We start from the raw sequence: 72,089 nt of genomic DNA on the forward strand, positions 1-72,089 counted from the left end.
ATGCAGGTAGGCCCATGTAATGGTGCACTGCAGAGTAGTTCAGTCCATGCTAGGGTGCTCTATAGAGCACTTAGGCTTCCTTTCACCTATGCTGGGCAAGTTTGAGCGAAATTCACATAGGGTTTGGGGAATATTCTTATCTTTTGGAGTCATCTAGAAGGTTCCATCACTTATCAACTCCTAGGAGCTCGAAAATGGATGAGGAATGAGTTAAGATGCATCCTATCCTCCAATCCCTTCCTCCATGGATCTAATTATAAGTATGGAAGGCCATTCAATACCACCATTTATGAAAAAAATTCCTTCATCTTCCTATAAATTGACCGCTCATATAAGTGATCAAGTGCTGGATTATGTTGAATTGTAAAGAGATAATGTTGCTATGAGATTTGGCTTTGAAGCAAGTATTGTAATGCTACAAGTTTTTCATGCTTTTGATGTGATGTGGATGGGATTCAAGCTGGAGGAATGGCTTTGAACCAGACACAAATGGTTGTAACTCCTTCTATTCAATAAAGTGTTCGAACCTTTCTCCCATATGTTTGTATTGTTTTATAATGATTATATGTGTGAAATGTATCTGAATCCATTCACTTATATTCAACAGATCTTTTGCTTTGTTTGATTCTTTATTTCTGTTGTGTTTACAGGTACTTCTCAAGCATATTAAGTACGGGAAGGAGCGAAAAGATCAATACAAGGGAGACAAGAGGAAACTGGAACTACAAGTAGGTATTCTCCTCTTCTCATATTATCTATTTCTTATAGGGAAAGACTAAAATAATTTAAACTATTGTTCTAGATATGGCTACTTATCTAGGGAATTAGTATTTATCCTTAGATACTAAATTCTCCAAAACAAATTGGGGACTTCGCTAGCGAAGATATTCTTTCCTAGTATCTTATCCACCTCCTGGGACACCCTGGCATACCTTACTTGTGTTGATATATTGTAATTCAGCTCTTTTGCATTGAAAATTTGGTCAAACTTGTGTCAAATTTCCTTTTGAAATGGCTTATTGTTAGCAATGTAGGCTTGTGAGGGACACAGTCTACTGTAGAGCACCCTAGCTTAGGGAAAGTGCTCTGAAGCACACTGTCTCCCATTTAGGGCTGTGCTGATCTTCCTAGGGTCAGTTTCCACCTTTGGAATGTGTTTTTGCAAACTTTTGTCTATTTGTTTGTTTTCTAATTGATCAATGAATGTTATGTCACAGAGAACATGTTTCTATCTCCTTGTCTAGTGCTACTTTGACTTGATTGATTAATGTTTCTTAGATGTTTTCTTTGTCATTATCAGTCTATAGTAAAAGTTAGAATATAGTTGATTAATATTTTATTCGAAAGAAAGTGTAGTAAAGTCTTCTTTTCTTTCGAAGCAAGACTGTCATAAAAGTCTTCGTTCTTATGAAAGATTGATTGATTGTATGTGTATGTTTCCTTTTGTTCATATTCACATTAAGGAAATCGAAAAGAAATACATGCATGTTGCATTGAAAAAGTTTTTGTGTGCTCATAGGAATAGTGTAGGGAAATTGCGTTAGGTTGTGCTCTTTTCTCTTTGATTGAAAGAAATATGATTGCTCTATCCCTAAGTAGCTAGGATTTTCATTGTTAAATTGAATGGAAAAAATGCTTATCATGATAGTTGCATTCCTAGGAATTTCAGAATACATCACGTGGTGAACTTGAAAGGAAAATTCCTAAGAAAGATCAACTTAAAACTAACATCAATTTACCTAATGGAGCATTGTCATTAACGAAAACATTTAGTGGTTCTAGGCTAGAGACGTGTGCCAACATCGTAAAACGAAGCAGTTGTCGCTAACTTGTCTATAATACATCTCGAGTGTGATACCTCATTCCATGTACATAAGTATATCATAGCTCGTCCATGTACCTTCGGGTATATAGGGCGGTGATACAGTACATAAAGTTTATGGGAATGCTCTCATTGTGCGGATTTTCATTAGAAATCGCTTATACGGATTGGGCCTTAATGTACTTTCGACTGTATATGGGAGGACAACACTAGGTTGTTATCCATCCTTAGGTAACCGAGTCGGCCACCTTGTACATTGCGATACATCAAACACTTCATTCTGTGAGATTTCCTGCCCGTACTTCTTGGTTCACTAAGAGGTATTATGTAGTTCACAGTTGCTTGGTAAACCTCTTGCCTAGATTATACCTCTTTTGTTTTGTTATGTTACTTTGATTAAAATAATTTTAATTGACCATGGATAACATCCTCCACTCTTGCTCCTTAGTTGATCTTAGGTTGAGACATATGGCGACAAATCTGGAGTCCACCGATCAAGGAATTCCTTTTGATGGGAATCCTAGTTCTTTTCCTCCATTCAGAAATATTGGTGCTCCTTATATGGCTACATTATCCCTTCCGATATTTACCATTGGCTTTCTAGTATGGTTGTTTTCAACCTCCTTGGCTCAAAATGTCATGATTTGTCTGCAATCAAGTACTCCTCCAACTAGACAAAATCAACCTCCAGTTGATCTAAAGTTGACCCTTTGCCTTCTTCCTCGTTGTTTCTTCCTCCCCTTCTTCCTCTTCGCCTGGTGAAAGTATTGGTACTAGTATCCAAGTGGCTAAGAAGAAGAAGAAAGGAAAGAAGAAGAAGAAGAAAAAATTTAGCAGAGGAGCAACTAAGAAACTATTGCTTTAAATGCAACATCTAATGAGAAATCATCCATCAAACCTCAAAAATTTCGATATCCATGCAAACTTTGTACGAGAGACCATCTTCTTCGAAATTGTCTTGATATTACGCAGATCTTAGAAGAATGGTCTTCTCGTTGACATCATCCTGTGTCATTAACTTCTGGAGATCATGCTGGTGACACACCATCAACTAGTGGTAGTAAAGTTCATGGAAATAAGGGTAAAGTTAAGTTTCCCTGTAGGTTATGTGAAGAGAATCACCCCATTCACCTTTGTCCCTATCTTGGTGAAGCCAAAAAAGTGTTGGACAATCGTCTTGCTTCTCCGTAGCGACTTCCATCTGGTTACAGGAGACTCTCCCTTAATCCTTCACTAGTTGATGAATTGACTGACTCAAATCAACCATCGGTCAAACCCACTCTCTCTGAAAGTGAATCCTATGAGTCTATACCTGACCCAAATCAATAGGTCAAGGAAACCATTGAACTGATTTCACCTTTAGTTAATCATACCTTTCCCGTAGAGAGTGAGTATGATACCACTCAGGTTCTTTTCATTTCTTCAGATTCAAATGAGCTTGGGAGCAATCATCTTGTTTCGTCAAGATAGGAGCAAAATCCTCTCATTCTCATAACTCAAGGGATTAATTCTCCCGTTTCTATGATACCCCCTCCAAATAGTCTAGTCACTTCCTTTGATTGGAATCGACTGAAAGGATTCTGTCTTCCTCCTTATGTTCCTTTCTAGATCATAGTACATGTTTGTAATATGATTTTATCTGGCACTATTATAGATGAAGGCGCATCAGTGAGTATCCTTTCCTCTACTTCTTGGCAAGCACTCGGTTCGCTGCCACTTCTGCCTATCACCCAGAATCTATTGGCTTTTAAAAGAGGAACTAGTCAACCATTAGGGATCCTTCGTCAGTTGCCTATTACTTTGGGAGGAAAAATTGCTTATGTCAATGTGATGGTAGTCCCAGACCCTTTAGATTACAATTTACTTCTTGCAAATGACTATGTTTACGACATGGGAGTTATTTTTCAACACTCGTTTGAGTGATTTGTTTCCCACATGAAGGAAGAATTGTCACCATTGAGCAGCTTTCATTTCCCGGTCTAAATATGGCTTCCATTCAACCATCTTTCCTAAATGGTCCTTTTTTCCCAATGGTATCATCCCCTCCACAAGTTAATTATGTGGCGACCCGTTCCATGCCTACATCAATGGACGATCAATTCTGTGATGGTGTACATTATGTACTGGGGGCATTGGAACCAGATCTATGCTTCCAGAGCATTGTTCTCCCATTTGATGAGAACCTCTTGGAAGTCATGACCTCTTATGGGTCATGATAAAGAATTTGAGGATAGTTCCCGGCCTTGTGTCAACCTCATTAAAAAATGAAACAGCTCCCATGAGAAGAGTTCCTTGTCTTGTCAAACAAGGAATATGAGGATAGTTCTTTACTGTGTCAACCTCATTAAAAAATGAAACAACTCCCATGAGAATAGTTCCCTATCTTGTCAAACAAGGAATATGAGGATAGTTCCTTGTCTTGTGTCAACCTCGTTAGAAGATGAAACAAAGGAATCTGAGCACATTTCCTTGTCTTGTGTCAATCTCGTTACAAAATGAAACAAGGAATACAAGGATAGTTCCTTATCTTGTGCCAACCTCAAGGAAGCTGAGCAGAATTCCTTGTCTTGTATCAAGCTCATTAAAATATAAAAGAAGGTCCCTTGGAGCAAAATTCCAAGTCGAGTCTTTAATTAAATCTCGTAAAATCCCAGTCGAGTCTTTCACTTGATCTCGAAAATTAACCTTCATTCCATCCACCTAATAGCCATGAGTAGTCTACTTAAGTGAATGTAATGAAGCTTGGGGTGCATGCACGTAGTGGTAAAGTTAAGTTTGCTTGTTGGTTATGTGAAGGGAATCACCCCATTCACCTTTGTCCCTATCTGGACGAAGCCAAAAAGCTGTTGGATAACCGTCCTGCTTCATTGCAGTGACTTCCATATGGTTACAGGAGACTCTCCTTTTCATCATGCTGGGGGCATGTAAACCAATTTCAAGCATAGTTCCTTGTTTCAATCTTGTGTAAAAATGAAATTGAATTCAAGCATAGTTCTTCATTTTAAGCTTGTGTAAAAATGAAATTGAATCCAAGCATATTTCTTCGTTTCAAGCTTGTGTAAAAAGGAAACTGAATCCAAGCATAGTTTTTCGTTTCAAGCTTGTGTAAACATGAAACTGAATCCAAGCATAGTTCCCTATGGCTCAAGCTTGTCTAAAAATGAACCCTTTTCCATTTTAACCCTCGTGTTTGCCATTCTATTAGCCTAGTCCACGAGATGAGCCTTGGTTTTTCTCCTTCCATCGTCACTACCTTCTTAGCCGATCATACGCTTTCACTTGGTTGTTTTACCCTTTTTGAGGAACAATTGCAATGAGTGGTCTTACTAGTCAACATCTTAACATAAGTCAACATGTTTTGAGAAGTTACAACATCACCGAAACTAGTTGCTATCCTAGACACCACTCGTTCCTCAAAGTGGAGTCCTCTTTAAGCTCTTTTTAGACTCTCTAAACATGAAAATATTGTCGAGCACTTGTCCTTTTCATCTCGTGAACGGATTGGAAATGACATCTCTCTCATATTGTTTTACACTTTTTCGGGCTTGAGAGATAAATTTATGAAAAATAACTTGCGGATTTTTCTTTTGTCCCTTTTCAAACTCTCTAAACATGAAAAGGATCGAGTTATATTTGTCGTTAAACTCATTAAAACATCAAATAGAGACAAACTTGTCCATCTAGACAAGACCGAGTTTCACCTTTGCTAGACTTGCTAAAACATCAAATAGTGATGGATTCACCCGAAGCGTTGAATTATACAAAAAGCATATGTTATCCTCCTCAAGTTTGATAAAAATAAAGAGGTACTGGTCAACAATGACAGGGGAAAATGGGAAAAAGGGGAAAACCACTTTATTGTAGTAGGTCACTCTTAAACATGACACTTTCACTCCATCACCATGACTATTTGAGTTGGGTTATCAGCTTGATGGTTATTATACCATTGGTCTATCATACCATCCAACACTTTGTTTTGGGTCAATGCTACCAATTCATTTTAGTGTCACCGACATGTTCAAAAGAAGTCATTCAGTCAAAATTTATCCTTTGCAATACCATAAACCTTCATTTTCATGACTGCCATTCCTGAACCTTGTGTCATCAGTAAAATTCTTTCTCCAAAATAATTACACTCGTTTCATGTCGTTGATGTGGAATACATCAAGGCCCTCCTGCGACGAGTCGCTTCTTGTCGACATCAACACATTATCCAAGAAGTTGACTTAGGAACACCCTTCCAGTACCTTGAAGCTTGCATGCATCAATGGCAGGTTTCTTGCCTTCGGCGATGGGTTGACATCAATGGCCTTCGACTGAAAGACTTTGTATGGTGTTCGACATAACATCATCCATTCACACTGTGAAAAATGTACTGCAGTACCTTGAGGATCATTATCATTGTCAGTGATTTCTCTCGCATCTGTTAACAGCTTACATCATTGGCTGGTAATCAGATGGTGTATTCCCACGTTCGCCTTCAAATCACATATTCACATGGTTCGACTCGTACTTGAGTGAACAATTGAACAAGATAGAAGACCTTGGATCTAGTTTCATCCATTCGGGTTACGATTTCATGAGTACTAAGTCATATGTACAATGGCTTTACATTGATGGTCATTTTGATCATGGGTCTATATCTGTAGTCGACTGTTTATGTACATGTAATGAAATTTTATAAGCTGAGCATGGATATGCCTTCCCTCAACGATTCATGTAAAATAAAAAAACATGATATAGGTATTGTAATTGATGTAGGTCACCTTCCACTTCGATACCTCCTCATCACATCGTAAAGCATTTCATTCGACATTGGCATTTTTCCGACTTCATGCTTTACAGAGCAGTTGTTACAAATCCATATGGGCACATCAATCCCATCATCCAAATCAGTGTTTTAGGGCTCATCAAACCCTAATTTCAGTTGCTACATGCCCTAAACAAGTCACCCCTTTGAATCCCTCCTTCCCAGACAGTTTCATGACTTGAAGACATCTAGAAATGGCCTCTAGAGGGACCATCATAGGTAGGCCCATGTATGGGTGTGCCACAGAGTAGTTAAGTCCAGGCCAGGGTTCTCTATAGAGCACTTATGCTTCCTTTCACCTGCGTTCGGTGAGTTTGAGCAAAATTCACATAGGGTTTGGGGAATATTCTTATCTTTTGGAGTCATCTAGAAGGTTCCCTCACTTATCAACTCCTATGGGCTCGAAAATGGATGAGGAATGAGTTAAGATGCATCCTATCCTCTCATCCCTTCCTCCATGGAACTAATTCTAAGTATGGAAGGCCATTCAATGCCACCATTTATGACAAAACCTCTTTAATCTTCCTATAAATTGACCACTCATCTAAGTGATCAGGGGCTGGATTATGTTGAATTGTAAGGAAATAATGTTACTATGAGATTTGGCTTTGAAGCAAGTATTGTAATGCTAAAATTTTGTCATGCTTTTGATGTGATGTGGATGGGATCCAAGCTAGAGGAATGGCTTGGAATTAGACACAAATGGTTTTATTTCCTTCTTCTATTCAATAAAGTGTTTGAGCCTTTCTCCCATATGTTTGTATTGTTTTATAATGCTTATATGTGTGAAATGTATGTGATTCCATTCACTTATATTCAATAGATATTTTGCTTTGATCGATTCTTTGTTTTCTGTTGTGCTTACAGGTACTTCTCAAGCATATTAAGTATGGGAAAGAGCGACATGATTGATAGAAGGGAGATGAGAGGAAAGCATAACTACAACTAGGTGTTCTCATCTTCTCATCTTATCTATTTCTTATAGGGAAAGACTAAAATACTTTAAATCGTTGTTCTAGATATGGCTACTTATCTAGGGAATTAGTATTTATCTGTAGATATGAAATTCTCCAAAACACACTCCTTCAGCCCGAAGGAGTGTTCTCAACTCAAGTGAATTTCTTTGTCAACTTAAAGTGAAGTTTTTATTTTTGTAAGATATTCTCCTTCTTTTGTTTGCTTTTTGATGCTTTTGAGTGTGTGCATTGAAATAGGAAAAGTTCCAGATTATAGAAACATCATGAGTTTAGCTAACCATGATCTAATTAACGTAAGTTCTTATAATCATTAAGTGACAACACTTAAGAAGCGTTGACATAGGGGGATGTGACATTAGGATAAGACACGTAGATAACAAATCAAACAACATGATGAGTCAAGGGGGCTTAAAATGATAGTTATCATAGACTTAAAAATTGACATAGGAAAAAATTTTGGAGGGTCATTGTCGCTGTGACAACAGAGTCTAAAAGTACAATTTGGGTCCTCTCCTTGAAGAGTAAGATACTCTGAATTAAGGTGGAAGAAAATTAAACTATTATTAATTTTATTTCAAGAATTAAAGATTTGAAGCATAAGTTAGGAGATATAGGAGAATCAATATTATTACTGGTCTTGTAATAATAATGTTAAATGTAATGTTAAATGAATACCAGATGTTCATTACAGGTCTTGCAGCAAGGGAGAAAGCTCCTACTTTTGAGGAATTGGCAAGTGTATTAATGCAGGAGGAAGAAAGAAGAAAAAATCGAAGGCCTCAAAATTAAAATCTCGCATTGATGGTAAAGGGAAAATAACCTTACAAAAGGAAACCCATGGGAAATAAGCAAGGGAGGAGAGCCACCACAAACAAATTCATCATTTGGAAAACCACTTGATAAAACTCATTAGAAAGGTATTAGACCTTCAAAGGGTGATGTTAGAATGATAGGTTATTATTTTGGCACGCTTGGGAATCATTCTAGAGATTGTTTTAAAAGAAAGTATGATGAATCAAAACATAGAGGTAGAAGGAATACATGTCATTTTGTTGAAGTAGGAGAATCTATGAATAATGGTTTTATGAACCTTAAATTATTTGATTCAAATGTTGCACTGTCTTTTCAGACTAGTGATTCAAATGCATGGTTTGTTGGCTCTAGATCATGGTTTGAAAATCTCCATGAATCCAACAATGGTGTGAACATATATCTCAAAGGTGATCATCCACACCACATTAAATGGTATGGTGATGTGATTGTAGCATTACCAAATGGTATTATAAAACATATTCATAATGTGTTATGCTTACCTGGCATTAAGAAGAATTTATTCTTTGTTTCTACCATAACACATCAGAATTTGAAGGTAGAGTTGGTGGTGTCACCCTGTTTGGTGAAATACGTAGGATCACTTCATATTTGTTACTACAAGTGTGAGAGATGGGGGCTTATATAAGTTTGATGTGACAAGCAAAAGTCATCAAGCATCAGTTTCTACAACCATGACAATAGATGCTCTATGGCAACAAAGGTATGGCCATATTAATTATCATGACTTACCGCAACTTCAAAAACAAAGAATGATAGAGGACCTCCCATTATTAAAGAATTAATATTATGAATGTGAAGGATGTGCATTAGGGAAAATGCATACAGAATAATTCCATACTAATAAAAATAAAATAAAAAGGGATGTTTTGGAACTTACACATACAAATTTGTGTGGGCCTATGTAGACTGGATCATTAGGAGGATGATATTATTTTTTGATCTTCATTGATGGCTGCACAAAATATACATGGGTTTACTTTATGAGAAATAAGAGTGATGTATTTGAATATTTTAAAGGTTTTAAAAACTTGGTGGAAACGAAAACATCAAAATCCTCTGATATGATAAAGGGGGAGAATATAGATTGGGTGCATTTTTCAAATACTGTAAAGCCCATGAAATCTTACAGTAGTACACAATGCCACATACTCCACAACAAGAAGGCGTAGCTGAAAGGAGGAATAAGACCTTGGTGGAATGTGCGAGGATCATAATGAAAGGTAGAAGTATTTATAATGTTTTTTGGGTTGAAGCTATTGATGTTTTTGTCTATCTATTCAAAAAAAAAATCCAATTTTTTTTTTGAATCATTAGACTCCATATGAATCTCTTCATGGTTATAAACCTATAGTAAACCATTTGAGAATATTTTGAATAAAATATTGTCTGATGTTTTGAAAGAAAATACGAGGAAACTTGATGCCAGTGCTATCAAGTGTATATTTATTGGTTATTATTCTCACCATAAGGGATATAAAATGTTTGATCCCTCTTCACATAAATTATTTCCAAGTAGAGATGTTTTGTTTCATGAACGTGCAGATGAAGGCGATAAGCACAACATCTATTATATGTGGCATGTTTCTCATGACCTTGATTATGCCAAATAAGAAGTTGAAGGAGAAAAGGGTAGAAAAAGAGGATAATATAGTGATATTAATGCCTCAAGCAATGAAAGGAAACCTCTTGGAGAGATAGGTTACAAAAAAATAGAAGATGGAATGACAACAGTGAACTCCCAAGAATATCTTTGTGGTAGATTCAACCACCTTTAAGGTATAAATAGTATACCATGATGACTAATGTGTTGATTATCATAGAACCTTTGAAGTTTAAGGAGGTTAATGAACATGTGGAATCGAAAAATAAAGTGAAGAAAGAATATGATTCAATAATAAGAAATGATACTTGGGAATTAACTAAATTGCCTTAAAATAAAGTACCCATAGGATGAAAATGGTCGTTCAAACCAAAATTGAAAGAAAATGGGAGTGTGGATAAATACAAATCTATATTGGTTGCTAAAGATTATTCACAAAAGGAGGGAACTGATTACTATGAAACCTTTGCACTAGTAGCTAAGTTGAATACAATTAAATTGATTATTTCTTTATCTACAAAAAATAAATCGAGCCTTCATAACCTAGAGGTTAAGTATACCTTCTTGAGTGGGGAACTAAAAGAAGAAGTATATCTTACTCAGCCACAAGGGTCTATTAAAATGGGACAAGAACAACTTGTTTGTAAAATAAAGAAGCTTAATATGGGTTAAAACATATACCAAGATGATGGTATGAAAAGATTGATTATTTCTTTCTTCATAAGGGTTCGATGTAGAGTCAAAGTAATCCTAATCTCTATATCACAACAGATAATAAAGGGCATGATTTTTTGATTTCCCTATATTGTTGATGATCTTATAATAATAGGAGAGAAGCTAGGCCAACTATGATATATCATAGAGCTACTCAAAAGGTTCAAAATGGATTAGTGTAAATAAATCGCAGACCTTTAGAACAAAATGTAAAAATTTATAGTGATGATGGCTCAAGAAAGGTGTATGGTGCATTATATCCTCCTTTTGTGGGATGTTTGAACTATATCACTATAACCAACTCTGATATTGCATATTCAGTTGACATGTTGAGACAATCCATGGCCGACCCTCTTGAAATCCATTGGAAAGCAGCTAAGGGGGTCCTCTGGTACCTTAAGGGGACTACTAATTATGGTATTGAATATACGAATGCTTTTAATGTTGAGTTGGAAGTTTACTCTGGTTCAAATTGGGCTGAGAACCCTAATGACAATAGATCAACTTCAAATATACGCTTTCAGCAATTAATTTGAGATCCTAGCATTGAGTAGCAAAACAACCAACTATTTCTTTATCATTAGCTAAAGATGAATACAAAGTTTTGTGTACTGCTACATTTGAAGCAGTTCGGTTGCAATGAATTCTAAAAGATGTTGGACAAGAATAGAAAATGATAAAAATTATCAAGTGTGATAATCAAAGATCTATCAAATTGTCCAATAATCCCATGTACCATGCAAGATCAAAACATATTGACATTTGAAGGAAAAGATGTAGCCTAAAGGCATTACTTTAATTTATTGTAATAGTTAGGATAGTGTGGCTGACATCTTCACAAATCCTCTTGGAAATGAAAAGTATAATTCATTTAGAACTTTTTAAGTGTGGTAGAAAATACATTTTTCGATTTAGGGGGAGACTTAAAATAATGGAGAAATGTAGATTATTCTAGAGTATATTATTATTAGTTGTTTGTTGTGTCTTGCTAAGATTATGGGTTTTATTTAGTTCTTAGATCCTATTTATGAGGAAGTTGTTCAAAATCCTCAACATATTCCTAGTCCTATAAATGTATGTGTTTTATGGTTGAATAGATCAAGTTGTGAGTGTAGGAAGTCTCCATGTTGAGCTAGCCTCACCCGAGAACTACACATTTCTTCCTTCATACTTGATGTGTAACTTATTTATTTGTGAAAAATTCTTCATATATTACTAGAAATTGATGATCAATAGTAGCTAGAGAAAAATAAATAGTTCTGTGAGAGAGAGTGCAAAAACAACAATTACATTGACTATGCTATCATAAAGAGTCAAGTTAAACTATTTGCATAAAACTATGTTAGATGATATAAAGGAAAGTTTCCTCATTCGATTAGATTGATGGAATGGAATTAATAAATGATAAAGATTCCATGGGCCTAGGTAAGAGATATTTTAGAAAATTAGTTCACCCTTGTATTATATTTCATGTAAATATGTTGTAAAGTGAGATAATGTAACCTTTCCTTTAATGTCAATAACCTATCCTTCCGACAACTCAGATCGAGAACCTTAGGTTCCATATAATACTTCATAAATTGTAACAAACTTCATGGAAAGTATAGAGGAAAGATGAGGATTGGGTGAATGAGTTATAGGATAACCCAAGATTCCATATAATACTTTAGAAATAGTAACATACTTCATGGAAAGTATAGAGGAAAACTGAAAGTTCTGTGAATTAGCTAGAAGCAATTGTGTGGAGGGAAATAAATGGCGAGGGGAAGGTAGAAGATATTTTCTTTAGGAAAATAAATATTTTGATGAGTTAATAAATCTCACGTTTAAACCCTTAGATTGTGATAGCCAAAGCTTACCACATGCACACTATGAGAATAAAACATTAAATTTATTATCTAATTATATTTAAGAAAATAAATATATTCAAATAAAAGTAGTTAGTTATTTTTTTTTTTTTTTTTAGGAATTTGATTTTCTTTTATTAGGAAAGCAAAGAACATTATATTAGCAACTTTTTTATGTGTAGTACATTCATAGAATCATTTTGGGTCTATATGACTAGATCTTGCCATTTGGCCCTGCAGGGAAAACCAGATAGGATGTTAAGAAAAATAATAGTCTGATTCTGATTCATAATGGGTGCCAAGAAAAAAAACTCAGGCATTTTGAAATTTTATATATGCCAAAAAGCTTAAAATTGACACTAGAAAATATGAGAGCAAGAACAAAGAGAGGTAAAAGTGATAGAATTTGGATGTCCTAATCATGCTGGTTGTTTTCCTTTGATCTCAGAGGTTTCCTGTTGAGCGTCAATTCAATCAACCATGTCACATTCCTTGTTTTTTGGGTGGTCCATGTCTGATGTTTCCTCGACAAAAATGAATTAGTAGGTGTAGTTTATATGGGGAGAGGGATTCTTATCAACAGTAGGAACATTAGTGATTTAAGCCCTCTTGGAGATGCATTCCCCTGCCACAAAATACACTTGGATTAGTTTTCCTCTGTCAATTGTGATGCCTACAAAGATCATGGAAGGACAGGGAGAGTGGATTTGATGAGTCATGTGACCTTCATTTGGACATAATCATAAAGAATGTTATTATTCTCTCTTTTTAGGATTGTTTTGAATATTTTTGAAGTGGGTTCACATAATTTCGTCCGTATAGGTCGAAAATTGCAAGTCTAAAGCTCACGTGTGTGGATTAGGGCTTTGGTCTGTAGTTTCACGGTTGTCACAAGAATTTTTCAGTGGTAGCCATAGGAATACAGGCCTATCTATGTGACCAAAATCTTTCAGTCACATGCATGATCTCTCTCTCTCTATGCAACTAGGACTCAGGGTTTCATTTTTACAGGTGACTACAGTTAACCGGAACTGAGTGGAAGGTGGGAAAGTTAACCTTGATCAGTATAAGTTGCTAGGATCATATTTATGTATATTTCTTTATCACTTTGCTAGATAATTTTGGCTCATTGTACTCTATGTTGAACATTTTATGACAATCTAATAGAAGAAGAATTTCAAAGGGTTTTCCCCCATTTTGGGTTTTTCCTTGGTCGTTGACCAAATCAGTGTCTCTTGTTGAGGTGTTGATTATTTCCTATTCTGTAATTCTATAGATGGGTTATTTTTATATGGACATTGATTTTCTATCATATGTAAAAAGACAACAACAAGGGTGAACAAAAAAAAAATTATTATAATGGAGTGAAATTTTTAGTTTGCATGTAAATGGGCATACTGTTGTAAGACCTGGTAAGGCATGCGTACCCCTGGGTAATTACCAGTAAATTATGGGCTAGACCTAGGTAATAGGGGGATGTTGGATTAACAAATCCCCAGTAAAAAAATTGAAGATGGTAGGGGCTAGAGTGAGCGGGATTGTCTCACTTAGAAGGTTTTGGCTTGATTTAGTCAAGGAACCCCAAGTCAAGTTTAGGGGGGGTGGGGGGGGATCACCTCCAGGTCCTCATTTGGGAAACCTTCATTACCACTGTAAGTAATAACAATATATTCCCATGATTTGATGATCTCATTGGAAAACTCACTCAAGAATAATCAAGGATGATCTCAAGAGGCAGGTTACAAAAGTAAGAAGAAGGAGAGACTATTTCTTTCATCACTCATAATAAGAGGAATAAAGGAAAAGGATGTCCATCAAGCTCAAGAAAGCCTCCTCCTCAGAATTCAAATAGAAGGAATGGAAGACAAAAGGAATCACCACACATTAAATGCTAAAATTGTCACAATAAAGGTGAATATGTTCAAGATTTCCCTGAGACAAAAAATGGTTCACACTACAACACAAGAAGCAACAATAATAGGTTTGATAACTCAAGAAAAAGAGATGATCAAAGGAATGATTCTAATGGAATAGATGTAAGAAGAATAAGACATGCTCTAAGTGATCATGAATAATACTAACATCCTCAAAAGAAGTCAAGAAATACCAAGTATGAAAGTAATGTTACAAATCAATCTGAATATATTCTTATTTATGCACCTTCTAGTTCCTCTCCTCTAGATACTTGGGATAGTGGGTTGGATAATAGTGGGACCTACCTTGATTTCCCTGGGTATAAGGAATTTGTTGGGGTCCAACCCTAACCCCCTTATTTATGTAATAGGGTCAAGTCATAGTTATAGATAGTTAAATAGTCAATAAAGCCCATATTAATAATTGTAAGTGGTTGACCCACATTTAAAGAAGGGGCCACAATTAGTTGCAAATGGGCCATGGTATTAGATAGATGGTATTAATAAGAACCATGGTACTAACCCATGGTATTCCATGTATGAATCCTATATAAAGGATAGAGACTCCCCTTGAGGACCATCGTGTCTTATTTTTTAATTGAGCCCCACTCTATTGGAGGTTGCCCCCTCGAAGAGGCAAGTGAACATTGCTTTCCTTTATGAATAATAAAATACATGTTGTTATTTCTTATTTTTCTATGTTCTGGGTATATTTCTTCGCATATTTGGTATTCTGGTATCTTCTCGCAGGTCAAGAGCATGACAAGTGGTTTTAGAGAAGTTTCCAGGGCCGGTGGGATCTCCATTTTTAGCAGATTTTTTTTTTGGCTAGAGACATGTTCCAGCATCTTTAAACCATGGGATCTATCATTGAGCACATAAACCTATAGATTTGGGGATGCATGCACACAGGAAATACAAGAGGTGGTCATTCTTGTTGGACTCCCTTGTAACCGTTGTGGGTACCCCTTTGAGTAGTAGCGCATTAGACAAAACCGAGCATAGACTGTCTTCCAAGTACCCTCTGGGTATATCGGAAGCCCCATAGTCTTTCTTGAAACCTCGCCATAGATAAACCGTCAGCCATCTTGCTGCTACAATACACCGAGAATAGAACTTGCAGAGATTACTTGTTATGAAACCAGCTCACAAAAACATAGAAAAGATAGATCAACACCTTAGAGTTCAGCCTCTTTGAGAGGGAAACCTCCTTTACATTACACAAATGAATGATTCTTTGATGATTAAAATGAAAAGACCTCCTTTCTATATATAGGAGTCTAAGGAGTCACAATATAACCCAACCGACCTAACAATAATAATATGAAGGCACCAAGATAACAATAGAGGGATTCTATGGGGCATAGTAATAACAATATGGGGACAATAGGGGCACAACAATATTAATAAGGGATACAACTACAATAGTAATGGGGTAATCACTAGTATTATAGGGACCAAACATGCCCCTCTCCTTCAAAAAAGTGTTGTCCTCAACGATTGAGTAGTTCTGGATGCTTCTGTATAAAATTCTCATCCTCCCATTTGAAATCTTTAGACGATAAGTTCTTCCACTTGATGAGATACTCCGAAATTGATCGATTTCGTAGCTGTCGAGTTCTTTTTTCTGTGACTGCTTCCGGTTCCAATATAATTTTTCCTTTCTCGTCAAGTTCTAGCAATATTGTTTGAACTGGAAGCTTGTCTCCTATAACCTTCTTTAAACATGAAACATGGAAAACTGAGTGCACTCGAGAAGCTACAGGAAGCTCCAATTTGTATGCCATAGTACCAATCTTTTGCCACACCTTGTACAGACCATAATACTTTGGTGATAATTTATTATTCTTCTTAGCTTGCATGAGGGACATTTGTTGATATGGTTGTAGCCATAGGAATACCCAATCACCTACATCAAAACTTCTTTTGCTGTGATGTTGATTTGCCTGTTGTTTCATTCTATTATGTGCCAACACGAGTTTATCCTTTAAGAGTTGGAGGACTTGTTGTTGATGCTCAATGTGATGTTCCACTGCTTGAACCTTAGAATTTTCTCTTAAATATGATGTGATGGATGGTGGCTGATATCCATAAAGTGCCATAAATGGGGTCATTTTTGTTGTTGTATGGAAGGAAGTGTTATACCACCATTCAACCAGAGGCAACCATTTGACCCATTGTGTCCGTTTATCAGATACAAAGCAACAAAGATATCCTTCCAAACATTTGTTTACAATCTTAGTTTTCCCATCAGATTGAGGAAATAAGATGAGCTATGAGCTAACTGAGTACTAAGACAAGAAAATAATTATGTTTAGAAATTTCCAGTGAAAATGGGATCTCTGTCACTTACAATAATCTTTGGGTTTCCATGTATCTTTTGAATTGTTTCCCTAAATGCAGTAGAAACTATACTGGCTTTAAATGGATGTGATAATGCACAAAAGTGTGCATACTTGGTAAGTTTGTCAACTACCACCATGATGACACTCTTTCCCTCAGACTTGGGTAAACTTGTGATAAAATCCATTGAAACCTCCTCCCAACGTTGGCTTGGAATGGATAAAGGTTGTAATAGACCCAGGGTCTTAATTGTTTCAACATTGTTTTATTGGCAAACCAAACATTTTGCCACAAACTTTTGAATATCCGATTTAAGGACATCCCAAAAAAATTCCTTCTTAACCCTGTGGTAAGTTTTTAAAAATCCTGAGTGCCCTCCTAAGGGAGAAGTGTGCAATTCCATAAGAATCTTTTGTTTGAGTTGGGAATTCTTATAGAGGTATAAGCGATCTTTGTATCATAATGAGTCATTTTGCCAGCTAAATGTATCAGATGTACTGGAATCTTGATGTAAATTTTGAATAAGTTCCCACACTCCTTCATGAGATACAATATGACCCAGATATTCCACCTCTTGTACTCCAAAGAAACATTTGGATCTTTTTGCATATAATTGGTTCTCCTCCAATACTTGTAGCACCCTGTCAACATGTTCGACATGATCCTTCAGAGACTTGCTGTAGATTAGTATATCATCAAAAAATAATAACACAAATTTTCTAAGGAAGGGTTTGAAAATGGAATTCATCAAACCTTGAAATGTAGAAGGTGCATTGGTAAGGCCAAAAAGCATGAACAGAAATTTATAATGACCCTCATGAGTTATAAATGTTGTTTTTAGAATGTCTTCAATATTCATTCTGATTTGATGATATCCTAAATGAAGATCCAACTTAGTGAAGTAAATTGATCCATGCAATTCATCCAGTAATTCATCAATGACAGGAATGGGAAACTTATCATTAATAGTGAGCTTGTTGAGCTCCCTATAATCTGAACACATGCACCATGATCCATCCTTCTTGTGCACCAATACTACTAGAGTAGAGAAAGAACTTTTACTAGGTTCAATTATACCAGCCTCTAGCATTTCTGCAACCATACGTTCAATTTCACTCTTTTGGGCATAGGGATATCTATATGGCCTGATGTTTGGAGGAACACTTCCTGGAATGAGATGAATAGCATGATCATGATCATGAATAGGTGGGAGACCTTTGGGAGTCTCAAATACCTTGGAATTATTGTCCGAGACTTTTTGGAGATCTGGGGAAATATATGATTTCAATGTGGAAACATCTAGTGAACATAATTGTGTAATTACACCTATTTGTTCCTTTTTTAGAAGCTTTGTCATACTATTAGAGTTGACTTTTTTTCCCGGTTTCCCAGCAATACCCCTTAATCAACTTCCTTTCGTTCCACAAAAAAATTCATGAAAAGTTCTTGAAAATTAAAAGCTATTGTACCCAAAGATTGTAGCCATTGGACTCCTAGTACAACATCAGCACCTCCCATTGGAATGGAAAGCATTGGGCTAGTCAATACATATTCTCCCATGGATAGCTTGATATTATGGCACTTTCGAGAGAAATTTATTATTCCTCGATTTGAAAATATCACTTGACACTCTGGTGTTGGATATAGGAAGAAATTCAATTCTTTTGCTACCTTACAATGAATAAAATTGTGGGTACTTCCTTAATCAATCAACACTATTACCTTTTTCTTCTTGATTTGTCCTTCTATATTGGTGGTTTGAGGAGTAGTAATTCCCACCAATGCATTACAAGATATGGTTGGATTCATTTCTTCTTTATCTAGTCTTTTCTCCTATAGTATATCCTCTTCTTTTGACCTTTCTTGCTCATTTTGTTCTTCCTCTTCACAATCTATGTAGAATAATTTCTTTTCGACACAGTTATGACCTTTAGTGTATTTTCTATCACAACTGTAACAAAGCCCTTTCGCTCCTTTTTCTTCCAATTGTTGTGGTGTCAACCTTATAGGTTGTGGAAGACTAGGGGAAACAACACTTCCATGTTTATAGTTGTGAGTGGTATGCTTCCTAGTTGCCATAATTTTGCTTTCCATTTTTCTTGCTAACCTGAATTCCTTCTCTAATGAATCAGGTTCCCAAAGGCGAACATCATGTTGGATATTATCATTTAAAGTATCTATGAACATATCAATCCTATGCTCCTCTAGAATATTTTTTACCCTTTTGTTCAATTTTTGGAACTCCTCAATTTGCTCCATTATTGAACCCTTTTGTTTGAGACTTATGAATTGGCTAAAAAGTGTGTTGTTTTTTGTATCCTCATAATGTGCTATCAATTCTTCCGTAAAAATTACCCAAGTGATAAATTATTTACGAGAGCAAAGCCATTGATACCATAAAAAATAATTTGGTTCCAAATATAAATTTGCAATACGTACCTTTGTGTGTTTTGCACATTATTGAGATCGCAAAATTGCTCCATCTGTAATATCCATGTTGCAGGATCCTTGCCATCAAACATCCTCATATTGATTTTTGGAATATGGTGAGTCTTTGACCCCACATTAGAGTCTATGAAATCATGATTAACATTTCTTTTGTTCACATCATGATTTTCCTTTACTACCCTTTCAGCATTAGTAAGTATTTCTTGCAGAAAATTTGTCAAATATGTCTTCAAGTCTACATGTCTATCTTCAAATCTGTCTTCAAATCTGCCATGTCTCTCTTCAAATATGTCTTCAAATATATCTTCAAATCATCCATCTTCACTTCCACACCATTCATCTTAGCTTCCACACCCTTTATCTTATATTCCACGCCATTTATCTTAGGTTCTATTATCTTTTGTGAGAGTGACATTTGTTGCACTTGGTCTTGTAATTTTGATATATAATGTAGCATTTCTTCCTTGTCCTCATTATTCATGCTAGAGCTTTCAGGTTGCTTACTAGGTGTTTGCATTTTATTTCCTTGGGGCATTAGTTAGTAATAATAATGCTCTCCTATGCCCTTTGAATTCCTTCAAAATAATTTTTTAAACCAAGCTTAAGCAAAAATTTAAAAAAATCTACACACCTTTTTTCACTTTGTAGGAGCTTGATATTGCCTCTGATGTATCTCTGTAATTACGGATCATCCAATTCTAACATTATAATATATAGTAGCGCTCTATGTCCTCTTTCCAATGCCACTAGTCTGATCCAAATTGGACTCTCCAAGGAATACTTATGCCAAATCTCCCACAGTGACCTGATTATAGACTAGTTCAATAGAGCGAACTTGTGCGACATGCCACATGTCCCTATTTCGACCTTTAGCTCTGAAAAATATATACAGGAAACTAAAGTCTGTCCTATTTCCTTACCTTCTCATGAAACTTCAATCCGATGCTCAGAGAGAAAGTTATGACAATTTTCCCTAGGTCACATGTTTGGAATGTAATTCAGGAGTCTGCAAAAAGACTAATTTCCTTAGATCATATCTCTGCAAAAATAGCGCAAAAAGCTCTAAAATTTGGACCCATGGTTCAGTGAAATTTTGTCTCAAATGGGATTTTTTTCTTCGTTTCTGAAACATTGCAGAAAAAAGGTTATAGTGAAAATACCATGATGACCTATTTGGAGCAGCGAAACCCTAGAATCCAAAGCTCTGATACCAAATGTTATGAAACCATCTAACAAAAACATAGAAAGATATATCAACGACTTAGAATTCATCCTCTTCGAGGGGGAAACCTCCTTTACATTACACAAATGAATGATTCTTTAATGATTCAAATGAAAAAACCTCCTTTCTATATATAGGAGTCTAAGGAGTCACAATATAACTCAGCCGACCTAACAATAATAATATAAAGGCACAAAAATAACAATAGAGGGATTCTATGGGGCACAGTGATAACAATATGGGGATAATAGGGGCACAAAAATATGTATAAGGGATACAATTACAATAGTAATGGGGTAGTCACTAGTATTATAGGGACCTAACATTACTCACGTATACGATAAGGTAGTCGAGTTGTATGGCTAAGGGTACGGTTGATCCTCCTTGGTTAGTGCCCTAAAATATTGGGTCGAGTACTATTGTCGGACCCTTATGTATATTGCGATCTGTAGCACCTGACATTCCTTGAGACCATAGTTCCCTTCTCTCTCTCTAGATCATGCATCATCTTTTCCAGATTAGATATCGCAGGTTGGGTTCTGTCGTAGTCACAACAATCAGTTCCACCATTCAGATCTCTTAGATCTTCCATTCAGATCTATCAGATATGCCAATCAGATATATCATATTTTCCATTCAGATCTAGCAATTTGGATTCCATAGTAGTCACAAGAATCAGATCTACCATCCAGATCTAGCAGTAGGGGTTCGATCACTGCCACATTCCTACTCATACTCTGCAGTTGAGGGTTTCACCGATAGATCTGAATATTTGTGTGTCTCCTATACCTGGGCATGATTCTCGTAGGACATTGGGTAGAATTGAATTTTCTAGGAATCATCTACTATAATATTCCTAAGCAAGGAGTAAAACTGTTTTCAGAGTAAAAAAAAAAATAAAAAAAAAACAGGTTGACGGGCTGAGCAAGGTGGTACCATTCACTTGTCAGTGTCAACATTTCGGGTTGCCCCAATTTTTTTTCACAGTAACAACTAGTGAGCACCAGTATTGCGGCAATAATCCTAAAACTCCTAGAGCTTCCTAATTTACTTTTATCAAACTTGTAGTTCATAACAAACATGAAAGCGATGGTGTTGTATGCACAAGTACTAGCTCTTACTGTAGGCTGTCACTTGGTCAGCTGGCGCAAGTCCACTAGGAGCTTAAGCCAACTTCTATGAATTCTTAGAAGAAGCTTTTAACTGTGATGAAAGACATCTAACTCTATAGAGGCTATTCTATTTGTAGAAAGCGAAGGAAAACTGAAAGGTAACGCAAACCCTAGCAAACCCTAATTTACCTATTAACATTACTTTTGCAAGAAAAGAGATGGAAACTGATGAAATGAGTGCCATTAACTACTGAAAAGGTAAATTTCATTTATTGAAGATACTTCTGAAAAGAAATGAGAACAAAACATCTATTTTTTCTTTTGGGTGTCTTTATGTTAAATTATTATGCTTGTGATTTATCTGGTTGTGATTGTGTAGAGGTTTGGTGGCAAAGGAAGATGGAGTTGGTTTTTTTTTAGAGGTGGAGGAAGGTGTGGAGAGGTCCTAAGAAGCCCCTAGTACCCTTCTCAAGACTTCCATAGTGAGTGGACTTCGAAAAATCACTCACGGGAAATTCTACAAGAGGCTGCAAGGGATATGCAGATGATTTACAGGAGGATCTACAAGAGGAGGCCAAGAGCTATTTTTGGAGTTTTGAAGATGGAAAAATAATGGGAAATGGTAACTGAAGGCTAGATGAGGGTGTTGAGGTGTCTGTAGCTTGTCAAGAAATATCAAGAGGGAACATGATGGTTGGATTTGTTCAAATGGCAAGAGGGAAGCTTATGGAGAAAAATGCAGAAATTAGGGCAGATTGGCGAAATGTTCTAAATGACTTGGGAGATCTATGAGAAGTGAGCTAGTGCTATTGTTTTATGGTTGTATGGTTAGTTGAGGTGTCGTGCAAGAGATCTGCACATCTACTTACAAAAACTGATCAAAGAAAGGACTAACTATGCCATGAAAATAGATATTTCTCTAGCTTGACCTAGTTTCTGACCTACAAACAGAAAATGTTGAATAGTAACCTTTGAAAAAAAAAGAATGCAGAGAGCTATATTGTAAAAGAACAAGAAATGATCTAGGAAATTGAATCTGAACCAATATCAATCTATCCAAATCAAGGTAGCAGTTGCATGAAAGAGAAAAGACTATGTGTTTGGTGGTAGTAGTAGTGCCTTGACCTCAAATCATAGTCCCAGAAAGGGAGAAAGGATATCAAGGCTTGTTGTTGGCCTTTTTGAATCTTATTCTATCACTGCAGTAACCTACATGAGAAACTGAAACAAAAACAGTTGTGCAAACCATCAAAAGCAACCTAATCTAACAAAGTAAAATGAATCTACGTAATAGAAATTAACTCATGAACTGAAGCAAAAACATAGAAGTACAAAGTAGGAGGTGTTGGGAATCTTGTGTTGGCCCCTAACCCAAGAGCGTTAACCCTCTAAAATAGATTAGTGCTGGCTCAAAAATTGTTTCATCTTCATTATCAAAAATAGTTGTCACATTACATAAATTGTTCTCAAAAAGGAACTCGAAAATGAGCTGAACACAATGTTGCACAAAAGTGAGAAAATCTACTAATAACTAGCTAACCTACTAAGGCTCTAAGCCCCCTTATTTATACAAATGGAGTCCTCCAACAGTCCTCCTAAAATCAAAGAACTTGGCTTCCTAGAACTGGAGATAACAACAATCCTTCTTTACTTGCTCGGCTTCCCCTTGGAATGTGGACCTTTTTTCTCTGAGTTACTGATGAAGGATTCAAGGGAAGGGGTCATAAATGAAGGAGACACCCTCTACAAATCCTCTTCCCTGTTTTCCATGAGTATTGGCTGCCATTTGCTCATAAATCCCTTGACTTTGTCCAAAATTGACCAAAAAATCTACATAAAGCATACATTAGACTACATGGCAAAATGACTAACCCAATTCACTCTATTAGCATAAATATATTCAAAAACATGCAATAAACTAATGAGAATGGTGGATTATGTCAAAAGAAAAGGAAAAATGAGCCTATATAATTACCCATTTCTGGGGCTCATCATCACCCCCTACTGAATGGGTTGCTCATCCTCTGAGCAACTAGTCTAACTCTTAATCCTTGATGGCTCTGACAGATTCCATGACATCCTATGCCTCTGATGTGATATCTTCCTCTTTATCGTGGAAACTTGCCTTCCTATCCAATTCTTCACACTATTTCTATTCTTTCTCCTCTTTTACTCCTTCCAGTAATCCTAACAGCAGTGGAGGACTGAATTTAAGGCCAATCCAATTGGCCTTGAAACTTCTCATTGAGTGGTTATATAGGGGCACTGTCCTCATGGCTTCCCTCATCCTATTTGGGGAGTGATACTCCCTGATTTGTAGGCTATGTGGCAATGTTTTCCACCTTCTCATGCAGGCATGAATGCAGTAATCTCCAAACAATCTCTCCATGTCCTCAAAATGAGCAATAGCCTAGGCTTGCTTGTCAACATAGTCAGGGACAACTCAAGGATTAGCTGCAAGGTGTTGGTGGGCATAGATGAGAGCCATGGGCTCTGTTGGTTTTACTCTAATCATTAGGGGTTCATTCAGCTCTTTTGCCATCATTTTTTGGATTTCCACTGCCCTTATCTCTTCATGACTCATCCAAGATTCCATGGCCATCAACTGCGGGTCTCCCAATGTAGCATTTGGATCCCATAAGTTCATGTTAGTAACTACTATTTTGCACAAGTAAAAATATGCTAGCTTCGCTTTGTCCTCAGCTGAATTGTGATCACATAGATGCAAGACTTGGCCATAATCCTAAAAAGGTATTGTGCCCCTCTGGGCCAGTGTCTTGATTTGAAATTGGAGCCACTAATCCTCAAGGTACACTAAATATGATTTGGCTGGATGCCTGCACTGTAATGCCTCCATATCCCAATTGGTCATGCAGGCTAACTGGGCTTCCTTTTTCTGTAGTTGCCTTCTCAAAATCAACATCTCATTTTCTGCCTACGATTCCCTTTCCTGATGTTGTTTCATTAATGTTTCAATGTCTGCCTAGGGCTCCTCTTCCTATTACTGTCTTTTAAAGATTGACAACTCATTTCCTCCTTGAGTTTCCCTTTCTTGCAACTGCTTTTTCAAAATTTCATTTTCTACCTCTAATTAGGCTCTTCTGATGCTTCCTGTATGCCTGACCATGCTCAATTCTTTACCCATTTCTCTCAACTTGTTTTCCACGTGCCCAATGTCTTCCACCCCTTTCGATTTTGCAATCCACATCCATGTATGGGTCCTGACTCTTTCCTTTTCCAGCTCAAAGAACAGAGGGACTGCAAACTTTTGTGGGATGATCTTCCCACCTTCCAGAAGGTTGTAGTAAGAACCTAAGTTAGGCTGAGGTCCAGGCGCTCGTGTCTCTTTTGCCTTGTCTTCCTCCCTAGTCTGTTCTTCTGCCTTCTTTTCAAGTTTTTCAGTCTCTTGGAGCTTTTCCAATGTCTCCTGTAGAGAGGTTTGTGCCTCTTATAGGACTGTTTTAGAGTCCATTAGTTTGATCCTTTCTTTCCAAGTAGAGGTCTTAGGACTTCCTCTTTCGTAAGTGATGGGGATTTTGGAGGGAGATTCCTCCCTTGTTGTAGCAGGGACATCTTCAATGATGATGGGCTACTTTGAAGGTGGCTGAGGCTTCCCCATCTTCGTTCTGGTGCTCTTTCGAGCCTTGAAGTACATAGATGGTTGTCTCTTCCTTTTCCCTTTGGGCTTGGCTAGAGTACTAAGTGTAGCAAGAACAGTTGCTGCTTCTCTTGCTAGTGTCTCAGGAGACACTTCTTCTTGCTGTGTTTCTTCTTCTTCATTTGTTGTTTTTCCTGTGTCTAGTGGTTTTGTGTCTACTATCTCTAACTTTTTTTTCTCCTCTGCTTGTTGAGTTTTTGCCTTTCCTATGGAAACCTTTTTCTGAGCTGTCTTAGGCTTCTTCTTTTAAATTCTTGGCCTCTTCTTTTTCTCTGCTATGATTTTACCTTTTTCTGCTTTTGATGTTGTCTTCTTCTCTACTTTAGGCTCATCTGTGGTGGTGTCATGTTTCTCCTCTCTTCTCTATTTTTCTTCTTCTGTGTGGGGTTCCTCTTCTTCATGGATTTCCTTCTCATCTTCTCCTTTCTTTTCAACTCAATACTTTGCTTCAAATCCCACCACCTTTTGTAGGTATATGGAAATGCAGAGTGGGTTTTATTGAGCCTACCTTTCGAGCTTGAATTTGGCATAAAATCCCAAATTTCCCTCTGCGAGACTGCTCACTGGCCCTCCTGTAGAAGGGCTCCTGTAGGACTGTGTTTCTGCTCCTATAGAGTGCGATAATGCTCCTGTAGAGCCCGATAAGTGGAAGGGTTCTAAAACTGACAGAGAGCGATTGTTTCAAGGTTCTGAAGGTGGTAGGTAGGTTGCTACAGCCGAGAACTCGTCGATGCAAATGAAAAAAAGGTGGTGAAGGCGGTCGACTGTAGCGTACTTAAGCTTACAGGCATGTTCTGTGGTGATGAGGTGAGGTGGCAGGAAGGGTACGTTATCCCCATCCAAACTGTTGGTCCCTACTTTAGTGCCATTATGAATCTTCATGCCGCCTGCCCGCAATCGCTGCCATCATTCCCATTATACGCCGCCACTACCTATTTTGAGTTCTTTTCCGAGTTGACTGAACACATGTTTCGATTGCACCCACTGAACATTGTTTGAACTGGACGAGGGTGGCTAGCTAGCTAGCCACCGATCTCGGTAAATTACAACCATCTCAATTTGTTCATGCAGTTTCTAAATTATACTCATGCAACAGAGGAACATGTTTAGTCACTTACCTGTTAGTCTCTATCATGCTGTTGCATGCTCAGACTTTAGCATTCTGTTCATGGATTGATGCTGTTGGAACTTGTGGATTCTGAATTGGTGGCTTGGCTACCTCATGCTGGTGATCTTTAATCAGGACTGGTTCCTTGCATGTTTTATCAACTGTGGCTACACTGACCCTTTCCCTGGAGCTCGATTTTTAAGGGGATCAGCTATTACAGGAATCCTGCAGGATTTCCTATATCTGCTTCTCCCTCTAAAACTTTTGGTTGAGGCTTGAGCAGGGATTGGAGAGGTGGATGAGGAAGGTTCTGAAGGAAAAGGAAAAGTAGCTGGTATGCACTAGGTAAGAGTTAAGTTCAAGATGTTGTTGTTTTATTCTTTATTTTCTTTTTTAAACAAAAGAAACAGGATTTCTATGTTTTCTGTGCAGGGAAGAAAGAAGTGAGTGGAAATGCAGTGGTGTAGGTGTATAATGGAGATTTAGGAGGATGAATGGTGGTAGGGGGTCCACAGGTCTTATGGACAAGTTTCTAGCCCTCTGATTCCTTTTTGGACTTGATTTCGAGCTCGCTATGATTTCTACAGGAGCCTCTTGTAAAATGCATAGAGCTTCTTGCAGGATGCATAATTTCCAGAACAAGCGAGACCAAGGACTGGGAAAAGACAATGGCAATGGAGAAATGATCTATCAGACGTCTATTGAGCTTAGCCATGTCCCTTTTTCTTCTATGGCCCTCCTGCAATCTGCAATGCATTCGAAAAGAAGTTAATTTTATGCTCCTGCCTTTTCCTTTTTTTCTCTATTTTTTCTTTTTTATCTCTCTCTCTCTCTCTCTTTTTTTTATGATACAGTTAGAACACCTCCAAGAGGTTTTCACCCTCACTACCTACCCTGGGTGCCTCCAAGGGGAGGTTTTCACCCAGGGATCTTTTATTCTCCTCATTTTATTTATTTATTTTATTTTAGGGTGTGGGTGGAGTGGAGGCAGAGGCTTGCTCCACTACCAGTATTGTTTTACTCAGATTCTTAATGAATTATTTCTTGGATAGGGTCTTCCTGTAGATTTTCAACCTATGCCCATTGAGAAGCATGTGGATGGCTTCTTCATCATTGGTCCAGATCAGAACTGAACCATTGTCATTGCACCTTTCTACTATGTACAGTCCCAACCATCTTTTCCTCAGTTTTCCCTTGAAATCTTTATACCTTGAATCATACAGTAGCAGCCAATCTCCTTCTTGGAATTGTTTCTCTTTGAGGTGTTTGTCATTCCATATTTTCCTTTGAAGCTGGACTACCTCTGAGTGGAGAAGGGCTTGCAATATTTGTTCATCCAATCCATTTAGCTAAAGTAAGCCTTCCTTTTGTGCATGGCTGAGATCTAGGTCCAGCTAAGCTGCAATCCTTAGTGTGTTATATTTAAATTCTATTGACAATAAAGCCTTCTTCCCATAGACCATCTCATAGGGTGTGAACCCTGTGGTGGTTTTCTAGGTGGTGTTATAGGCCCAGGTGGCCAACCATTCGATCTGCCCAATCTTTTCTACTGCTGCTCACTACCTTGGTCAAAATTCCTTCCAAAGCTCTGTTAGTGACTTCCACCTGTCCATTTGCTTGCAGATGATAAGGGGTGGAAGTTTTGTGCTTAATTTTGTGATGTGTGAGCAGGCCTTCAATAAGATTGGAGGTAAACTAAATCCCTTGATCTATGACTAATTATCTGGGATATCCAAACTTGTAGAATATATTCTCTCTCAAAAACTTAGCTACTTTTTCTTCTGTGGCTACCTTGATCGCTTTTTTTTGCCCATTTTGTCAGATAATCAATTTAAACAATGATGTAAGATCTCTGCTTTGATAGAGGGTTGATAGGACCCACAAAGTACATGCCCCACTTCTCAAATGGTGCAAAAGTCACTTGAGGTTGCAGGGGAATCCCATCCCTTAGAGTAGGTTTCCCCATCCTTTGACATTGGTCACATTGGGTGATATATCTCCTTGCATTTTGATGAAGAGTGGGCCGATAGTAACCTGCTTGCAGGATTTCGAAGGCAATCCTCTTTGCTGCAAAATGGTCCCCATAGTGCCCATAATGATAGGTTAGGAGGATGTCAAAAACTTCCTCCTCCTTGACACATCTCCTCAAAATCTGATATAGGAAAAGTTTGAAGAGATTTCCCCCAATCCAGGTGAATGGGGCACTTTTCCTCATGATCTTGCTCTTCTCTTTTGAGGACAGCTGTGGCGGGAACTGTGCTAAAACCAAGTAATTTGCTATATAAAAAAACCATGGAGAGAGTACTGAGATAACAAATAGGTGTTCATCTGGCATTTGATCGTCCACCATTCCTTCTTCACCTGTAGGTAGATCTATTCTAGATAGAAAATCAGCAACAACATTTTCCTTACCCAACTTATCAACAATCGTTAAATCATATTGTTGCAATAAAAGAAACCATCTAATAATGAGAGCATTTACATCTGGTTTGTTCATTAAATACCTAATTGCATCATGATCAGTGTGTACAAATGTTTGATAACCAGTGATGTAGTGTTTGAACTTATTTAGGGAATGGACTATAGCTAGGAGCTCCTTTTCAGTTACAGTGTAGCTTAATTCTGCCTTCGACAAGTTTTTACTTACAAAATATATGGCATAAGGAATCTTTTCATCAATTTTCCCTAAGGCTACTCCTATCGCTTTGTTCGCAGAATCTGTATGAATGTGGAAAGGTAGGGCCCAGTTTGGAGCTCTTAAAATTGAGGCAGTCACCAGTTTACTTTTCAAGGTATCTAGAGCCTCTTGACAGTTGTCAGTCCATATGAACTCAGCATATTTTCCCAAAAGACCAAATAGTGGAGAGGCTAGCTTACTGAAATCCTTAATTAATATTCTATAATACCCTACTAAACCTAGGAAACTTCGAACATCTCTTACCTTTTGAGGAGGTGGGACCCTTTGGATGATGGCAATTTTATTGGGGTCCACCTGTAATCCTTGCTGAGAGATTGAATGACCTAGCATGTTCCCTTTAGTCATCAGGAATTCAAATTTTTAAGGACTGAGGGATAGGTTCATTTCAATGCACTTGTCCAAAACTTTTCCCAGGTTATACAAAGCTTCCTGGAAGTTAGAACCATAAGGAGTAAAATCATCCATATAGATTTCTACTGCATCAAGAACAAGTTCAGCAAATATACTCAATACTGCTCTCTGGAAAGTGGCGAGAGCATTACACAGTCCAAAAGGAAGGACCCGGTATGCAAAGGTACCCAAAGGACAAGTGAAAATGGTCTTATCTTGGTCTTCCGGGCTGATTTGGAACTGTTGTACTCGCTAAAGCTATCTAGGAAGGAGAAAAACTTCTTCCCTCCTAGGCCATCTAACACTTGATCTATGAAAGGAAAAGGAAAATGGTAATTCTTGGTGGCCTTGTTTTGTTCTCGATAATCGACACAGATTCTCCACTTCCCATTTTTCTTTGGCACTAGCACCAAAGGAGAGACTCGTTCGCTGTGAGAGATAGGGTAGATGAATCTTGCATCCAGTAACTTTTGTAGTTCTTCTTTGAAAATATCCTTAAGGGTTAGATTCATCCTCCTTTGAGGCTACCTAATTGGTTTGCAATCTTCCTTAATGTAAATGTGATGAGTACAGACTGAAGGGTGCACTCCCTTCATCTCCTTATAGCTCCAAGCAAAAGCATCCAAGTGGTTTCTTAATAAGTTACACAATTCTTTGTCCTGAGAGGCGGATAGGGATGAGTTGATCTTCAAGGTTCTTTCTAGGCTAAATTCCACATTCTTAACTTGGAGAGAGGTTAGATCAGCCACATAGAGATCAAATAAAGGATTGGCTTGGGTTTCTCCCACCAGCTTTTTTAATGGCAACACACTGGGGAGTGGATTTTGAATCAAGTTTTCAATAAGATCATTCTCGGTTTGTGCCCCCCCCCCCATGGTAGCTTCTACTGCACACACTGGTGTGGAATAGACTTCATCCTCATCTTCCTCCCCCAACCAAAGAAGTAAATCATGTTCTAACAAAGGTTGGGCAAGAGGATATAGGACTAGCTACTTGGACATATGTCCGTTCTTGATTGTCATGTTCGCGGCTTGACAAATGATGTAGGCATTTGCAGTAGCCAACTAGGGTCTTCCTAGGATGAGAGGATACCCAGTGAGCTTTGCCTTTAGCTAGAGAACCAGGAAATCAACAAAGCACTCCCATGAATCGATGGAGACCATTACATCTTGCATAATCCCTTCATGGGTCACGGTGGAGCAGTCTGCTAACTGTAGTACTTTTGTGGTCTTTCTCAGGGAGGCCTAAAGGTTGAGCTTGAGAATCATCTCCTTGGTCATCACATTAATGGTAGCCCCTGGATCAATCAGGGTATGGGGGATTATGGTGCCATTGATGTGGAAATTGACTACAGGACTTCCAGGGTCTAGATATTTCGAACAGATTACCTGCCCCAACATTAGGTCGAACAGTTTTCCTATGACATTGATATTTGGAGCATCTCTCTTGCGCCTGCCCGGGTGCCTGAAACACTTCTCCTTGATCATCTTGTTGTATATAGGCACATCCTTTATGGCTTGGAGAAGTGGTATCTTTACACATAATTGTTTCAATTCTCCTAGAATTTCAGTTTCTTCTAGGGTACGCTGTGTTGTTCCAATTAATCTCTCAGGAAAGGGTGGAGTGGCTTTTGGTTCACTTTCCTCTTTTTCTTCCTCATCCTCCTTAGGGGGAGGTTGGTTATCTGGGAGAACCTTCTCAGATCATAGGTTAATCTCCTAAATCGCCATATCATAGGTCGGGCATGATGTTTCCCCACTATATACCTAATGGGCCTATCTATTATTTGGGTTCGGGTTCGGTTGAGTAGGTATTTTGGGTTGCCTTGGTGGAGCAGGAGGCAATGGTTGTCATTGAGTAAGTGTGGATGCAAAAGAGTGGGAGGAGAGTTGTACTGGGGCCTCCACCCCTGATGAGGTGCATTCCACTGAGGTTATGGCTGAGCATAAGAGTGAAGCAAATGAGCAGTTGGTTGAGCATGGTATTCAGATGGATATTACTAAGGAGGGCATGTGGACTAGGAAAGATGAGTAGGGGGACCCCAAGAACGCATGGAAGTGGCTTGATTGGGGTTGTAATATGTCCGGGGTGTCTCTTGCATCCCCTACTAGTATGGTCTGGGCCCATATGGCCTCCTTTGGTTCATGAAATATAGTGGTTTAGCGGCTCCTTCAGCCCCCTAGTATGCAGCTTGAAGTCCGGGCAAGGAAGGGCACCGATTCATAGAATGGTTTTCTTCAGAGACTGAACACACTTCTATAGAGTTCAATGGACATTCATTCCTAGGATGCCTTCTAGTACACCTAGGACAAAAAATGGCCAAAGCCCTCTCTGCTTCCTCTTGTTTTCTTTTGATATGCAAGGTATCCATTTGCATGGAAAGAGTCTGCCTCATCTCACTCTTGAAATCTTCTAGCAGATTTTCAAATTCACCTCTAAGGGATGAAATGGATGAGAATGTACTGGCTAAGGGTTGACTTCCCCTACCTCTCTTTCTGGATGCCCTAGAATGGTTTTTAAACACAGTCTTTAGGTCATCATAAGGTAGTTGGTAGATATCCCCCCTAGCCAGCAAATGGAGGGTATCTAGAAGGTCTTCTGGGACCCCTCTGAGTAGGACCAACTTCAGAGATTCGAGGTCAAGTGTTCACTTGGCCCTTTTATAACTGAGTTGAAACCTCTCTTCATAATCTTCCAAGGATTCATCGCTTCCCATGGTCATTCAGAAGATTTCTTCCTTGGTATCCTTTGGCCTACAGTAGTCTCGGTATTTGTTATTAAAGGTTTGCTGCATCTGAGTTCAAGTTTTGATGCTGTTGCCATGTAACCCCATGAATTAGTGTAATGTTGCATCCTTGAGGGTGGAAGGAAATGGTTTCAACTTCTACTCATCTTCTGCATAGTCATAGGTTCAACACATAACAACAAATTCAAACAAGAAGGTATCACGATCTTCGGTAGTCAACCCATGGAAGTGAGGTAATGCTGAAGGACTTATGTTCTTCATTTTAGAGTCCCCATTAGTCTCTCAGATGGGAAAGGTACCCTATATTCTTTCCCCATTCCCTCTAACGTTTCTGTTTTCAACCATGGTCTCAAGAGGGATGGTTTCTCGCTCTTCTTTTGCTATAGGATCTTCGTATATCTCTAGTGGTTCACCTATAGGTTCTTCTAGATCACTGCCACCGAAGAAGAGAGAAGGGTGACTCTGTGATGTGTTGGGAGTGTTGGGTAGGAATTTTCCTGAATTATCTCTGTTCCTATGAGGCATGAAAGGAAATTTCTTTTTGGGTGATTTTTTTGGTTTTTTTTTTCTGCTTGTACATGCAAAACTGAAATGGATTGAAGAAAAAATTGCAACTAACTAAAATAAACTTGTTGAATTGAAATTGTAGAATAAATGAAAGCAAGGAAATGACTAATTTACTCTTGCTGAAATGGAAATTGAAGAATTGAAATGAAAGCAGGAAATGACTAATCTACTTTTGTTCAAATGGAAATTGCAAAATTGAAGTGAAAGCAGGAAATGCCTAATCTACGTTTGCAGAAATGGAAATTGCAGAATTGAAATAAAGCAGAAAATGCCTAATCTACATTTCCAGAAATGGAAATAGCAAAATTGAAATGAAAGCAAGAAATGCCTAATCTACTTTTACATAATTGAAATTGCAAAATTGAAATGAAACAACTACTCTACTTTTTCTGAAATAAACTACTTAAGAATGTTGCAGTAGAAAATAGAAGAAAGCAGTAATCCCAAAATACTCTGACGCTTCCCAGGAAATGACGCAAAAAGATCGTGAGCACCAGTATTGCAGCAATAATGCTGCAACTCCTGGGGCTTCCTACTTTACTTTTATCAAACCGATAGTTCGTAACAAACTTGGAAGTGATGGTGCTGTATGCACAAGTACTAGTTCTTATTGTAGGCTATCACTTGGTCGGTTGGTGCAAGTCCGCTAAGAGCTTAAGCCAACCTTTATGAATTCTCAGAATAAACTTTTAACTGTGATGAAATAAATATAACTCTACAAAGGCTATTCTATTTTCAAAAAGTAAAGGAAAACTGAAAGGTAACACAAACCCTAGCAAACCCTAACAAACCCTAATTTACCTATTAATCCTACTTTTGAAATAAAAGAGATGGAAACTAATGAGATGAGTGCCATGGACTATTGAAAATGTAAATTTCATTTATTCAAGCTACTTCTGAGAAGAAATGAGAAGAAAACATCTTTTTGTGCTTTTGGGTGTCTTTATGTGAAATTATTATGTTTATGACTTATTTGGTTGTGATTGTGCAGAGGTTTGGTGGCAAAGGAAGGTGGAGTTGGCTTTTTTTCAAGGGTGGAGGAAGGTGTGGAGAGGTCCTAAGAATCCCCTAGTACCCTTCTAGAGACTTCCATAGTGACCGAACTTCGAAAAATCACTCACAGGAAATTCTACAGGAGGCTGTAAGGGATCTATAAGAGGATATAGAGGAGGAGGTCGAGAGCTATTTTTGGAGTTTTGAAGGTGGAAATATGATGGGAAAGGGTAACTAAAGGCTAGATGAGGGTGTTGAGGTCTTTGGAGCTTGTTAAGGAAGATCAAGAGGGAACATTATGGTTTTATTTGTTCAAATGGCAAGAGGGAAGCTTATGGAGAAAAACTCAGAAATTAGGGCAGATTGGAGAAATGTTGTGAATGAATTAGGAGATTTATGAGAAGTGAGATGGTGTTGTTGTTTTATGGTTATATGGTGAGCTGAGGTGTCCTACTAGAGATCTGCACATATACTTACAAAAACTGATCAAAGAAAGGACTAACTATGCCATGAAAACAGAAATTTCTCTAGCTTGACCTAGTTTCTAAGCTACAAACAGAAAATGTTGAATAGTAACCTTTGAAAAAAAAAGAATGCAGAGAGCTATATTGTAAAAGAACAAGAAATGATCTAGGAAATTGAATCTGAACCAATATCAATCTTTCCAAATCAAGGTATCGCACTAGCAGTGTCATGAAAGAGAAAAAACTGTGTTTTTGGTGGCAGCAGTAGTGCCTTGACCTCAAATCATAGTTCCAGGAAGGGAGAAAGGAGATCAAGGCCTGTTGTTGGCCTTTTTGAATCTTATTCTATCACTACAGTAACCTACTTGAGCAACTGAAACAAAAACAGTTGTGCAAACCATCAAAAGCAACCTAATCTAACAAAGTAAAATGAATCTATGTAACAGAAATTAACTCATGAACTAAAGCAAAAATATATAAGTACAAAGTAGGAGGTTTTGGGAAACTTGGCTTGGGACCTAACCCAAGAGATACAACCCTCTGAAAGAGATCAGTGCTAGCTCAAAAACTGTTTCATCTTCATTATCAAAAATAACAGTCACGTTACATAAACTGTTCTCAAAAGGGAACTCGAAAATGAGCTAAACACAATGCTGCACAAAAGTACAAAAATATACTAATAACTGGCTAACCTACTAAGGCTCTAAGCCCCCTTATTTATACAAATGGATTCCTCCAATAGTCCTCCTAAAATCAAGGAACCGGCTTCCTAGAACTAGAGATAACAGTGGTCCTTCTTTACTTGCTCGGCTGCCCCTGGGAATATGGACCTATGTGCTCTGAGTTGCTGATGGAGGATTTGAGGGAGGGGGTCATAAATGAAGGAGAAACCCCCCTAAAAATCCTCTTCCCTTTTTTCCATGAGTTTTGGCTACCATTTGCTCATAAATCCCTTGGCATTGTCCAAAATTGACTGAAAAAGCTACATAAAGCACACATTAGATTACATGGCAAAATGACTAACCCAATTCACTCTATTAGCATAAATATATTCAGAAACATGCAATAAACTAATGAGAATGGTGGAATAAGTCGAAATAAGAGGAAAAATGAGCCCATATAATTACCTATTTCTGGGGCTCATCAACAACAAGTGCACCGGCACAGTGCATGGTACAAACTAGAGCTCAAGCTATGGCCATTGAGAAGATCGACACCCTTCAACAAAAGTTGGATGCATTAACTAAGTAGATATAGACCTTAGCTAACACAATCACAAAGGGCAAGTTAGGGGAATAATCAGAGGCGTATGATTTTAATGAAAACCTAGAGGGCAAGCCTAGCCATTCCCTTCACTTCTATGGAAACCCCCAACAGTCCTAGCTTCGACCACTCAAGATGGACATGTATAAATTTTATGACTCCCATCCAGCTATATGGCTATCACAAATGGAGAAATATTTCACATTGAATCACATCAGAGATGATGTGATGAAGCTAGGTGTGGGAAGCCTGTACTTGGACCAAGAAAGATAGCAATGGTGGTAGTGGCATCAACGCTGCTATGCAATGCCATTGACTTGGCAGATATTCTCAAAAGCCCTTTCTGATCGCTTTAACCATGAATCTAACTTTTTGGGTCATCTTACTAAGATCTGACAGACAGACACAGTGCAAGAATATATTAAAGCCTTTGAAGCATTAGCCTTTGGCACAGGAGGTCTAGCAGATGAATTCTACTTGGAATGTTTTATCAGTGGTCTCAAAGATGCCATACAAGCCCACATCCGACTACAACACCTAGTCTCATGGCTGGAAGCTCGCAAGATAGCTCATGAAGTAGAACATGTGGTAGCAGCCTAGTCGACTCGTCCAAATGTCATAGCCAAGGGATGCCCCACCCATGCTCCGAGCACTACCCAAACACTTAAGGTTCAAAAGGTGTCAGCAGCGGAAATGGTGGAAAGAAGAAATCAAGGATTGTGTTACTACTGTGATGAGAAATACTACCCGGGGCATAAATGCAAGCAACCCAAATTCTTTCAAATTGATGCTACTGATCATAGTTCATTTGAGGAAGCCCCACCATTTGAGGGACTAGAGGAGGAAGATGAGGACAATCAGCTGGACAATGAGCTTCCAGCTACATCGGAAGAACTAGTTATCTTGCTTCATGCTTTGGCAGGAATTTCTTCTCCCCAAACTCTCAAAATCAGAGGTTTTATTAAGTATCACCATGTAGTAGTCTTGGTTGATACTGGTAGTACGCATAACTTTATCCATCAAAGAGTCACAGAAGCAATGCATTGTTTTGTCAGAGTAGTCTCTAATTTCCAGGTCTAGATTGCTGATGAGGGGACAATGAAATGTGAAGGACACTGTGAAAATGTCAAACTTCAAATGGGGGAGTATCACCTAAAGACCCACATGTTTTCCATCAACATGGGTGGGTGTGACATTGTCTTAGGTGCTAAATGGCTCTGCACACTCAGGCCAATCACAATGGATTTCCAGGAGTTATATATGAGCTTCAAGCAGAATAATCACACACATACCCTCCACGAACTCGAGGTAGGTGATCCTTCTATAATCAGCACTCATAGGATGGAAAAATTGTTAAAAAAGGGCCACCTTAGAGTTATAACCCAATTTAATGTCATCCAGGCCTTCAAACCCACTTCTCTTCATAGTAATCTTGAGATGCAACAGGTCTTAAACAACCATCTACAGGTCTTTGACAAGCCTCATGAGCTTCCACCCTTTAGAGGGGAACACGATCATAGCATTACTTTGGTCCCAGGGGCACAACCACCAAATGTGGGCCCATATAGATATCCTTTCGTCCAAAGGAATGAAATTGAAAAAAATCACCAAGGAACTCTTGGAAACTGGTGTCATTTGCCCTAGCGTTAGTCCTTATTCATTGCCTGTGGTCATGGTGCTCAAGAAAGATGGGGAATGGCGTATGTGTCCAGACTTCAGGGCCCTCAACAAGTTAACAGTAAAAGATAAATTTCCCATCCTGGTTGTTGATGATTTGCTGGATGAACTAAATGGAGCTCAATTCTTTACGAAGCTCGACCTTAGCTCAGGTTATCACCAAATCCACATGAAAGAAGTAGACATTCCAAAGACTGCTTTCCGAACTCATGAAGGCCATTATGAATTCCTAGTCATGCCATTTGATCTCTATAATGCCCCATCCACTTTTCAGAGCCTCATGAATCACCTACTCAAACCATATCTCAGAAAATTTGTCCTTGTTTTCTTTGATGACATCCTCATCTATGGCCTCACCTCGGAAAAACATCTTTAGCTTGTAGATCTGATCTTGCAATGACTCCAGAAGCATAAATTATTTGTCAAATTTTCCAAGTGCTCTTTTGGCATGGAAGAAGTTGAGTATTTGAGCCACATTATGGGGCGTGAAGGTGTCAGGGTGGATCCCAAAAATTTCCAGGCAATGTAGGATTGGCCTCAACCAAAGACCTTGAAGAGCTTGAGAGGATTTTTGGGTCTCACCAGCTACTATCGCAAATTTGTCCACAATTATGGTCGCATTACTAGACCCCTCACTCAACTTATCAAGAAAAATTAATTCCTCTGGAATGATGAAGTCCAGCAGGAATTTATAGCTCTCAAACATGCCATGTGTTCCACTCCCGTGTTGGCACTACCTGACTTCACCAAATCTTTTGTGTTTGAATGTGATGTTTCAGGTATGGGTATTGGGGTTGTCTTAATGCAGGGAGGTCGATCCTTGGCCTTCACTAGCCAACAACTGAGTGGGACAAATCTAGGACAATCTACCTATGAGAAGGAGACGATGGCCATCTTACATGTAGTGGATACCTAGTGACCATACTTATTGGGGCAACATTTCCAAATCCGCACAAACCATCAAAGCCTTAAATATTTTTTGGAGCAACACCTATCCTCGCCACAACAAAATAAATGGCTAGCAAAAATGTTCAAAGATATATTTTCTGATATGAAAATATATCAAAATACAAATATACCGAAGAATAACAAGATCTGAATATGGATAGAAATGCTTCTTTATTAACCAAACCCTTAAGGTAGGGCAACACCATACATTCACTCCTTAAGGAAGGATGCTTTATCACACCAATTTGAGGAGGAAAGCACTTTCTTGGGAACTTCATATCTTTTTATTCTCTGATACCAATTGGAGGATGAAAGAACTTTCTTGGGCACTTCGTATCTTGTATGTTTGAGGCCTATAAAGAGGCTAAAGGCTCCCCATTGATAGATGTCAAGGATTATTGTATGAACAAGCATATGGCTTATGGAGTGTTCTCCTTCCTTAAGGAGTGAATGTATGGTGTTGCCCTAACTTAAGGATTTGATTAATAAAGAAGCATTTCTATCTATATTTAGATATTGTTATTCTTGGGTATATTTGTATTTTGATATATTTTCAGATCAGAGTTATTACAAGTGGTATCAAAGCACTTTCTTGGAAAAAACAGAGAAATTTTTTTATTTTGTAGGAAATTTTTGGGGTGGTGATTTTTCAAATCAGATATATATTTTATAGTGAAAACTTTATAGAATATAATTGTAGATCTGAGTTTCTTGCAAAAAAATACCCAATTAAAAAAAAAAATTGGTCAAATCGGAGTTTGGATGAGGGAGATATCGTTGATTGAAAAATCAACTATGTTGCAGACATTTTTAGGGGCGGCGCATTTGCGGATCAGATATATACATTCTGGTGAAAAAATTGTAGAATATAATTGTATATCTGAGTTTTTTGTGAAAAAATACCCAATTTGAAAAAAAAAATCGGCCAAATCAGAGTCTGGATGAGGGAGATATCACTGATTTAAAAATGAGTTGTGTTGCAGAGATTTTTCGGGGCGGAAAGTTTTTAGATCAGATCTATATGTTTTGGCGAAACATTTGTAGAATATAATTGCATATCTGAGTTCTTTGCAAAATAATACCCAATTTCAAAAAAAAAATCAGTCGAATCGGAGTCCAGATGAGGGAGATATCGCAGATTTAAAAACAGCTCTTTTTAAGAAATTTTTGTGACGGCAGGACAACTGAAGCGCGAATTTGAAATTCCAGTGCCTAGATGAGAACTTGATGAAGATGCACAAATTTGATGGCTTTGAAAAAGAAATATGGCTCGCACAAATTGAAGAATATTTCACTTTGAATCACATCGTAGATGATGAAACTAAACTACGTGTGGCAGCCATTTACTTGGACCAAGAAAGATGGCAATGGTGGCAGTGTCATAAAAAATGCTATCCAAGGACAATTACTTGGCAGATGTTCGTAAAATCCATTGGTGACCACTTTGACCCTAAATCTAACTTTTTGGGTCTTACTAAGCTCAGGCAGATAGACACACAACCTAGCAAAGATTTTATTTTTACAAGAAAGAAGGAAACCAAGAAACCTAAAGGGTTATTTTCTGCTAGTATCTCCTTATTGCAGGTTCATGGATGTATTCAGAAGGAGAAAATCATTGTGTCTATAAATCCTAGTTGCAATAAAAATCTTATAAATGTCAATTTGGCAAAAAACTTGCAAGTTCCAGCAAAACAAATCGAGCAGACACAGGTTAATAATGAGCAGGTGTAAGTTTATAAAGATTTGAAGATTTCTATGGATAAGTATGTATTGCATTCCGGTTTTTATACTTCAGATATTGGTAACATGGATGTTATTTTGGAATACCCTTGGATGGAATTTGTGGGTACTATCAATATTAATGTGCATAAGAAATTCCTGAAGCTCTTGTATAAAAGGAAGAAATAACATTGCAAGATATTTCTATTAAGACCCAAGAAGAGACTATGGAGGCAAATGCACAAAGCTCTAATGAAACTGACACATCAGATGATGAGCTCTTGATGGTCGACAACCAAACACAAACATCAAACTGGTTACCAGAAAAACAGGGAGAATCCAAGGAGGCTGAAGCAGAAAATATTACAGGTTCTGATACATTAGATGAGGACTCAGTGGTTGAAGTAATATTGGAAGATAACAAAAAACAACAAGCACCACAACATGTACCAGATCCCAATCAGGCTCCATTAGGTGGTGAATTAAATAAGGATACTCTGTTGGTTAACACTTCAACCTATCACCACCCACATCACCCCACAAAAAAACAACCAAAAAGATGGCAATGAATTAGCCACAAGGACAACCACCCCCACATGACATATAGAGAGGAGCGGCGATCAACCTACTACACATCAAAACAGAAGAGCCGCTAGTGTCAACTTCCATCTCAAGTGAGTGAGGCACCAGCTAGATCGAGGGTTCACCTTTCCCTTGGATGGCTAGATGCACGTGCATGGTACTAGTGGACTACTCTTTTGAGTAGATCTTATAATATGTGTTCTTCGTATGTTTCGGGGACGAAACATGTTAAGGTGGGTGGAATGTAGTATACCTAGGGGAGATAATATGGGGTACAAAGGGAGGTACCCAAGAGAATAATGTAATAATGGGATGGGACATAATAATAAATAAGGTGGTTAAGCCATACCATGTAAGGGACCACAAGTAGTTAGCAATAATGTAATAAGCCCATGGTATTAGATAGATGGTATTGAGGGAACCATGGTAATAACCCATGGTATTGTATTTATGAGGCCTATATAGAGGCTAGATACTCCCCATTGAGAGATGTCAAGGATTGTTGTATGAACAAGCATATGGCTTGTGGAGTGTTCTCATTCCTTAAGGAGTGAATGTATGGTGTTTCCCTACCTTAAGGGTTTGATTAATAAAGAAGCATTTCTATCTATATTCAGATCTTGTTACTCTTGGGTATATTTGTATTTTGATATATTTTCAGATCAGAGTTATTTTCAGGGGAACAATTGGAGGCATATGAATTTAATGAAAACCTTGAGGGTGAGTCTAGCCATTCTCTTCACTTCTACGGAAACCCCCAACAGACCCAGCGTCGACCACCCAAGCTGAACATATATAAATTTGATGGCTCTCATCTAGCCATATGGCTAGCAAAAATGGAGCAATACTTCACATTGAATCACATCAAAGATGATGCGATGAAGCTAAGTGTGGGAGCCGTGTTCTTGGACCAAGAAAGATGGCAATGGTGGCAGTGGCATCAACATTGCTATGCAATGCCACTGACTTGTTTGATATTCTTAAAGGCCCTTTCTGATCACTTTTACCACGAATCTAATTTTTTGGGTAATCTTACTAAGCTCTGACAGACAAGCACAATGCAAGAATATATTAAAGCCTTTGAAGCATTAACCTTCCGCACAGGAGGTCTATCAGATGAATTCTACTTGGAATGTTTTATCAGTGGTCTCAAAGACGGCATACAAGCCCATGTCTGACTTCAACACCCAGTCTCATGGGTGGCAGCTTGCAAGGTAGCTCGTGAAGTAGAATAGGCGTTAGCAGCCCAGTCAACTCATCCAAATTTCATAGCCAAGGGACACCCCACCCAGGCTCCGAGTACTACCCAAACACTTAAGGTTCAAAAGGTGTCAGTAGCGGAAATGGCAGAAGGAAGAAAGCAAGGACTGTGTTACTACTGTGATGAGAAATACTCCCCGGGGCATAAATGCAAGCAACCCAAATTCCTTGAAATTGACGCTATTGATCAGAGTTCATCAGAGGAAGCCCCACCATTTGAGGGACCAAAGTAGGAAGATGAGGACAACTAGCCATAAAATGAACTCCCAGCTACACCGGAAGAACCAATTATCTCGCTTCATGCTTTGGCAAGAATTTCTTCTCCCCAAACTCTCAAAATCATAGGTTTTATTAAGCATCGTCTCGATTGATAGTGGTAGTACACATAAATTTATCCATCAAAGAGTCGCAGAAGTAGTGCATTGTTTTGTCAGAGCAATCTGTAATTTCCAAGTCTAGATTGCTGATGGGGGGACAATGAAATGTGAAGGCCGCTGTGAAAATGTCAAACTTCAAATGGGGGAGTACCACCTAAAGACCCACATGTTTCCCATCAACATGGGTGGGTGTGAAATTGTCTTGGGTGTTGAATAGCTCCGCACACTCGGCCCAATCACAATGGATTTCCAGGAGTTATATATGAGCTTCAAGTAGAATAACCACACACATACCCTCCGCAGACTCCAACCAGGTGCTCCTGCTATCATTAGCTCATATAGGATGGAAATTTTTTAAAAAAGGGCCACCATGGAGTTATAGCCCAACTTAATGCCATCCAAGCCTTCAAACCCACTTCTCTTCATATTCATCCTGAGATGCAACAAGTCTTAAACAACCATCTGCAGGTCTTTAACAAGCCTCATGAGCTTCCACCCTGGAGAGGAGAACATGACCATAGCATTACTTTGGTCACAGGGACACAACCACCAAATGTGCACCCATATAGATATCCTTTCACCCAAAAGAATGAAATTGAAAAAATCATCAAGGAACTCTTGGAAGCTGGTGTCATTCGTCCTAGCATTAGTCCTTATTCATTGCATGTGGTCATGGTGCTCAAGAAAGATGGGGAATGGTGTATGTGTCAAAACTTCAGGGCTCTAAACAAGCTGACGGTCAAAGATAAATTTCCCATCCCAGTTGTTGATGATTTGCTAGATGAACTAAATGGGGCTCAATTCTTTACTAAGCTCGACCTTCACTCGGGCTATCACCAAATTCGCATGAAAGAAGTAGACATTCCAAAGATTGCTTTCCCAACTCATGAAGGCCATTATGAATTGCTAGTCATGCCATTTGGTCTCTGTAATGCCCAATCCACTCTTCACAGCCTCATGAATCACCTACTCAAACAATATCTTAGAAAATTTGTCCTTGTTTTTTGTGATGACATCCTCATCTAGAGCCTCACCTGGAAAAACATCTTTAGCATGTAGATATGCTCTTGCAATGGCTTCGGAAGCATAATTTATTTGTCAAATTCTCCAAGTGCTCTTTTGGCATGGAAGAAGTTGAGTATTTGGGCCACATTGTGGGGCGTGAAGGTGTCAAGGTGGATCCCAAAAATTTCCAGGGAATGCAGGATTGGCCTCAACCAAAGACCTTGAAGAGCTTGAGAGAATTTTTGGGTCTCACTAGCTACTATCGCAAATTTTTCCACAATTATGGTCGCATTGCTAGACCCCTCACTCACCTTCTCAAGAAAAATTCATTCCTCTGGAATGATTAAGCGCAATAGGCATTTATAGCTCTCAAAAATGACATGTGTTCCACTCCTGTATTGGCACTACCCGACTTCACCAAATATTTTGTGATTGAATGTGATGCTTCAGGTATAGGTATTAGGGCTGTCTTAATGCAGGAAGGTCGACCCTTAGTCTTCACTAGCCAACAACTAAGTGGGACAAATATGGGACAATCTACCTATGAGAAGGAGATGATGGCCATCTTATATGCAGTGGATACCTAGCGACAATACTTATAGGGGCGACATTTCCAATTCTGCACAGACCATCAAAGCCCTAAATATTTTTTGGAGCAACACCTATCCTTGCCACAACAAAATAAATGGCTAGCCAAAATGTTGGGATATGATTATGAGATAATTTACAAGAAAGGGCAAGAACATGTCATAGCGGATGCTTTATCACACCAATTTGAGGAGGAAAGCACCCTGCTAGCAATCTCTCTTCCCATTCTAGAGTGGGTTGAAGAGGCTCACAAGGAATGGTTTTCACATCCTTTGCTCTCCCAACTCATTAATAAATTTCACGCGGATCCAAATTCCACAGTGGGCTACTCTTGGCAAGATGAGATTCTTCGCTACAAGGACAAAGTAGTGATATCAGCAACATCCACCCTTAAAAGTCCCATTTTGGCAGAGTTGCACTCATCTCCCACTGCAAGACATTCAGGCTTTCAGAATACTTATGCTCGCACTCGACGTTCATTCTTTTGGATAGGCATGAAAAGTACATTCTTACTTTTGTAGCTGAGTGCGATTTGTGTCAACGCCATAAAGGAGAAACAGTCAAATCCCCAGGCACATTACAGCCATTTCCCATCCCTGCCTCAATCTAGATGGAGCTTTCTATGGATCTCATTCTGGGTCTTCCAAAGTCAGGAAACAAGTCAGTCATCATGGTGGTTGTGGACAGACTTTCTAAGTATGCTCATTTTTGTGCCTTACCCTGCCCATTTACACCATCTTTGATGGCTCAATCTTTCATGGACTGGATCTTTAAATTGCATGGCATGCCCACTTCCATTGTGTCTGATCGTGACCCGATCTTCACCAGTAACTTTTGGCAGGAACTCTTTAGGCTGCAAGGTACCCAACTACAACTCAATACTTCCTATCATCCCCAAGCTGATGGTCAAACTGAAGTAGTCAATAAATGTTTGGATACCTACCTCAAGTGTTTCACTTCAGAAAAGCAACATCTATGGGTATAGTGGTTACCTCTAGCCGAATGGTGGTATAATACTAACTATCATGCCACCACCAAAATGACTCCATATGAAGCAGTTTATGGTCAACTCCCTCCTTCACCTACTTCTTATATCCAGAGATGCTCGAAGGTACAAGCGGTGGATTAACTCTTATAGAACTATGCAACCATGCAGGCCCACCTCAAAGAGAATCCCCATCAAGCTAAAAAATGCATGAAGCAATAGGTAGACCAACATTGCTCAGAGCACAAATTTCAAGAACAGGATCAAGTATTCTTGAGGCTACAACCATATAAAAAAAACATCACTCAAAGACAAGGGTTGTCAAAAATTATCTCCAAAATTCTATGGACCGTATCAAATACTTCAACGCATAAGAGAAGTAGCCTACAACCTAGCCTTGCCACCCACTGCAAAAATCCATCCCTTCTTCCATGTCTCATGCCTCAAGAAAGTGGTTGGGAACCATTGCATAATTCAAACCCGTCTACCAAAATTGGATGAAGAAGGTTCAATCTTGCTCCAACCTGAACATGTTCTTGACACGTGAGAACAACACCTACGCGGCTGCATGTTCAAGGAAGTCCTCGTCAAGTGGAAAGACACCTCTCCAGAAGATGTGACCTAGGAACTAGCCACTGTTCTTCAGTAGTTTCCACAGCTTTAACCTTGAGGACAAAGTTATTTTTATGGGGGAGGGCATGTTAGGGTCCAACCTTAACCCCCTTATTTGTGTAATAGGGTCGAGTCATAGTTATTGTTATTTAAAGAGTCAATAAAGCCCATATTAATAATTGTAAGTGGTTGACCTGCATTTAAAGAAGGGACCACAGTTAGTTGCAAATGGGCCATGGTATTAGATAGATGGTATTAATAAGAACCATGGTACTGACCCATGGTATTTCATGTATGAATCCTATATAAAGGATAGAGACTCCCCTTGAGGAGCGTCATGTCTTATTTTGTAATTGAGCCCAGCTCTATTGGAGGTTGCCCCCTGAGGCAAGTGAACATTGGTTTCCTTTCTGAATAAATACATGTTGTTATTTCTTATTGTTTTGTGTTTTAGGTATATTTCTTCCCATATTTGGTATTCTAGTATATTCTCGCAGGTCAAGAGCATAACATAATTTATCTCTAATTTGGTGGAAATGGATTCAATTTTGAAGATTATTCGAAATGGATTCAATTTTGAAGATTATTCATGGAGACAAGTCCACTCATCCCATTAAAGGTTTTGGGTGTGTTAAATTTGATCTTGATTCTTGGGAGTTTATTTTTCTACACAATGTGATGTATGTGTCAGGGTTGAAGAATAATTTTCTTTCTATATCTACTTTCGAAGACATAGGAATGAGGGTTTATTTAATCAAGGAAATAATACTTACTTGGCCTGTTGGATCTGTTGTACGTGTTTCATGTGGGCAGTCCTTGGCTATAAAAACTAATCCAGGAAACCAACTCAACTAGCCTTTAGGCTCAAGCTAGCCCTTGAACCAAAGGGGTCTCCCTCAGTTGTTACAAGGCCTTGTTTAACGATGTTCACTGTCACTGAACAACATCCTATGAAGCACAGTGGCCAGATTTATGATTTAGTTTGTGTGTTTGTTGATGATTGCACAATCCTTGTTCATGAATAAATACCCTCGTATAAATTCCTTCGCAAAGTGTTAGCTTCCACCTTGAATGAATGACTTATCTTTTCAAGGATTATGATAGAATAATGTAAGGGGATTCCTAATAATTGAGCATTCAGCCTGACTACTTAACAACTAGGGAAATTTGGATGTGTGTAGAAGATTTCTACAACCCAAAAAATCCTATTTAGGAGAAGATAGTAGGACAAATGATAAAATTAGTTCAAAGAAGAGCTAACTCAGACAAACAGTCCAACATACTAATCTCTTTAAATGATTATTAATTTGCAGGGGATTTGAGAGATATTTAAAATCAATCTATTCTTACCCATACCTTCTATAATACTTTGAACATGTGCAAAAAAAAAGTTATGGAAACACTAGAAAGACATACTAGAAGCGAAAATTTTGTCAGAAACTGGAGCCAGAAGGCTTTCATTAGAAATCCTATAATAGAATATTTTACAATGTCAAGAGCCTTGGCATAAAAATCCAACCCTTTTAAATTACAAATGAAACAATACATAGACAAAACTTCTCCTAATTGTTACAATAATTATGGAATAAAATCCTGAATAATATATTAAAAATAACACAATCTCTGAATAGTCTGCAAGAAAATTGGAACTGTTGGAAAATTCTCTGCCTTAGAATCTGGAAATTTGTTGTAAAGTGTCTCAAGCTGTAGGTATTTTTGGAGTGATTAGAATCAGCTTAAGAATCTCTTGGCTACGAAGTGTTCATTAGAATACTAGCTATGGTCCTTTGGATGCTAAAATAAAAATCAAAATATCTGCCGCTGAATGATGTAACTAATTTTGAGATTAAAAAAATATCAATCTCTGCTCGTTTATTTGGTCAATGTTTGACCTCCTAATTGGATGCCTTAGTATACTCATTGTGACCAAGCAAAAGAGTAAATAGATGGATAGTTAGTAATTCCTCTGCAGTCCATCCATGTGGATCTTAGAAGTTAATCCCAACACTAGCATTTAGTATTGGAGTTATTGCCCATTCATAACCTAGTGCAGATGTTATGTGTAAGACACATTGCCCATGCTTGTTAAGAACTAAGGCACCCTTTTCCCCTTCATTATTTTTATACCTAAGCCACTGACATAGTTTCTCCTTTAGGAAAGTTTGAAGAAGCCATTCTTTTGTATATGCAAGAGGCTCATCGCCATCTCAAACTACACACTCAATTTTTTCCCACTAATCATCACTTACTGCTTCCAACCAGAACAAAAGCATCTTTTAATTATGCAACACCTTATTTCACAATATTGTCTAACGATGAAATTGGTTTTATTTTATAGAGAAGCATGCAAGAAATTCTAACTTGCAACAAAAGTTCCTCATGGCCTTGGTTTGCATTTATAGATTCTAGGACAGTCTCACTAGCATAACTTTGAGGCTTTATACAATATTGTACTTGATATAGTGTCACACTGGAAATATTTATGCAATTCCTGAACTCCTATATTGCATTGTTGCTAAATAATACTCCATAGTAGTTAGGTTGGAGGTTGACATTATTTGTTGATGTTTCTTGGACTTCTAACAATCCAAAACTATCAATTTTCTTGAATTTCTCAAATTCCTCCTTTAGAAAATTGAGTGTAGTGACCAGACATGGATCTTTTCCTTCACATTATTGAGAAAAGAGTGTACTTGTTGAAGATGAGGAATGGTCAGTACCATCTCTTGGATATACTTCACTTTGATAAAGTTGTTTATGTTAAAAAATTTCAATTTCACTGTATTTTATTTCTTGTGGTTGTCCTTAAAAGCGTGTTTTCTGAAGCATTCTATTATCCCCAAAATAAAATAATAGATCGTTGTATATCTTTGAAAATATGCTAAGGAGCAATTCTCAATCATTGTTGTTCTGTCAGTTTCCCATGGAAGTGAACTAATTTCCCCCAAATCTATTCTAGAATAAAGGCAAACTGGCGCTTTCTGCATAACCCAATCTAGATGACTTTGAAAGGCTTCCACTTCCACTACCTCTAAAATAATTTCATACTTTAAGGCATATGCAACTCAACATTGGAAATATAGGATGAAAAGAGTTCCTAGAATCTAGAGATGTGAAACTTGAAGGTTCAGCAGTTTCTACTTCCACAATTTCATTCTCTGTGTACCACACAACTTCAATCATGAAATCATAACCAAGTTGGGGGCTTAATGGCCTAGATTCACTCGAAGAACCAAAGTGAAGGTGACTGAAACTTCTTCATATACAACATGACAACAACATCTTCATAACCACTTGCCAAACATTTTTCTTCTTCTAAAGAAACTGAAAATTGTGGATATGAAACTTGACAAGGGAAAAAATTGAGTGGATCAATATGCTCATATGAAAATACTATTTCATAAACACCATAAATGTCATAGAAATCTTCACAAATTGTGTTTTAAAATGGAATGTCTTCATGTGAATTACACCCATTTGCTTAAAGCCACTACCCCTCTTCAATATCTCTGTAATTTGGGCACTGCATTATTCCCATTAAACACATTTTCTGAAGATGGTAGCTTGAAACATTAAACACTTTCAATAATGTCAAAAGTAGGATCATATTCAATGTTTCCAGGAGTGCCAGAAACCTTAGATTTTGTTTTAATCATGGTTCTTCTCTTGCAAAGCCACAGATCCCTTTTCCTGGAAGAGGTCTGGCCTGGTTACATGAACGTAGCAGAAAATTGCTACTGCCACCACAATTACTACCACCAAAATAATAGAGATTTTAGGCACCAAATGAGAAAACCAGTGGCAGTGTGAGTTGGGCCTGCAAAATTATCCATTAGCCTTCATTACATAATCTGGATCAACAACTTCATTATCTGGACTCTCTGGATCAACACCTTCAGCTTCTCGATCCTCTGTTCTCTTGAAGTTTCTAGCCTCCACAATATGCCCCCTTTCCCCATGTGTACACTTGGTTCACCATTACTAGAGGTAGTGACAATATTCACAACATCTAGTGGACTAACAAAATTTAAAAATCAGGGGTAGAAATAGAACTTTCTAACATTGCACTCTTTGCATTCTGCAAACATCCATTCTGATCATCCTTGAAAGCAATGTCATTTTCACAAAGCCTTGCTCTTAGCGAAAAGAGTTCCTTGGTATCAATCGCATCTACGTGAGGAGACATAGGAACTGCCCACTCTCGCTATTGTCCATGTCAAATAAGTACAATTGTTTCAGTATCATGGCTACCAGGATTCTGTTATGGGATATTCTCCAAGCATATAGATTCATTGTTTTGGGTTATAGGCTGGGCAGTAACATAATTCCAATCTTGGCATGCAACTGTGACTTCACTTTAGCTTGTGATGAGCTTCATCATTAGGTAACCATATGGACCTTCATACACCTGCTAGCTTATTCAAAAAAAATATTCTCATAATTTCTTACATATTTTGATTATATTTTGCTTAATGAGATGAGTAAAAGTGAGATATTATGCTGGTGGACTAATGTGCATTGATTGTAGGGTTTTTGAGGGAATATCATGGAAATTTGAACTAATTAAGGGTTGAAACTTGAATGAGACAAGGAGGAGAGATTGTAGGAGATAGATTCTCCTTGTTTACTCCTCACGCATTCGAATATTTCTCCAGCAATCACACTAGTTCAGGGTTACAAGAAACCAGGTCATGAAGATCAAAAGGCAGCCAAGCCAGTGACAATTAGAGAGCTAGTTCATCTTGAGTTTAGGAGCTGAGCCTCCCTATATTTAAGGAATTCATTTGAGACTTTAGTTTTATAAATAAGGAGGCCTAGAGCCTCATTAGGATTCTATTTTTGGTTGTAAAAACACTAGCCAATTTCGAGTTCAAGACTTGTGGATGACATTGCTGTGTAATTTTATGTTTTGTTAATGAGAATGAGCATTTCCTTGATCCAACACTGAGTTGACTTAGAGGGATGAAGCTCTTGGATTAAGGCCCAACCCTAGCATCAAAGGCTCATATTCTTGTATTTGTATGCTTAGTTGATTTTATACATTAATGGTTGAATTGTCTTTAGCATCATTTCATTGCAAGTAGTTGTGGATTTGATTAGTTTGCTTCCATTTGTGCATTGCTTCAGCATTAGCTTAGGAATATAAAGGAACATAAAAAAGCTATTAGTAGGTGGATTTGGCCTCACTCCTTGTTTCTGGAAAAACTAGTTTTCCTAAAGAATGCTAGCCCTCTAGGTTTGGCAGCTATCCTAGAAACAACAATTTAAAGCAATCCAATGATTTCTTCTATGTGTAACAGATAAGAGAAAGATAATGGAACCAACCTAGAACTTCCACTTAATCCCTTGCTTGCTCTCTCTCTCCTTTGGTAGATCCTGCAACTCTTATCCATACTTAACATGCTTGGAGAGTACCTGCACAAGTACAACAACAAAGAACCATCAAAGATTCATGATCTATTACAAAATAAACATTACAGAATCAGATATATAATGAACAAATGATAGCATTCACAAATGATAAAATTCACAATTTCACAATCATATGGGAGAAAACTTGAAGAGCTTTATTAATAGAAAGGAGAATTAGATATCCTTTTTTTGGGATTCAACTGCGTTAAGTAAGTCATTAACGTATGACCATTTCCATGAGAGGTAGTCGTAACTAACTAATTTCTCATGATTTTTGAATTGTTCACTTAGCACTCATTCCATCATCACAGGGGTGAAGAAGTGGGATTGAAACTAGTGAAATGAATCACATAGCATCAATCATCACTTCCGGGGCTTGCACCGGGTAACCAAGTGCAAGCCCTAATACTTAGAAAGGAGAATTACAACCTAGTTGTCTAATCCAGTTCCATCCTCCTAGATTCAATCCTTCTTCACCTCATGAAATAGAAAGATCACTCCAACAAGAATACAACGCCCTCTCCTCAATTACAAACTATCAACACTTGCAATTCACAACATTCCAACCTCTAGATCTCTTGGTTGAGGGATCCATTTATAGATGTTTGCAAGGGTGTGAGTCATATATGGGGTTTGATTAGTGTCATTCCACTTGTTACAATTGGTTCCATAAGAGAAGGGATTGGAGATGATTTCTTAGATCCCTTATTCATCCTTGGGCGAATTCAGAGAGGCAAGTGGCACAGTAGAAGTTTCTAGAAGATTCCATGAACAAGCAACTGACAAATGTCCTGGAAATTTGTCCATCCTTGCCCATTGCACCCTATAGAAGGCCTAAATAGTATGCATCGCACCCTGGTAGTGTAGCACTCAGTATGCATCGCACTTTACTAGTGCAGCAGTGAGTATGGTTCAATTTAAGAAATTTCAGGATGGTTTCTCAGATGGAACTTTTGGGGAATGATGTATTCAGATGACTGTGTTCCTTTAGGGTATTAAACAACTCTTTTAGGGGTTGATGAGCCCTAATACATCGAAATATAATTTTTCAGGTTGATGTGCCCAAATATGTAAATAACAGCTGCCCCCTAAAGCATGAGGTTGTAAATATTCATGTTGGGTGAAATGCTTTATCATGAGGATTCGAAATGGAAGGTGACCTGCATAAGTTACAATAAAATACATCATCATAATATGATTTTCATGATCCAGCTGAGGGAGGCATTCCCATGCTCAGCTTTATAAATTTCATTTCATGTACATAGATCAAATAGTCGTCTGCAGATATAGACTCATGATTCTACAGATATAGAGTTGCAATCCATCATTAGGATGATCATCTGTGTAGAGCCTTTGTACATTTGATGTTTTTATATCCCTGAATATATCGCAGCCTGGATGGATGAAACTAGATCTAGGGTCTTCAAACTTGTTCAATCTTCACTCAATGTGAAAGTCAATCCATGTGAAAAGATGTTCTGGAGTCGAACATGGAAATAAATCACCTGATTACCACCCAGTGATGTGAGCCGTTAACAGACACGAGAGGGATCACCAATAATGATAATGATCGTCAAGGTACTACAGTACAATTCACCTAGTGTGAAAACATGATCTGATGTCGAACACCACACAAAATCTTTCGGTCGAAGGCCATTGATGTCAACTTGTCGCTGAAAGTGAGAAACTTTCCATTGATCTATGCAAGCTTCAAAGCACTGAAAGGGTTGTTTCTAAGTCAACTTCTTGGATAATGAGCTGATGTCAAAAGAAGTGACTCGTCGTAGGAGGGCCTTGATGTATCCCACATCTATGACACAAAATGAAGCAAATGATTTCTAGAGGTGAAAAGGAACTGACGACACAAGGTTCAGGAATGGTGGTCATGAAAAAATGAAGGTAGGAAGTATTGCAGTGTATGAGACATTAACTAGATGGCGATTTTTCAACTGGATGACTTCTCTTGAACATGTCAGCGACATTGAGATGAATTGGTAGCGTTAACCCCAAAATATGGATGGTATGAAAGAGCAATGGTATGATGACCGGTGATCGGAATAACCCGACCCAACTCAATCATGGAGATGGAGTGAAAGTGTCATGTTTAAGAGCGACTTGCTACCATAAATTCTTCAAGTTTTTTCCTTTTTCCCCAGTCATTGCTGACCAATACCTTTTTATCTTTTTCAAGCTTGAGGAGGATAACATATGCTTGATCTATAATTCACCCTTCGGGCAAACCTGTCTCTATTTAATATTTTAATGAGGCTAGCAACGGTGAAACTCAGTCTCATCTAGATGGACAAGTTTGTCACTATTATTTTAATGAGTTTAATGACAAGGATAACTCGGTCCTTTTCATGTTTAGAGAGTTTGAAAAGGGACGAAAAGAAAACTCCATCAGTTCTTTTTTGTAAAGTAATCCCTAAGGTCCAAAAAAGGATAAAATAATACAAGAGGGATGACATTTCCAATACTTTAATGAGTTGGAAAGGACAAGCGCTTGACGATATTTTCATGTGTATCGAGTCTGAAAAGGGTTTAAAGAGGACTCTATTTTGAGGAATGAGTGCTGTCTAGGGTAGCAACTGGTTCTGGTGATGTTGGAACTTCTCAAAACATGTTAATTTATGTGAAGAGGATAGCTAATAAGACCACTCATTGCAACTGTTCCTCAAAAAAGGGTAGAGCAACCAAGTGAAAGTGTATGATCGTCCAAAGAGATTGTGGTGACAGGATGAAAACAACCAAGGCTCATCTAATAGAAAAGGCTGATAGAATGGCAATCACGAGGGTTAAAAATTGAAAATGGGTTCATTTTTAGACAAGCTTGAACCATAGGGAACTATGCTTGGATTCAGTTTCATTTTTACACAAGCTTGAAATGAAAAACGATGCTTATATTCAGTTTCGTTTTTACACAAGCTTGAAATGAAAAAAATATGCTTGAAAATGGTTTGCATGCCCTCAGAATGATGAAAGGGAGAGTCTCCTATAACCATATGGAAATCACTGTGGTGAAGCAGGATGGTTATCCAACACCTCTTTGGCTTTGTTTAGATAGACAAAGGTGAATGATGTGATAGACTAATCACATAACCTACAGGGAAAATTATTTTTACCATTAGCTGCATGCCCCCCTAAGCTTCATTACATTCACCTAAGTAGACTACTCATGGCTATAGGGAAAATTTTAAGAACCACCCTAAATTTATATGTATAATAAATGGGCTAATCCCCATGATACAAAGGAAAAATGGGAGGTGATTTTATCAATAATATAATATGTATATATAATTTTTTTGGTGAATCTCTCACTAGATTATATTATCTTATACAGTGATGGAGAATCTTTCACTGAATTACAAAATCTTGTAAGATCTTGGCAAATCTTTTACTGAATAATAAAACATTTTGAAGTCTTGGTGAATGTTTTGTTAAAGTATGAAACCATATATGATAATAAGAAAACATATTCATTACACTATAATATACTAACATACATGTTTGGAAAAAGAAACATAATTTTCTCTTCCTACAAACAATGTTCCAAGTTTCAGTGGCCATGTTTGTCGAGGTTCTTACAATACACTCTTCATATCCTTCTATTAGTTTTGATAATATTCCACAACAAAGTTCTTGTAGGTGTTGACATTGACAACGAGTTCTGTCAAGGTAGGAGAGATTAATATTTCTCTACAACTTTTGTTAAGCTACCACTATTTTCAAGTTATCAAATTTATTTCTTATTCCATAGACTCCAACTGTGAGATAAAAAAAAACACATCAAGTTTGTTTACCCCAACACGCCAACAAGTAGCAAGCCCCAACTATATTATATAAGAAAGTATTGGGTATCCCAAGGGCTTGAAGGGGATCTAATTGAAAGAAGTGACCATTGTGAGAATCCTTCCAATCAATATATGAATATACAAATGTAGATTTATTATTATTTTAATCAGAAATCTTCAATTAAATAATAAAATTTAATTATGTCTCTCCCAATCTAAATTGCTTATTAGCATAATTCACTACCGTCATAGGTCTCACATTTTTTAACAGTGTTTTAACATGTAGATTAATTTCCTTTTTGGTGAATAATCTCCACCTTTTAGGAAAATATGGTGTAGTGGCTCCAACCCCTACAAATCATTAGGACAAACTAAGAATAGCACAAAAGATGAAAGGTTGTACAAACCAACTTATTTTTCAAACAACTAATCCAACATCAGTACCTAAACTTTTTCATGAAGATATCATATTGAGAATGTTTGAAAAATGGTGATAAATCTTCTGCGAGGGTGATGCGGAAAGAGTGATAAGGCTTCATTGTTTTGATTTTTTTTTGTTAAATAAGAAAAAGTTAAAAACCAATATTAATGGAGATATTGGTATTTTTTACTAAATTTTGTGAAGTGACTAAATGTAGCTTTAACCATTCACCTTAAGATGTTTTTACAATATAATTTCCTAAGTCTATTTAATATCTTCATTATCATAAAAACCAACCTATATCCATCTTAACTCCACATCTATCACTCTTACATCTACCACTCTTAGGGGGATGAAATATATTTATCCCTCTGAGCACTTGGTAGACCCAGAATTAAGATGGATATAAGATGATAGATTTTCCCCCTTAAATAGTCTATGCTGACATGAATACCATGGTATTACCATGGGTCAATACCATGGGTTATCATAAACCTGGAGCTTAAAAATTACTATTAGTAATTTATAAAAATTAATGAAATTATTAATTGATTTTATTTTATTTTTTATTTTAACCAAGTTAAAATTTTTAACATACATTAAATTACAACATCCATTTTTACTCTTGATCCACCAAGCCCCGAGAGGGATCAAATATTTTTTCACTCTATGCTAGTTTGAATATCATAGTAGATCCAGAGTAAAGATGGATTTATGTTGGTTTAATTTCCCCATTTAAATAGGCTACATTCCACGTGAATACCATGGGTCAATACCATGTGTCATTTTTATTTTTATTAATACTAATATTAGGGTTAATAATGTTTTTTTGCATGGTATTAATAATAATCTAGCCCATGGTATTTGGCCCATAGTATTTTTCCCATAGGTTTCACCTAAATATAATGCATTTTTTGAGTGTTTGTAAATATAAGGTGACTTATGGAGTAAATATAAAAAAATGTTTTATTTGTTTACCATACCTCTCATTTATTTATATTTTTATTAATTTACCATACCTCTTTTACAAATATGGTATTTGGCCAATAGGAATCACTTAAATAAAACCTCTTTTTTGAGCCTTCATAAATAGAAAGAGGGTTATGGAATAAATATAAAAAGAGGTTTTATTTATTTACCATACATCTAGTTTATATATATTTTTGTTTTTTTACCATACCTTTTAAGTAAGTATAAAAAGAGGTCTTATTTATTTACCATACCTCCACTTTATTTATATTTTTATTTGTTTACACCCTTGCATGTGTATAAGGTGACTTATGGAGTAAATATAAAAAAAGGTTTTATTTATTTACCATACCTCTCATTTATTTATATTTTTATTAATTTACCATACCTCTTTTATAAATATGGTATTTGGCCCATAGGATTCACTTAAATAAAACCTATTCTCGAAAATTAGGGTGAATGGAAGGTTGTAAATCCTAATTTCAAGAGCTAAATTTACCTTTTTTACCCTCTCCCTTAAAATAAGGTGTGCTATTTGAGGCAATTTGTAAAAATGTACTATGATACAAAATATTCACCCACTAAAAATTAAAAACCCCTTAATTTCACCAAAGGGCGAACATTCGCCCCTAAAATTTTCCATGCATGGCTATCAGGTGGATGGAATGAAGGTTCTTTTATGAGATCAAGTGAATGACTCGACTTGGAACTTGGGACCTTGTTTCATTTTTTAAAAGAGCTTGACACAAGACAAGGAATTATGCTCGTAAGAGTTGTTTCATTCTTTAATGAGGTTGACACAGTAAAATAACTATCATCATACTCCTTAGTTTCATTATTTAACGAGGTTGACACAAGACAAGGAACTATCCTCAGAGACCCTTGGTTTCATTTTTGAATGAGGTTGACACAAGACAAAGAACTATCCTCATTTTCCTCGTTTCATTTTTTAACGAGGTTGACACAACATGACGAATCATCCTCGGAGACCCTTGGTTTCATTTTTTAATGAGGTTGACACAAGACAACGAACTATCCTTGTATCCCTTGATCACAACTCATAAGTGGTCATGAAGGAGAGATCTGGTTCCAATGCCCCTAGTACATAATGTACAATATCACTGAATTGATCGTCAGTCGGTGTAGGTATGGAACAGGTTGCCACATAATTAACCCATGGCAAGGATGATAACATTGGTACAAAAGGACCATTTAGGGAAGACGGCTGACTAGGATCCATATTTGGACCAAGAAATGAAAGATGGTCAATGGTGAAAATCCTGCCTTCATGCAGGAAACAAATCACTGGAAAGAGTGTTGAAACAATAGATCCCAAGTGATAAACATAGCCACACCTAAGACGTAAATTGTAATCTAAAGGTCCTGAGACTATCATCACGTTTAGATAAATGGTTTTTCCTCCCAAAGTGATAGGTAATTGAGGAAGGATCCCTAACGGTCGACTGGTTCCTTTGTTAAAGCCCAACATATTATGTGTAATAGGCACAAGTGGTGGTGAAACGAGTGCTTGCCAAGTAGTTGAGGAAAGGATACCCACTGATGCACCTTCTTCTATAATAGTGCTAGATACAATCATTTTACAAACTTGTACTGTGATCCAGAAAGGCACATAAGGAAGGTGGGATCCTGACAGTCGATTCCAATCAAAGGAAGTGACTAGACTACTTGGAGAGGGTACCGTAGAAACAAGAGAATTAACCCCTTGAGTTACGAGAAATGGAGGATTTTCCACCTGTGTTGATGGAATAGGTGGATTGCCCCCAAGCTCATTTGAATCTGAGGAAACAAAAAGAACATGAGTGGTATGATTTTCACTCTCTTCGGGAAAGGTACGATTAGCTGAAGGTGAAATCGGGTCAATTGTTACCTTGAGCTATTGATTTTGGTCAGGTATAGACTCATACGATTCACTTTCAGAGAGAGTGGTTTCGACTGACGGTTGATTCTGGTCAGTCGATTCATCAACTAGTGAAGGATTTAGGGAGAGTTTCCTGTAACCAGATGGAAGTCACTGCGGTGAAGCAGGATGGTTATCCAACACTCTTTTGGCTTCATCCAAATAGGGACAAAGGTGAAAGGGGTGAATACCTTCACATAACCTACATGGAAGCTTGACTTTTCCCTTCTGCCTATGAACTTTACTATAACTAGTTGATGGTGTGTTACCAACATGATCTCCAGAGGTTGATGACACAGGATGGGGTGAACGGGAAGACCATTCTTTCAAGATTCGAGGAAAATAAGGACAATTTCGATGAAAATGGTCTCCTGCACAAACTATGCATGGATATTTGACTTTGTGAGGCTTAATGGACAGATTTTCATCAGATGTTGCATTCAAAGCAATGGTTGCTTGGTTGCCCCCTTGCTGAACTAGCTTCTTCTTCTTCTTCTTCCCTTTCTTCTTCTTCTTAGCCACCAGGTTACTAGTACCAATACTTTCACCAAGCGAAGAGGAAGAGGGGGAGGGTGAAACAAACGAGGAATAAGGCAAAGGGTCAACTTCAGGATCAACTAGAGGTTGATTTTGTCTAGTTGGAGGTGTACTCAATTTCAGAGAAATCTCGACATTTTGAACCAAGGAGGTTGAAAAAAACCATACTGGCAAGCCAATGGTAAATCTCGGAAGGGACAATGTAGCCATATAAGGAGCACCAATATTTTCGAAAGAATGAAAAGGACTAGGATTCCCATCAAAAGGGATTCCTTGATTAGTGGACTCTGGATTTGTTGCCATATGTCTCAACCTAGGATCAACTAAGGAATAGGGATGTTATTCACAATCAATTAATTTTAACGATACTTTAGATGCAACTTTTCTCTTTTAGTTTTAAAGAGTCGAGAAAAATTTAAAGATGACTCTAATCGCCTTCGATTTTTAGTGAGCCTGAAAGGACAAGTGCTTAGATGGACCTTTTCTTTTGGAGAGTCGAAAAGGAACGAAAGTGACTACTCTGGAAAATATAGATAGAAGGATTACCAAACCAATCGCAAAATTGCAATATACACCTTGGTGATAAATTAAAGAGAAATTACCAAGGACTTATGTACGACAGTCAATCTTCCCGAATGCTGTGTTCAGTGCATTGTGATTAATAAGGCCGCAGACTCGGTTTCCTATGGATAAACGATTTAAGGCTATTGTGGTCTCCCAATATATACGCAATGGTACGGGGAACACAAGTCCATGCTAGTACTTGTTGTATCAAGGAGGAGGAATCACCCAACCTTTAATGAAAATGATAGCCACTAGTTTTAATGATGCCGGAAGACATCACTAGCCTAGACCTCTAGATATGTTGCATTAAGTTCCAAAGTGTTGTTAGGTTCATTGAAATTCATTTTAAAGTTGACCTTCTTTAGATTTTTCCTTTCAATGGTTCACAGTGTGATGATGATCTAAAATTGCTAAGATGCAATCTACAATGATAAACTATATTTGTTTATTTGAACAATGAAAATCCTAGCTACTAGGGAAAGAAGATAACAGTGATTTTAAGCAAAGAGCAAAGAGCACACACTAGTGCATTTCCCTGAATCATATTTTCAAACACAAATCAAAAAATGCTAAATGCAAATGCATGTATTTTTTTTCGCTTTCCTTAATGTGAAATATGTAAAAAAGAAAACTAAATGTAGCAAAGATCTGAAATATTTCACTCAAAATGACATTTTTGACAATTTCTTCTTCAAAAGGGAAAGGAAGACTCAAAATGACACTTTCAATTTTGAATAAAAATGCTTTTGACACATCGAATATAAACAAATCAAATCAAATACATGAAGAAAAGTTTAATCGATTATCAAGGGAAGGAAGAATTTACGACACTTCTCTTTTTGACACAAAACAACAATTATGACACTTTTTGTATCAAAGTGACAAATCGACTAATATAACTTTTCAACAAAGGATTGTAAATGAGGAACAAAGACACAAAAAAATTCACTAATCCTAATGTAATCAAGGCTAATCTAAGTGATGCAATTAAGCTTTAGTAAAGAGGCATTGTTCATATGCAGCGAAACAACCAAACAAAACTAAAAACAAGGTAAAAAACCCTCAATTTCTAGATGGAAAAAGATTTCAGTCAATCATCGTACATAGGCTTCACAAAAATTGAGATGCATCACACTTACTACACTCAGGAGGTGCTATGCATACTAAGTCACAGTGGAAGATAGTGCGATGGTCTAGGGAGCGCAACTGAAATGGGCTTTGGCTCAAATGTGGAGTTGTTTTCAATGAATTAAGCTGGGTTTTGATGAACAATGATAAGAAAAGTATGATGGAATGTATTGAGAGGTTACTGAGCTACCAAAAAAGCATCTAGATGTGCTTGCAAGTCAAATGTTTAATTCATAAAATAAACCAGAGATTGACTAAAGCAGCATTCATCTACTATGCAATTCCAGAGCAAGAACAGTTCGAAGGCTACCTAGCTGAATTCAGACTTTGTCTATAGTTTATAAAGTTGAACATAAAACAAAAAATAACAACAAAAAAAATATGTTCATTCCCCATCTGGGATAACTAGTATTCCTAAAGAATGCTATCCCTCTAGGTTTGGCAGCTAACCTAGAAACAATAGTTTAAAGAAATCCAATGATTTCTTCTCTGTGTAACATAAAAGAGAAATATAATGGAATCAACTTGGAACTTCTTCTTAATCTCTTTCTTTCTCTCTCTCTCCTTCGGCAGATCCTGCAACTCCTCCCCATACTTGACACGCTTGGAGAGTACCTGCACAAGTACAGCAACAAAGAACCGTCAAAGCGTCATGATCTATTACAACATAAACATTACAGAATCAGATACGTAACGAACAAATGATAGCATTCACAAATGATAACATTCACAATTGCACAATCATATGGGAGAACACTTGAAGAGCTTTATTAATATAAAGGAGAATTACAACACAGTTGTCGGATCCAACGCCATCCTCCCATCTTCAATCCTTCTTCACCTCATGAAATTGCAAGATCACTCCAACAAGAATACAATGCCCTCTCCTCAATTACAAACTATCAACACTTACTTACAATTCACAACATTCCAGCCTCTAGATCTCTTGGATGAGGGATCCATTTATAGATGTTTGCAAGGGTGTGAGCCATCTATGGGGTTTGATTAGTGTCATTCCACTTGTTATAATTGTTTCCATAAGAGAATGGATTTGAGATGATTTCCTAGATCCCTTATTCATCCTTGGGTGAATTCAGAGAGGCAAGTGGCACAGGAGAAGTTTCTAGAAGATTCCATGAACAACCAACTGAAAAATGTCCCAGATATTTGTCCATCCTCACCCATCACACCCTATAGAAGGCCTAAACAGTATGCATCACACCCTGGTAGTGTAGCACTCAATATGCATCCCACTTTTCCAGTGGAGCAATCAATATGGTTCAATTTAGGCAATTTTTAGATGGATTCTCAGATGGAACTTTTGGGGAATGATGTATTCAGATGACTATGTTCCTTTAGGGTATGAAACAACTCTTTCAGGTGTTGATGAACCCCAATGCATTGACATATAATTTTTGGTGTTGATGTGCCCAAATATGTCTATAACACTCATCCCTTTAGGGGCCATGGTTTGAGGAAAGAACTCCTATGCAGCCCCCAAAAGACAGAATTTTGATTTCATATGGAATTTAGGGTTTTCTATTACTTAGGTCAACATTTTACTAGATTTCAAGAATGGCATCTAATTTTCATTTTTGCTATCTTCAGTCTTACATTAGATATCATCAAGGTTTCATATTATTCTGCAAGTTTTGCCTTACATGAAAGAGTCATCTAGCTCATGAAATTATGTTTTCCTTAGTTAATTGAAATCCTTCTTTCTTACATGATTTATGGATAAATGTCAATGATTGATTCAGTGCAGGAGTTTCACTAATACAGAGAGATTTCATGATCAACAACCCCATCCTAACCTCATCCATCCATGGTTATCACTTTCATTCACTAAATCCATCACCAAATTCATCATTCCACAAGAATACATCTCCAAGCTTTTCGATCAAATCCAACCAACTCACTACTATGTTTTGAGCTTTGAAGGAGTCCTAGGCACTCCCCTTGTATCATTTCACCCACCATTCACCTTCCCTAATCCTTAAATCACCTTATAAATTCCTCCTCTTGCTCTTGGTTGTATCCTATAGGAATACAACGGATCCTATAGGAGCATTAGGACATCTTGTAGGTTGACCTGTAGTGGCTTGTTTTGAGGCCAAATTGTGGAAAAGGCACCTATGAAGCAAGAAACTAACCCCTACTTGCCTCCCAAGCCATTTGGCCATCCACCATCATCCCTAATCCACCTGCCAGATCACCAAAAGAAGTTAGAATTCACACATTCACACAAAAAAGACAAAAAGGAAAAGAATTCATTTTTTTCATTTACATGCACGACAGTAGAATGTTTGATTTTTCAAATTATATGCCTATGACAGTAGGATTACACATATGATAACTTAGTATTCTCATGAAGCAAAGCCTCTTAGCATTTAGATTAGATGAATGGTGTGTTTAAGGATTTGATTTTCAGTCTTTTCGTTACTGCAGTAGACAAGATTTATTTTAGTGTAGATTTCCCTTTTCCTCATTGGTAGCAAGTTTCTTCTAAATCAATAGAAGTCTGGTTTGAAAAACCTTATTGGTCTATCACCAGCTTAGCAGTGACAAAGAGCAGACCCATCACAATTACTTGTGTATACAACACTGTCACCTCCAAGTTTATATGAACCCCGAGTTAATAAAGTAAAGTTGGTAGCCCCATGAGTTGCAACATTCTTGCTACAATACTGGTTCTCATCAATTTGTACCCAAGATTCAGCTCCGGGATGCAATGATGGATATTTGGTATCGCTGAACCAATCATAATTGAAATTCTGAAAGTCTAATGAATAAAGACATTGCTCCATGGGCATTGATATTATTAAAATTTGAGGTATGGTGAACAACAGGCCATGGAACAAGGTTATCAAATGCATTAGAAGCCCTTGCAGAAATGCTAATTTGTGGAATAATTGTAATTCCTGGTTTGGAGCAACATAAGAAGATAACTAAATGGATGCACTAGTTCATGTGTAGGATCACTTGGGCTCCATGTTGGGGTCAGAAGGTGAGAAACATGACAGGTGAAAATCATTGTAGAATTGTGGCTAATACTACTTTCTCTAACAATAGAGGAAGGTGTTTCCCCAAACATACCCTTGGACCCATTCCAAATGGCATGAATGTGAATGGATGCATTGTGGCTTTTGTAAGAAGAAGAGGGTCAATGCCTGGAAGAATTGAGAGGTTTCCAAGTTTCATTGGTTTGTATGTCTGTCGTTGCATAAATGTTTCTGGTGGATACCGTCTAAAGAACCCATTTAGAATAATTCCAATAATATTAAAATGATTTTCGCTATTTGCACCTGGGGAATTTTTTCCACATACTTCCATCACCTCTTTGTGTGCATGTGCCTGCCAATCTTGATGCAATCTTAGCAAACATCATTACCTAAGCCATAAATTATTTTCCATCCCAAGTTTATTAGAAATATTTTAATTTACAATAGTCATTCTCTTGGCGAAGATAGATTATGCGCATCTGAATCATGGCCACACAAGGATTATATTGCCACCTTTAACCCTGCACTGCCAGTGAAACCACCAATGATTTCGAAGGGGGATTTTTATTGGTAAATGGTTCTTGACCTGAGGGTCCAAACTCCTCCCACTGATGCCATGCAGGATCAAAATGGTTTTATCAAAATAAGATTTTGGAACCCCCCCAGTTGTTGAAGCTCGGATGACCTTGGGAAGTATGAAATGAAATGAAAACCATTGATATTTATTCATTAATATTTCACCATTGAAAAGTGCTCAATATTTATCCCATGTACTTAGCATGTTATTTAATGCATTTCCTAATGAATAATGAACTTTGGCATATAACTTGGAGATTGGATGTTTGTTCTAATATTTTTAACAAAACGTTTTGATAATAAATAAATAAAATTTATAGACATATATATATATATATATATATATATAATATTTTTATACATTTTACACTTATTAAAACTTTTATTAAAATATCATCATTTACAAACAACGAACTTATAATTGTTTCAAAAGAATGGTTCAGGAACAATTTCCAAATTCCACTGAAAATTTGTAATTTTTAGTGTACCAAAATATGTTACAACATCGGCTCCAATGGTGACTGCCTTCCCCTGTGGGATGCAGAGAACTAGTAGATCAGTTTCCTTAAGTGTTGGGCATGGAGTCATATCGTAAACATGTGACCTGAAGCAACAATCTGCTATAATCAAACTGATACTCCCAATTGAAACACTACAATATTTTTCTGTAACTTTCAACTTAAAATATGACCACTATAACCAGTTACCTAAATGCATCCTCTGCCCATTGCTGGCTATTCACAGAAGAAAGATATAAACAATAAAGAAAATTTCACTAGTACTTCAAACACTATTGCTTGAAAACAATTACTCACTCACTGCCTAACAACTTGCTTAAAATAAAACAATCGTCATGTTGCAAATTGTTAGAAATGGAGTCATACTATAAAACCATCATCCATTCATAAGGCATAATATAAAATATAACCAATCCTCATGGATCAATCCTATCATTTGAATAGCTTGCTACTACACACTAAAAACCTATAATTATGAAATGAATCCATATACCTGTACAAATTCAGATACTCTTTCTCACTATAATTTGAAGATAAATTTTTTAAAATAATACAACTATAAACTGATTTATCATATACAGTTCAAATCATACCACTCAATCCCACGTACCTCTATTTAACTAAGCTGAAAATATTTACAATGTTAGTTGTAATCTACTTTCCAATGTAACTATGTAGGAAGTGGGTTTATTGACAAACTAGGTTGCCAATAGCTAAAAATTTGAAATATATGTACAATATAAACATAAAATCCCATAGAAAACTTATACTCATAGGTGGAATTTGGGAGTTTCATCCATTGTGGAAATATTAGATTTTTGATCATGGCTGAGAGGAAAAGACATAAATGGTTGATTTCAAGTATCAATGAACCTTGCATAGTAGTAAAGGTAGTTGAAATCTTGAAATAGTGGGATCGGTAATCTAGTGGAATCTCCATATGACAAAGTGGATTCACCAAGTGAAAACAATGAAACCAATAATAAATGCCTACTCCTTGTTCACCAATAAGGAATAGTTATGATCTTTATCATTATCCAGGGAAAAATATACCTTTGTTACTTCGCTCCTCGGCAATGGCGCCAAATGCTGTACATGTTTCCTGTAGGTAGTCCTTGGCTACAAAAACAATGTCAGGAAACCAACTCAACTAGCCTTTAGGTTCAAGCTAGCCCTTGAACTAGAGGGGGCTCCCTCAGTTATTACGAGGCCTTGTTTAACGTTGTTCACTATCACTAAACAATAACCTATGAAGTAGAGTGACCAGAGTTATGATTTATTTTGGGTGGTTGTTGATGATCACACAATCCCTGTTCATGATTGAATACCCCTCTTACAGATTCCTACACAAAGTGTTAGCTTCCAACCTAACATAATGACTTAACATTTCAAGGATTATGATAGAAGAATGTAAGGATATTCCTAATAATTGAGCAATCAGCTTGACTACCTAACAGCTAGGGAAATTTTGATGCATGTAGAATATTTGTACAACCCAACAAAACATATTCAGGAGAAGATAGAAGGATAGACAATAAAATCAGTTCAAAGAAGAGCTAATTCAAAGAGACAATCCAATATACTAATCGCTTTAAATGATTATTAATTTTCAGGGGATATTAGAAAGATTGAAACTCAATCTATTCTTACCCAGGTCATCGATAATACTTTGAGCATATGAAAAAAAAATGTTATGGAAATACTAGGAAGACATACTAGAAACACAAATTGTGTCATAAACTGTAGTCGAAAGAATTTCATTAGAAATAATATAATAGAAACTATAATAATGTTAAGAGCCTTGGCATCAAAATCCAACCCTTTTAAATTACAAATGAAAAAATATATAGACAAAATATCTCCTAATTGTTACAATAATTATGGAATGAAATCCTAAATAATATACTAAAATAAAACAATCTCTTAATAGTCTGCAAGAGGTTTTGAACTGTTTTCAAATTCTCTACCTTAGAATCTAGAAAGTTTTTGCAAAGTGTCTCAAGTTGTTGGTATTGTTGGAGTGGTTAGAATCATCTTAAGAATCTATTGGCTACCAAGTGTTCATTAGACTGCCAGCTATGGTCCTTTGGATGCTAAAAAAACAAAATATCTGCCACTGAATGTTGTAACTGTTTGAGCTTAAAAAAATCTCATTCTCTACTCGTTTATTGGTCAATGTTTGACCTATTGATTAGATGCCTAAGTATACTCATTGTGACCAAGATTAAGTGTAAATAGATGGCTAGTTAGTTATGCCTCTACAATCCATCCATGTGCATCTCAGAAGTTAATCCCAAAACTAACATTTAGTATTGGAGTTGTTGCCCATTCGTAACCTAGTGCAGATGTTATGTGTAAGACACATTGGCCATGATTGTTAAGAGCTCAGGAACCCTTTTCCCCTTCATTATTTTTATACCTAAGTCACTGACATAGCTTCTCCTTTAGGAAGGTTTGAAGAAGCTATTCTTTTGTATATGCAAGGGACCCACCACCATCTCAAACTACACACTCGATTTGTTCCCACTCATTGTCACTTATTGCTTCCAACCAAAAAAATTTCATATTTGAATTCTGCAACACCTTCTTTCACAATATTTTCTAACGATGAACTTGGTTTTATTTTAGAGAGAAGCATCTAAGCAAATCTAACTTGCAACAAAAGTTCCTCATGGCCTTGGTTTTCATCTATAGATTCTAGGACACTCTCACTAGCATAACTGTGAGGCTTTACATGGTATTGTACTTGAGCCAGTGTCACACTGGAAATATTCTGCCAATTCTTGACCTCCTATATTACATTGCTGCTCAAATAATACTCCATAGTAGTCAGGTTGGAGGTTGACATTATTTGTTGATATTTCTTGGTCTTCTAACCATCCAAAACTATCAGATTTCCTGAATTTCTCAAATCCCTCCTTTAGAAAATTGACTGTAGTGACCAGATGTGGATCCTGTCCTTCACATTCTTGAGAAAAGAGTGTACTTGTTGAATATGAGGAATGGCCAGTACCATCTCTTGGATACTCTTCACTTTGATAAAGTTGTTTATGTTCAAAAATTTCAATTTCACTGTATTTTCTTTCTTGTGGTTGTCCTTAAAAGCATGTTTTATGAATCATTCTATTATCCCCAAAAGAAAATAACAGATCCTTGTATATCTTTGAAAATATGCTAAGGAGCACAATCCTCAATCTTTGTTGTTTTATCAGCTGCCCATGGAAATCAACTAATTTCCCCCATGGAAATAAACGACCTTGAAAATATTCCACTTCCAATACCTCTAAAATAACTTCAGAATTTAAGCCATATGCAACTCAACATTGGCAGTACAGGATGAGAAGAGTTCCTAGAATCTGGAGATGCGAAACTTGAAGGTTCAATAGTTTCTACTCCCACAATTTCATTCTCTATGTACCGCACAACTTCAATCATGAAATCATAACCAAGCTGGTGCCTTAATGGCCTAGATTCACTAGCAGAACCAAAGGGAAGGTGACTGAAACCTCTTCATATACAACATGAAAACAACATCTTGATAACCACTTGCCAAAGATTCTGCTTCTTCTAAAGAAACTGAAAACCATGGATATGAACCTTGATAAGGGCACCAATTAATTGGATCAATATGCTCATATGAAAATACTAATTCAGAAACACCATAAATGTCATAGTCATCTTCACAAATTATTTTTTCAAATGGAATATCTTCATGTGAATTACACCCATTTGCGTAAAGCCACTGCCCCTCTTCAATATCTCTGCAATTTGGGCACTGCATTATTCCCTTTAAACACATTTTTTGAAGATGATAGCTTGAAACATAAAATATTTTCAATAATGTCAACAGTAGGATCATCTTCAATGTTTCTAGGAGTGCCAAAAACCTTAGATTTTGTTTTAAGCATGGTTCTTCCCTTGTAAAGCCATAGATACCTTTTCCTGGAAGAGGTCTGGCCTGGTTCCATGAACATCACTGCAAATTGCCACTGCCACTACAATTACTACCACTAAAATAATAGAGATTTTAGGCACCAAATGAGAAAACTAGTGGTGGTGTTAGATGGGCCTGTGAAATTATCCATTGGCCTCCATTACATAATGTGGATCAACACCTTCAATTTCTCGATCCTCTGTTCTCTTGAAATTTCTAGCCTCCACAATATGACCCCTTTCCCCATTTGTGCACTTGGTTAACCATTACTAGAGGTAGTGACAATATTCATAGCATCTAGTGGACTAACACAATTTAAAAATTAGGAGTAGAAACATAACTTTTTAACATTTCACTCTTTGAATTCTGCAAACATCCATTCTAATCATCATTGAAAGCAATGCCATTTTCACAAAGCTTTGCTCCGAACAAAAACAATTCCTTGGTATCACTTGCATCTGCTTGAGGATCCATAGGCACTGCCCACTGTCGATGTTGTCCATGTGAAATAAGTACAATTGTTTCAGTATCATGGATACTAGAATTCTGTTACGGGATATTCTCCAAACATATAGATTCATTTTTTTTTGTTACAGGTTGGGTAGTAACATAATTCCAATCTTGGCATGCAACTATGACTTCAATTTTAGTTTGTACCCAAGATTTAGCTCTAGGATGCAGTGTAGGATGTTTGGTATGGTTGAACCAATCACTATTAAAATTCTGATAGTCCAAAGAATAAAGACATTGCTCCATGGGCATTGATGTTATTAAAATCTGAGGTCTGGTGAACAACATGCCATGGAACAAGGTTATCAACTGCATTAGAAACCCCTGCAAAAATGCTAAGTTGTGGGAATAATTGTAATTCCTGGTTTGGAGCAACATAAGAAGATAACTAAGTAGATGCACTAGTTCATGTGTATGATCACTTGGGCTCCATGTTGGGGTCACATGGTGAGAAACATGATAGGTGCATGAGCATAAGATGGCGAAATGGAAAATAAAATCGTTGTAGAATTGTGGCTAATACTACTTTCACTTCCAACAGAGAAGCATTTTTCCCCAAACATACCCTCAGACCCATTCCAAATAGCATGAATGCGAATGGATGCTTTGCAGATTTTGCAAGAAGCAGAGGGCTAATTCCTATAGGAAATGAGAGGTTTCCAAGCTTCATTGGTTTGTATGTCTATCATTGCATAAATGTTGTTGGTGGATACAATGTGAAGACCTCATGTAGAATCATTCCAGTAATCTTAAAACAATTCACACTATCTGCATCTGGGGAATTTTGTCCACATGCTTCTATCACCTCTTTGCGTGCATGCATGTGCCAATATTGATGCATTCTTAGCAGACATCATTACCTGAGCTAGAAGATATCTTCCATCCCAAGTTTATTAGAAATATTTTAATTTAAAATAATTGTCATGCTCGTGGTGAAGATAGATGATGTGCATCTGAATCATGGCCACACAAAGATCGTATTGCCACCTTTAACCCTACACTATCATTAAAACCAACAGCAGATTTTGGAGGGTGTGTCTATTGGTAAATGGTTTGGACCTGGGGGTTCAAACTCCTCCAACTGATGCCACGTAGGATCAAAATGGTTTTATCAAAACAATATTTCGGACCCCCCCAACTGTTAAATATTGTATGACCTTGGGGGGTCTAAAATGAAATGAAAAACATTGATCTTTATGCACTAATATTTGACCATTGAAAAGCGCTTGATATTTATCTCATGTACTTAACATGTTATTTAATGCACTGCCCAATGAATAATGAACTTTGGCATATAACTTGGAGATTGGATGTTTGGTCTAATAATTTTAACAAAAAGTTTTAATAATAAATAAATAAAATTTATAAAAATATATATAATATTTATATATATTTTACATTCATTAAAATTTTTATTAAAATATCACCATTGAAAACAACAATTTTATAATTGTTTCAAAAGAATGGGTTGGGAACAATTGCCACAAATTTTCAGTGTACCAAAAAATATTACAACAACCCTCTATGAGAGATGCTTTCACATTGGGATAAATATTTGAAGGGATTTGTACAACCACTGGAATACCTCTTCCTATGATGGTCCATGATACTAATCATAAAATAAATCTATGTCACCAAATATTGGCCCATCTACATTACGATGCTCTTCCAAAATTGAATAAATTTGTATCTAGAATTCCCAAATTTCAAGCCCAACATGATGGAGTATGTTTGGATGGTCTAGCGGAAAGAAGATAGGGGGACCATTCCCCTCTAGCGAGAAAAAGATGAAATACATCCTCCATATCATTCACTCTAACATATTCGGTTCAATTCCCATATAATCTCTTGGTGGCCATATCTATTATATAGCCTTCATCAATTATTTCTCAAGGAATACATTGATATATTACTTGAACCACAAGTATGAACCCTTCAAAATGTTCATGTAGTTAACCATGTTGCATATGATTAATAAGAACAAAGTCCATAATTTTTTTTATGAGTAAATGTACTTGTTATTATGTGGCTTAAATGGTTGTTCTATCATTGGTATTTATCTAGTTATATGATGGTTATAAGCATGGCTAATTGATAAATCTAGGTATGGATATTATCACATTTCATTCATTGAATGTCTGGTTAATGAATGTATGACCTAACTGGTGTTATCACAACTATTGTGAGAAGGAATAAACCCTTCTTATTAAATCTCAAATAAGTTTTCAAATCCTTATGTTCAAATATGGATTCATGACCTATATGTTGAATGTTCACCATGTGTTTGACAGAATGTCAATCCTAGTTAGGAGGGTTCAGGTCAAGTCTTGGTAAAATTTTTGGTTTATAAGCTTTGTTTCTATGTCACTTATCATTTCTAAGAGTTTCACTAAGTTGTGGGAAGAGGCCTAAGTCCTAGACCTAAAATAGTGGCTTATAATTCGATGTCACTAGCATAGAATTGGCTAGAAAAGTCCACAGGCTTATAAATGAGACCAGAGGGATACAACTACTTGAATACCTTGGAAAGGGAGTGAATAAGAGCCTATATCAGTGGAAAAGTGAGTTAACTTAGGGGTTGGAAATTTGGAGGGGTTGGGTTCCTCCTGGAGGTCCTATAGCACTTGAGCAAGGTCAGTAAAGTGTCAGTTTATCAGTTCCACTTCCTTAACTACACTTATGGAGTTGAATCATATCATAGTGACCCTCAACTCATGTTTACCCTGGGCAAGCCGATGAAAGTAGGTAAATGTGGTTAGAGGGGGTTGTAGGGTGGTATCCGATCCAAGTTACGCTCTCATTCAATAAAGTCTGACGTTGTGATGATTATGGTTGTCATCCATGGCGTCATGGTGTACATTTGGTATGGTCATGAATGATGTTTTTATACTGATATGATTATAATTATATATGTATCATGCTATTGTGGTTAATCTTGTGTATGATATGAGCCTCCCCTTAACATCAATAAGGTATGGTTTTGATTTTGGTTTGTATTTGGTATTTATGACATGGCCTACTCACAAGAAGAAGAGAATCAAAGATGACGAGAAAAATGGTAGACTACAGTTCTTGTGACTCTCCCCATAGATCAGTTGGGAAGGAAGGAGGAGATAATTCTCGTGGTATATGAGACACATTGGGAAGTTTGAGGGCATAGATCAGAAGTTTCCAACAAGACAATGATAGGTTGGTTGAGGCTTAGGGAAGACTTGCAAGGGCTCAAGAAAAGAGGTAGAGGTCAATGCAATGATACTTCAAATCTTGTCAGAGTTGCAGAGATAGGGACAATTGAGGATCAGTCAAGAGCAGAAAGAGAAAATTAATGGAGCTTATGTTTACAGGTCTTGGTCGAGATATAGGTTGGATAAAGGGGATACAGTTAGACGCACTAGGTCACTGGATACAACTGATAGGAGGAATGGTATGTATGGGAAACATTCTAGTTCCTCATCCAGGAGACATTATCACCATCATAACCATCATCATCCTTCTAGGAGAAGCAAGTATTTTCCTGAGGAGTTCAA

This window comes from Pinus tabuliformis, chromosome 8 (assembly GCF_031772625.1).
Source record: "Pinus tabuliformis cultivar Carrire ecotype Pingquan chromosome 8, CPIR1, whole genome shotgun sequence".
Taxonomy (NCBI): Eukaryota; Viridiplantae; Streptophyta; class Pinopsida; order Pinales; family Pinaceae; genus Pinus; species Pinus tabuliformis.